Below are 71,798 nucleotides of genomic sequence, written 5' to 3'. Positions count from 1 at the left end.
ACTCTCTAGATTTAGATTTGTGATTCAGATGATCTTATCTTATCTTGAGTAGACTCCTACATAAATTTTAACACAAAGTATTAAACAACACAAAAACAGGCGAGAAAAATTTAAAGTGATCACTTTGGATAAGGTTAGACGAGAAAGACTTTTTGGCTATGCTATTTATCTTCGGATAATGTGTTGAGTTGACCACACATTATCATGTTTAACGCACGCACTAAATTATTTTGTAAGAACAGTTGTGTTACAGCCCTTGATGTTGATTGATTGCAAAATTATTAATTGTTTTTTTTTATTTGAATAAATCATCGCCTGTTTTAATTATTTTAATAAAAATAATTAATTTAGATCTACTGAATAACCTCAATAATGATCCTGGTAGTACATTATATAACTATTAAAAATTTTAAATTATTTTTTGTTTAGAAATATATTAAAATAATACTTTTTATTATTATTTTTTAAAATTATTTTTTTTTATTAACATATTAAAATGAATGATAAATTAAAAAAAATAATTTTTTTTTTAAATTCAGTACTGCCGTGAAAATAAACACTGACTAGTAAACAAACCTGAAGTCAATCTTCCGTTAGCAGGGCATATGTGCTTGCGTGGTGATTTAGAACTCTCGAGTCTCGAGAGGACATATGTCCTCAGTGACCTAAGGTCCTTTTTCATGTCATAATCTCAAGGACCCGACGACAAGGCCCTTTCTCATATCATAATCTCAGGCACAATATGTCCTTCTCCGGTGAAACCCTAATGATCAACCTGGAAAGGAAAAGGCATGAACTAAACGAAAGGGCTGCGTGTATAGACTGTGATCCGAGATTTATCAGATACATGAGGAAGGAAATAGCTCCTCGTTCACAAAAATTAATGGAGCCTCTCCATGGCATCGATTATCCAACCTTGGTAGCACTTACTGCAAAAAAAGAATGGAGCTAAAGCGTATATAGCCCTAGCTTGTGTCTTGAACTCCCAGAAAAATACTAAAAGAATGAATCTCACCTCTGTAAGTGCTAACAATCCGTAGGGAGAAGACCCTGGTTGCGTTTAGACTTGAGAACAATCAAGCTCCCATCCTATGCTTCTTTGATTTCTTCAAACTACTTAATATGCTGTCAACAACCACTTCATTTTTATTCTCAACCAGATCGGCCACAGAAGAATCAGATGACTGGAAACTGTTTGTGGACGAATCAAGCATGCTTTTCGGATTTTCTGGCTTGTTCTTAATATCACCTTCATTACTGCTATACCATGAATCAAGCATTTGCAGTAATGCGCTGTTTACGTCTTCAAATGCAGGCTTTGCTTTCCCTCCAGGCCTAGTTACCTTCCCAGACTCCTTTTCTGAATCTGAAAATTCATCATCTGAGAGAGGATATTCATAATCAGGGAATGGTTGCTTCACACTTCCACCTATTCCTTTCATCCTTGACACTGATTCGTTTGCCTCTTTGCCATAAATAGAATTGTCAACAGGACCAAGTTCTTCCCATGTAGAGTCCGATTCATCATCCTTCTTTGATGCATCCGATAATTCACTGTCTGAACTGGCTGATCTAGGATAGTTACTATTAAGAACAGTTCTACCCGCTCTTGATCGCTTAGCCATTTCATTGCTAGGAATAATATAATTGGATTCTATTTCTACCCCAGGCATTATCTGAAGCAAGGATGCCAACTTTGGGTAACCGAGCTTTTTGGCATTGAGGTTATAGCCATACCTCTCTAGGAACAGCTTTCTAAAGCTGCCCATATTATATCCTCCTGGAAATTCCTTCAATATCTCTTTCACAAGCTTTTGACAGTCACCTAATATCTCACTTCTAGACCTTGCAGAAGGCTTTTCATCAGAGACAGGTGAGGACACTCCAGTGTGAGAAATGTTCTGAATCTTTTTATCCCCTTCATGTCCTGGCTGTCTCTGCAGGGTAGACTGTGATAGGGAGCTCAAAAACATAGAACTCAGTCCATTTGAAGCAGGAGAATCACCCACCGTACTCTGTGCAGCAAACTGAGTGAGCTTGAAAGGGAAAGCTTCAGATGGAAATTCTTCCACCCATTTCTTCTCTGATATTATCATGTCCACCAGTTGAAGGCCATCGCTTTCATTGTGAGATCTAAGAACCAAAGGTCCTTCCTTCAGCAGATTTCGTGCTATCTGTTCCCTGACAAATCACAGATAGAAGAGCATTAACATATGATACTGACTGCAACCTCTGTTTTTCTTCTTCTTTTCTCATGTTCTAGACATCAAAATTGATGCTAATATTTATCAACTATACCAAGTTCACTAGAGTTGAAAGAATCAAAATCAAAGTTGCCAAATAAAAGGCCAAAATGATAAATTGCAGGGAAAATGCAGAATGGCGTCTTGTTGTTTGGAATTTTCTCATTTGGTGACCATTTTGGAACTTGTCGCTCCAATTTCCTTGGAGTTTAGTCTAAAATCAAAGTATGATTAACTTTTCTCAAATAAAATATGCAACATCTGAAAAAGAGCTAACTCAATTCTTCATCATTGAAGCTTAATATTAAAACTTATAGTAACAATTACAAATGGAATAAATATATTTCCAATAATAACTACAAAAGTGAATAGTGAGCACAGAAAATATTATTTGCCATTGTTCATTATTTAGGTTTGATACAACTGTTTAACTTGGTGATATCTGATATAAATAAATAAATAATGAGCAAAAAAATAATAATTTGCGCCATGTCTTTCAATGCTTTTCAACTCAATGCAGAAGGTTTTAAACACGTGATACTGAAGAAGCTAAAGTGGTGTTGGTGTGTCTCTTATGTGGCTATGACATGGCATATTAGCCACATAATGCCACCTTAGAAACCCACTAACATTTGCAAGATAAAGGAAGTGCAAGATACTGGAATTATTGCAAAATAACCTTCTTGCTCGGAACAAAAGCACCAAACCAAAAGTTGCAATTTTTGCATTTTTTCCTTTTAAGTTTACGGTAAATTATAATAACCCCTCAAGTGTAGTGAAATTACACGGACCACACAAAAGCTTGATGATTCGACAAAAAACCCTTTCCACATTAAACAAATATTACAATGAATGATTATCTTTTTGTACCCAGAATGTCCCTGGTATTTTAAAAACCATCCCGTTTTATAGCAAGGAAATTTTAAAAACACCAAGGGAAATTTGGATAAAAATGAGGGTCTATGCAATATCTTCAAAATTTTGGGTGGTCTCAGTACCGTGAGTTATTGTAATTTAACCTTAAAGGTTATGTACACATTAAGATTAAAATATCTTCATTACCCTCTAAAAATTAATCCTTCTAGAACATTGAAAGAAAAGACTTGCCCATCTAAGGATTTCATTACATATAAAAAGTATCAGGAACTGAGGAAAACAAAGAAAGATTTTAAGACATAACCTAGCCAGTTTTCTGAGTCTTAATGAGCTGGGAAGTTTTGTTGGACGAATAGAAAAACCATAATAAAATGAATGTGATGCAATTCCAGATACCTCTCAGGTTCTCACTGTATGGGTACAATAACTCTTTTATATTCAGTATCACGTTTTTTAGTTTTATATTCTAACCTCCTCACTTTGGTGAAGAAATAAATTTCGAAAGAAAGAAATTGAACCACTGGATAACAAAAGAAGTAAAGTAGCTGACTAGCAACTATCACCAGAACCGCAGAAAAAGAACAATAAAGCAAGTAAAATTCATAAACCTGGTCCTTGATTGTGAGATAAGGAGGGATCCCTTCTTCGTGTAAATAAAAGATTTCATCTCTCTCCAAAAAGAATGCTCAGAAAAAACCTCAGTTTTTCCTGCATAACTGTTTATCTGCTCAGGTATCTCGGTGGGTTGATCATTTGATGTATCTGAACTATTCCCCTGCAATTTACACCAATTCAAAATCCAGTTAAATAAACCTGGACTTGTTTTTGGCATTTCACCATGTAGTTCAGAACGTATAGCAGTTTTATTCTCCGAAGTTGGTTCCACAATGGGATGCACTAAATCATCACCCTGAGTTGGAGTTTTTACAATTTTCTTCTCAACTTTCTCTTGAGGGCTCTCACCAGAAGGATCACATTGTTCCAAAGTGTACTCATTTTTCTTCACCAAGCTATCACCAGGAGATTCCACTTGAGCATTATCACTTTCCAACATTGAATCATCATCCTTGCCACCAAACAATCTTCTCCAGAATTTCCTAAAAAAACCCATTTCAGATGCAGAAACTGGTTCTTTCACAGCAGGCAGATGATCCTTGATTACCTTGGCATTAACCATTTCAACCTTTTCAGCAACCGCAGGGGGCTGTTCAATTTGTTTTGGAGGCTGGGCCTGTTGGAGCTGTTCCATTTGTTTTGGAAGTTGTTGAATATGCATTCTGACAGCATTCTCATTAAGAGAAGAGGGTTGCTGCACTTTTGTTGGCGGTGTTTCCAAATTTAGTTTAGGAGATGAAGGCAATGACAACTTCCCATCCACAGGTCCAGAAACAAAAATTTCCTCACTATTTGACTTTGAAGACCTGGTAATGGGTTGACTTCCATTGTCAATAGCAGTAGGTGTAGACTTGCATAGACTGGGCTGAAATGGTTCGGGAACTTTTACAGTGACACCACGTACATTAAACTGACCATCACCATTGTCCTTGAGCTTCAATATATGTGGCATGGATAAAAGGAAGCGGGAAAACTTTTTATACCCATACAAGTCTTTATCGACAGACACCTTACTTTTCATCAACTCTATTCGAAGGTCAGTAATTGACATTCCTTCAGGACATGAACTCAAAATGTGACCAATTTTCTTCATAACTGCTTTTGGAATTGGACGGACTGCAGGCTCTGAACTAGCCTCAGGCATGTCCTCGACCTTTGAGCATATTGGTTGCTCAACAACAGAGAAGGGGTCTTCCAGAGGCCCCTTATAATAGCCATACCAAGAGGCATAGGGGCCATCAGGGGGTTGGTTAAAATGCCTTCCAGATAGGTTTTCCCCTTTGACCAAAGAATTCCACAGCCACATGATGCTCGCAGCACTGCAGAGAACACTTGGGGCAGTATCTTTGGTAGCAAGCAATATATTGTAGTTGTTCATCCTCAACCGGTGTAGAACATTTGCAAAGTCCCTATCACCAGAAATCAAAAAAAGATGGGCAGGTGGTGGATTTTGGGAAACCCAACACATAAGATCAATGAGAAGAGACCTGTCAGCACTGTTCTTTCCACCTGCATGACCAGAAACTTTGCAAAGGCATGAGAGCCATTGGAGCACGAGAGTTCATTTAAGACATGAAAGTATTTTCTGTGAAGATCAAACGATCCTACTGGCTCCCAAAACATATAATTCTACACTCTCAGCTACTCAAAACAATTCTAATAAGCCTGTAATTTTCTAAACACAAAAGATATTAACTTTTCAGCGACAACAAACCATTAAGCACTTTTCTTTCCTATTATATGCAGAAATTCATCCCATTTTCACATTCAGCAATACAATACCAATCAGGTTTTTTTTTTTTTTTTTTCCTTTTAATCCATATGACATACTGACCTTTCATCAAACACATACAGGCAATACTTTAACGATCAAATCCAATTATTTTCACTTCATTACTAGATAAACCCTTCCAAAATTAGAAAAAAGAAATCCAATCAACAAAAATTCACAAAAAGCTTGCAATACAATACCAATCAGTTTTTTTTTTTTTTTTTCCTTTTAATCCATATGACATACTGACCTTTCATCAAACACATACAGACAATACTTTAACGATCAAATCCAATTATTTTCACTTCATTACTAGATAAACCCTTCCAAAATTAGAAAAAAGAAATCCAATCAACAAAAATTCACAAAAAGCTTGAAACTTTAATATAAAAAAAGGGCCAGAATCAAACAAAAATATTCACAATCAATTTCACCAAACACAAAAATACATTATCATATCCATTGATTCACCAACTTAAACAACACACAATTCCAATTCTTTTCACATACCCCAACAAGAAACTAGCATTAAGTATAAAAAGAATACACAAAAGCCAGAAAATTTAATTGTAAAATGGATGCAAAATGGAAAAAAAAACCTACCATTAGGAATGTGAGCCAAGTTGATCCCAGTTGAAGAAAGTGCTTCCTGATTAGCTCTTGAAAGTTGCAAAACATCACCAAAAGCTGTAATTTGAATAGGCCCTTTAATCCCATTACCCCTAACAGCTGCAGTAATAGCTTGAGAAACTCTATAGACATTAACCCCACTTGGCAAATGGCAATTCTCAAAATCCCACCACACTGAAACCCTAACACTTTTCGATTCTGAATGAAAATGAGAGTGAGAGTGGCGAGGTGTTAGTGATGACGTTGAGAAGTGAGAGATGAAAATAGAATATAAAAATTGTGAAGAAGAGAGGGGTTTTGTAGTGAGTGAAAGGAGGGTTTTTGAAGAAAAGGGCTTTGGTATGATCATGATTTAGGGTTTTTTTAGGGTTTTGAGAAAGATTTGAAGTGGGGCCTGATTCATTTCATGGGAGTAGTGGGGGGTTTAAGGCTTGTAAGAAGGGAAACACTAACAGACAGGAGGAGGAGAGAGATGAGAAGTGTTAAAACCCCTTTTAAAACCATAACTTGTGTGCTTTGCACGTTGCACGTGAGCTGGTGTTGTCGGACTGGATGTATGGGCTGGATGAAATTTGGACAAAATGTTTGGGCCTATTGGATTGAGTTTCCATTTGTTTAGTTTGGATATTTATAGGCCTATTTGGGTTTTGGGTTTGTTGATCGCATCATTTTCTAGGTTTGTTTGTTTATTTATTTATTTATATTGTTTTGTAATTTAGGCCAAATGTTGAGAAATTCATCCTCCAAAGCCTAATGACAAACTCTCATGAAGAATTCTTGGTTTGAATAATTTGAATTTTAACAAGTGCTACTTGATTTTTCACATGTTTATGATTTATATCTGAATTCGATGGATATCATTTGGTCAATTTTTTTTTAAATAGCTTTTTTAGACAAATTTTTTTATTAGTGTTTTGATAAAATTAAAAAAAGATATTTGTGATTTTTGTTGAATTCCAAACCATATCCAATTTGAAACACACATGTTTATATATATATATATATATATATATATATATATATATATATATAAAATGGCTTATAAATGTAAATATAAAATAAAAAAAAAATAAAAAATAAGAACAGTCACTAAAGATCTACTTTTGGATACAAACTTTTTTCCTTTTTTTTTTTCTTCATTTTTTTTCTAAGTTTGGGGGTATTTATAAGGTTTTGTTAAGATTAAAAAGATTTTGAATCTATTTTTGACTTCTTGATTTTGAGGAAAGTATCATAAACCCTTAATAAGAACATATTGAGAAAACTTTGTGTGTGAACACACTAAAAATATATCAGTTTTTGGATGAAAGTTGCTTTGTCAAGGTTGACTAGGTTGTCCATTATATTCATGTATTTGAAATTGTCAACTTGATCAATCAAAATTGTAAAAAACAAAGGTCAATCAATCAAATGACATGTCACTAACATTTTTTTCTTTTTAAGTTTGAATGACCAGTGGTTTAGGGTTTTTGATTTGAAATTGAAAAATTTCAATTAAACTCCTATTCTTCCAATGGCTTTTAATTGCATTCATAATTTGCCTTTAAATTTTTAATTTCATGTAATTTTATTCTATTAAATTCAATTGTCAGTTATTAAATTTACTATTGCTTTTTCATCATAAATAATTTCATGAACGTAAGCATTTTGTTTTTTTTATAAGATATGTAAGTATATTATCTTAGGCAAATGTATTTTTAGTCAAATAAATAAAAAATTTCAAAGATATTACCTTGCGCATTCATCAGTTTTTTTTTCTTCCTTAAAAGAATTTTCAAACTGATTTTATAATTTCTAAAATAGATGTAACATTTTTAGCAACATGCAAATTTTTCCATAACATCCAATGAGGTTGACTCTAGGAAAAAACTTGTCTTGTTCGGCTAAGCGATGATTGAATGAGGTCATACGGCTTGGAATTATAACATCCAATCCATAAATAACAATACGTTACGATTGTTTTTTTAGTTTTTAATTATTTTCATGCCAAGCAATAAAAAATATTTCATTTTAAGTTTTGATTTCAATTAATTTTTTAAATATCAAAATTGAAAAGTGTGAATCTTACTATCTTTATTTTTTAAAAGTTAAATTAATAAAAATAAAAATAAAATAATGATAAACTTATATAAATTTTAGAAGTAAAAAGTTTTTATATGAAATGATACATAGGAGAGACTTATAAAATATTAATTGGATTTTATCTAATAATTTAAACTTTTAAGATTAACACCATAATATAATTTTTTTATAATTATGAAAAAAAAAGATTAAAAAAACCCTCTTTAATCAACATATATACTTACCTTTTAAATTTTTTAACTTGCAATCTTAAATTAGTAACATAGATAGCTAAGTTCTCCATGCCATAGGGGCCCTCTATGGAATTTCTTTAATAACAATAAAAACACACACTACAGAATTTTGTGATTATACAAACTTAATTTGTAACCGATAGTAGAAATTTTTTGTATTTGTTCATATTTCAACCGACAAATTTCAAATCTCAAGTTGTGGGAGGATCAAAGTCACATGTTTTCAAGGAATTCAGAAGGCATTTCGCAATCAACAATTAAGGCATTGTAGAAAAATTAAGGGAATCATGAATGATTAAAACATCATAGCTTTAATAAAGGACTAGGTAGGTAGGTAGCTAGTCGAAGGGCATTTTAGAACGGGTTTTAGTTCAAGGGATTGTCACAATTATGTTACGCATGATAGGCTGTCACTTTGTGATGGTGAAATTTACCAATGCCTTTTTTTTTTTTGGTAGACTGCCTTAATCGAAGTCTTTTCCGCTTTTACAAGTTAAAAAACATGTCATAATTTGATGCGAAGAAGGGCTAATTCAGGATTCAGCCACAAATTTCATCGGACTTTCCTTTGCATACATCAAAATTAAAGAAAACCCACCATTAGTTTTTTTCTTTTATTAATGTAAACATGTATCTATTGTTGTATATGCAGAGAGATTGAGTGAGAGACAAGAAAGAGAGCAAATGAAAGAATCTTTGTTTTTTGTTATTCCATTCTTATTGATCTGCTTTAGTTAGTTTTATATATATATATATATATATATATATAACAACTTTAACTGCATGTAACTAACTCTGCTAACTAAATAACTGACTAACTAACTAAGAGCTAACTAACTAACAGAATGATGATAAGTGCACTGTACTTTAACATCCCCCCTCAAGATCAAGCGTGTGAAGAACTAAGTCTAAGATTGCAGCAATGAGTGCGAAAGAGAGGAGTACTTAACCCCTTGGTAAGAATATCAGCAAATTGTTCTTGTGAGGAAACAAATTGAACTGACAATTGCTTCGGGGATACTCGTTCATGAACAAAATGCACATCAACCTCAATGTGATTGGTTCGTTGATGCTGAACAGAATTAAAGGATAGAGCAATGGCAAAGAGATTATCACATAAAAGAACAGGAACATAAGGTAATGAAATATGCAGAAAAGCTAATAACTGATTGAGCCAATCCACCTCAGCCGTAGTAAAGGATAAGGCTCGATATTCAACCTCTGTTGATGATCTGGACACAATTTGTTGCTTCTTGGAGGACCATGATATAGGATTGTTCCCCAAAAATATTACCAAGCTAGTAGTGAAGCGTCTGTCATTAGGGTCCCCTACCCAGTCAGCATTACTAAATGCCTTGAGCTGCAAATCTCCTTTAGTATAAGAAATACCAACATGCAGGGTGCCTTTAAGGTAGTGTAAAATTTGTTTCACAGCAGTGAAATGACACACCATTGGATTCTGCATAAATTAGCAAACTTGATGCACAAAAAACACAATGTTAGGTCGAGTGAAGGTGAAGTATTGCAGAGCCCTTACAATGCTACGATAAACTATAGGATTAGGATACGGTGCCCCATCATCTTTAAGTAGACAATGATAAGGAAGACATGGAGTATCACATGGTTTAGTATTAACCATCTGAGATTTACATAGCAAATCCTTAACATATGTGGATTATGATAAAAACAAACCAGTAGAGGTATGAGTGATTTGTATCCCCAGGAAGAAATGAAGGGAGCCTAAATTTGTGACATCAAATTTAGCGGTGAGAGCTTGAATAACCTGCAGAATGGCAGCAGACGCACTGCCTGTGAGGATAATATCATCCACATATAGTAGCAATACCACAATTTGAGAACCAACATGCTTGACAAACAAGGATGAATTAGAATAGGTGGTGGCAAACCTCAAGGAAGGCAGAAACTGAGTAAATCGGTCATTCCAGGCCCTAGATGCTTGTTTTAAGCTATAGAGGGATTTATGCAGTTTGCACACATGATAAGGATGTAATGAGTCTGCAAAGCCAGGGGCTGGGACATGTAAACCTCCTCTTGAAGAATGCCATGAAGGAAAGCATTCTTGACATCTAATTAACGGAGAGGCCAATTGAAATGAGCAGCAAGGGCAAAAACTAGACGAATGGTGGCAGGTTTCACCATTGGATTAAAAGTGTCACCATAATCCAGGCCATATTCCTAACTAAACCCTTGAGCGACCAATCGTGCTTTGTCTAGCAATAGACCCATCCGAATGACATTTGATCTTGAAAATCCATTTGCACCCCACTAAGTTCCTTTGTGCTGGCAAGGGAACAAGACTCCAGGTGCCCTAAGTATGTAATGCATTAAGTTCATCTTGCATGGCCTGTAACCACACAGGAGCTTTGATGGCAGATTTGTAAGTTGCTGGCTCTGTCAAAGACATATCAACCAGGCTAGAATCCTGAATACTGGTTAAGAAAGCCTTCCTTTTATGAATGCCACTTTTGCTTCTAGTTTGCATGGGATGCAAATTGAGAGGAGGAATGGACAAGACCACTTGCAAGTTATCAGGAATCAACATAGAAGAACTTATACTGAAAGCAGGTGCCATAGGAGGAGGAGAAGAAGCTTGCATGGAAGCAGTAATGGACTAAGAACTATGAGAAACTGCAGATAAACTATGTGGATGGTGGGAAGGGGAACCAGGGCTGGAAGAAATAACTGTGTTCTCTGTATTAACAATAAGAACAAGACATGTAGAGGAAGAAGAGAATGGTGAGGACTGAGCAGTAAGCGAGGATTATGAGAATTCAAGATATAGAAAGTGTGTTTCATCAAATATAACATGTCTGGAAACAAACAATCGCAAAGTAGGCACATTATAACACAAATAACCTTTGTACTTGATGCCATATCCAAGAAACACACACTTGGAAGTTTTGGGTTGTAGTTTGTTATGGTTATAAGGATGAAGAAGAGGAAAACATGCATAGCCAAATATCCTAAGGTGATTAAGATCTGGAGAAGACCTAAATAACATCTCAAAAGGAGACTTGTGAAGAAGAACAGGAGTTGGCATATGGTTGATGAGGTATGTAGCTGTTAAACATGCATAAGACCAAAATTAAGATGGTAGTTTAGCTGTGTGCAATAGAGTGATTGTGGTTTCCATAATATGTCTATGTTTCCTCTCAGCCACCCCATTTTGTTCAGGGGTGTGTGGACAAGAAAGGTGATGGACAATGCCTTTGTCAAGAAGAAATTGTTTTAAGCGATGGTAGGTATATTCCCCCCCATCAGACTGCAAAATTTTAATAGTAGCTGAATATTGTGTAACAAGAAAGGAATAGACAATAAACGTAGAGAACAAATTAGACTTATTTACTAGGGGAAACAACCAGTAAAAATGTGTACATTCATCAACAAAGATAGTATAATATCTATAGCCATCCATTGAGATACATGATGCATGTCCCCATAAGTTAGTATGAATAGTAACAAAGAGAGTAGTAAATTTGTGATGATGCAGAGGAAAGGGCAGTTTGCTAACTTTTCTTGCAAGACGGGGATGACACATCATAGGGGGAGAAGATTTGGGAACATGAATATGAGCTTTATTCAGCATGAGGGAGGCAACAGAATTTGTGGGATGTCCTAACCTATGGTGCCATAGATTGGACTGAACTAGTTGGCCAAGAAACGCCTGAGCTAGCAAAGACTGAGTAGAAGATAAGGATGAAGATGCATGGATAAGATATAGGCCATTACTGCACAAGCCTCTGTAAAGAATCCTCCTTGTGGCTTTGTCCTGAATCCAAAAGCAAGAGGCATAAAAAATAAGCCAGCAATTATTATCAAGGCAGAGCCGATGGACTGACAATAAATTCCGAGTTAATTGAGGAACAAGTAACACATAATTTAACTTTAGTGAAGACATAGAAGAATTGATGATAGACTGACCAACATGAGATACTGTCAAACCTTCACCATTGACAGTATGGATTGTGTTAGCTATTAGATATGGTGAGGCCAATGTCAAATTATTCACATCAGCTATCATATGATTGGTTGCACCAGAATCAGTGAGCCATACTTGAGATGATCCTGAAGAAGAGGATGTTGTAGGTGTAGAGTGAAGCATAGTGTGCATGGCTTGCATGGTAGGCTTGTATGGCTTGCATGGTGCAGAGTGAAGCATACTTGAGGTGAAACATAGTGTTGCAGAGGTGAAGGAGCTCGATATGAGGAATGTTGCATAACTGGTGATTGGATAGGATAAGACTGTTGAGAAGGATAAGCAACAATAAAATGCATGCCAATATAGTTTGGTCCTTTGTCATTATAAAAACAAAACCAGGTAGTGTGATTAAGACGGCCACATATATGACATTTGGGTTTTTGATAAGTAAAAGCATCACAAAACATGGCAGTATGACCCTCAGCATTGCATAATTGACAGATTTGCATCTTAGATGAAGAATGACTACGAGACTGCTGATTAGGAGAAGGGCCAAGAACTCCAGGATTAGAGTGTGGGTGTTCATATGGCATAGAAGGAAAACATCGGTCTAGAGTGAAAGTGTCTAGTTCCCTGATTAAACCGACCTCTACCAATGTTTTTGTTCCCATTATAAGGTTTAAAACCTCTATTAACATTTGAAGATGAGCTATGATTTACAGAAAAAACCTGTAGTTGTAGCCATTGCTGTTAGTAGAGGAGAATTAGCTGATGCTTCTACCATCACTTCCTCTGCAAGCAACTATGAACGAAACTCATGTAGGGAGATCACACTTTCACGTCCCCTTATAACACATGTGAATGTGTTATATTCAGTAGGCAAGCCATTTAAGGCAAGAATGACTATCTTCATCAGCAAAGTAGACACCAGCAGCAGAGAGATAGTCCCTAGCTTGATATGATGAAGATATTGTGAAACTGAATCTGCTCCTTTCTTGATTGTTTGAAGATTTGATTTCATATGGAAAATACTAGTTCTGGATACAGTTGAAAATTGTTGCTTTAGTCGATTCCACATATCCTTGGAGCTAGTGCTGCCAATTGCGCAAGACATAGCAATAAATGATAATGTAGCAGTGATCAATTGCATGATGGCTCTGTCATGCATTTTCCAGACTATGAATTCATCATTTTTAGAAGAAGTGGTGCCAGATTCACATGCAGTTGAGTTGAGCTGAGGTGGACAGTGAGTTGATCCATCAACATATCCCATAATGTCATTGCTTTCAAGCAAGAGTTGCATCTAAAAGTTCCAATTGAGGTAATTGGAATCATCCAACTTGACATTAACCGAAGTAAGAATAAAAGAAATGAGAGTTGTGATTGGAGATTGCAGAAGTTGAAGTTGTGAGGCAGTCACCATTGAAAGGTTATCAGATTATCAACCAAGGAGCAGAATGCGAAGAAGAAGAAGCATAGAGTATGCGGAAGCATTAAGAAAAGGATGATCAAGCGTGAGCTAAAAGCTCTGATACCATGTAAACATGTATCTATTGTTGTATGTGCAGAGAGATTGAGTGAGAGACAAGAAAGAGAGAAAATGAAGGAATCTTTGTTTTCTATTATTCCATTCTTATTGATCTGCTTTAGTTACACACACACACACACACACACATGCAACTGTAACAACTTTAATTGCATGTAACTAACTCTGCTAACTAACTAACTAAGAGCTAACTAACTAACAAAATGATGATAAGTGCACTGTACTCTAACAATTAACGCAGGTGTCCGGCCAGCTTGCATGCATCTTGATTAATCCCACGAGTTCTGAAGTTAATGGCCATGTAAACCTTTCACTAGTCCTGAAATTTATAAGACTTGAATTGATAATCTTGATAAAACAAATCTAAAATCTGACCAGTTAAAATATATCTATTAGGGTCAAGCCCACCATTAGTTTTCCTATCATGCATGGCTACAATAGGAATCTATGCTACACTATTGTTTCATATGTTTGACGTGCTGCAAATTTATAAGTGGATATATGCTTCATTGTAAGAGAATAAATTTAGAATTGCAGGACAATTTGATTTGTTGTTTTTGTGACTCTTTCATACAGAATTCATTCCGATACCTTGAAATTACTCAATGTTCTCTTTCAAAAGAATATTTGATTGACCATTCTTTCAAGAAAATATATAGTACTATCTCCATTTATCATCAAGAACAAAACTCATTCACTTGATTTATTATGTTGACGACGTTCAAACTAGATCTGGAGCCGTAGGTACCAGTCCTTTAGACGAGAAAATGATGCCATATCTTGATTTAGCATGTGGTAAATCACGATGATACTTGCATGCATAGACATATATAAGGTCAATTTCATGAATCTCGTGACGAAGAGATATCGACCAAAACGTGATTAAACTTTTTTGACATTTCAAAGAAGATTCATGGCAGACCACATGCAAATCTTGTTTACTACTAGAGGCTCTCGCTTTAACAAAAAGACGTATTATGTGGCTAATCTTGCTTAAAGCTCGAGAGTCACGGGTGAATTAAGGCAATTCAAGTCAATTTAGAATTTTATTCTTAAAAAAAAAACTGAAACAATATCCGTTTTTAAGTCTTTGTTTTTCTATTGACCTAGCCTAGTCATGAACCTGAATTGGAAAATTATTAAAGATTTATATAGTTATTAATTTTAGAGTCCATGAGATTAGTTGAGATGTGTCCAAACTGGCCTGAACACCTATGTTAATAATAAAAAAAAAAACAAGAAGATCGAAGGAGAAAATTAAACATGATTCTTAATGCTGCATGAACTTAAGTGGAAGAATAAAAACTAATTTGCTTTGTAAGAACCTATCAGCTTATAAAAATTTCAGCCTCTTTCCTCCTCCGATGAGAAGGAAAGAAAACAGAAGTTATCTTGAAGTTGTTGAATCTCATAGTTGGTGTCATCGAGTAGATGCCACGTTTATTTAATTATATGTATATGAGCCTTCGGTGTCAGCTTCTGGTTTCTTTATTTTAAAATTACTCTTTGCTTTAAATTAGACAAAATCAACTATTTTACTTTCAATTAAAGTTGGTTCAAGTCCCTTTCATCCAATTATTTACAAATTAAACGGATAATAAATTGTCGTATATTATAGGGTATGAGATCTCGAGAAATTTTACAGTACTTCACCGGAACTATTATCAATAGTTAATTATTCTAAATATCTTTTCCGATGAAGAAAGAAATGTATACAAAGATGAAAGAAAAACAAAAAAACTTTGAATATTCATATCAAAGTTCAAAATTTTATTTATTTATTTATGATTTTTACTCTGGTTTTTTTTTCTTTCTCTTTTTTGTAATATAAAATTTCTTGTGTGATCTTAATTTACTTGTAGTAGAGAATAATACGATTTGACCTAATTTGAAGTACATGACTTGATTTGACATAATTATAAAGAAGAGGGACCATACATGATTTTTCACCCATATGCACATGCAGATATTTTATGGTTAAGAATGCACTCGTTCATCATCTCTATCATTTTAAAGTAGCTATTGGATCGTTACCATGTTCTATCAGTTTCCAAAAAAATCAAAATAATGTTAGAAATTTGAAATCTTTCTATGAAAACTACACATTTAACTCAAATCTCAACTATCTAGAAACCAAATGCTCTCTTTTAAACCGTAAAATTCAAGGTGACAAAATATATATATATATATATATATATATATATATATATATATATATATATATATATATATATAGGGATATGGGTATTTAAAAATTTTCCATATTTTATGAGAATGGCTGAAATTGGATGGTTAAATTAATATTAGAAGGATGTTTCTTGTTCTTGAAGCCTTTGAAATAGCTAGGCATCATCGAATTCTTTATATTCTTTGAGTAACACTAAAAAGCTCTTTATGTAATGTTTGCTGGCCATTACATAATTAAAAATAATAATTATCATGCTTTTGAAAAAGTAATCATATACAAATAAATAAACGGATGAAAAATGGGAACCAGGAATGTTAACCTTTACTTTTATCAATCACGTACCACAAAATATGCATATCTATATCAAGTAAAGCGGAACCTTTCAGTACCTCAATGAAATCTTATTTATTAAATTCTAATGTATGGTCTACGCATTTTTTTATGGGCAATAATTTGCATTAAAACACTAAAAAAAGAGAGAGAAAACAAAACAAATACGAATCTACAAAATTTATGGATATGCAGATATACCAAACCAAGAAAAGCTACATTACTAGAACACTACATAAACAAATAATGTAGCTTGATGAACATGCTGTTAAACAAAGAAAAATAAAAAAAAAATAAAAAAGGAAAAGGGTAGGATTTCATATTGCATAATCACTTTATTCTTAAGAAAAATTATGCTAACCTCCATACAAATGGATTATATATAAATTAAAATAAAAATATTATTCTACTCTTAATAAAGAAAACAAAATAAAATATATTTCTTAAAATCTCCCCTCAAACTTACGATGCGGCAACTATAAGCATCGATAATTTACCAACCAGAAAACAAAAATGAGAAATAAAATACGACTTGATAAAGAAATTTATAATCTGTAAAGAAGAAGAAACAAAAAGCAAAGTAATGGTGTCATGCTTAAGATGATAATGAGTAAGATGACAATTGATCTCAAGTGTTTAATTAGTTCATGAAAAACTGAGTTCTGAGCAATCTGAATAGAATTTTAGTTGTCATAATACATACGAGTAGGATGAGAAATGGATACATTCATATCTGCAAGTAACCAACGTAACCAAAAAATCTCTTTGGTAGTAGAGATATCATAGCACGATATTCTGCTTCGGTTGAATATTGAAAAACAATATATTATTTCTTACTCTTCCAAGAAATAAGAGAATCACTTAAAAAGATATAGAAACCAGTAATAAACTTGCGATCTGTAGGATTACTGCCATGATTAGCATAAGAGTATGCACGTAGATCCAAGGAAGAGATGGATGAAAGTAAAAGATTCTAAAAGACTATGCCCCGAAGATATCACAAAATATGAAGAACAACTGCCCAATGAATGATAGCTAATAGGAGAAGCAACAAAATAACTAACAACATTAACAACATATACAATATCTAGGCGAGAAATAATGAGATATACCAAGCTAGCTCCCAACAATAGTACAACATAAAGTAGTATCTGATAAAGGTAAACCATCAAAAGAAGAATACATTGCTTTAACCTTAGTAAGAGTATCTACAGTCTTATTATCAGTAAGTTTAGGCTGCTCAAGAATATCTGTAACATATTTTGACTGAGAAAGAAGGTAATCTTTGGGTGAGTAAGTTACCTCAATACCCAGGTAATGTCATAGATAACCCAAATCTTTTATTTCAAACTGTCTAGTTAACTTGTCTTCAAAATTGAAATAACATCAATGTCATTACTAGTAATAATCATATCATCAACATATAAAGATAAGATGGCACAATATGCATTAGTGTACTTAACAAAAAAAGTAAAATCATGACAACTAGAAACAAATCAAAGAGAAGAGATCTCAATAGAAAATTTCTCAAACCAAGTATGAGGTGTTTGTTTAAGACCATATAAAACTTTTTTGAGCTTACAAACATACCTAAAGTCATGCGAAACACTATGAGGGGGTACTATATAAACTTTTTTTTTTGAAGATCTCCATTTAAGAAGATATTTTTAATATCAAGTTGAGAGATTTGTCATTAACGAACCAAAGCTAATGTAATAAAAGTACGAATAGTAGTTATTTTTGTAACAGGGGCACATATCTCCTCATAATCCATACCATACTATTGAAAGTATCATTTTGCAACTAACCTACCTTTGTATCACTCAATAAATCCATCAAAATTAGTCTTGATCTTATACACCCAATGACAACTAACAACACTCTTACTAGGAGGTAGATGAACCAAATTCCAAGTATCTATCTTATGCAAAGTAGAAAGTTTCTTATCCATAACTTGTTGTCAAAGAGAATTAATAAGTGCCTTTTTACATGAAGAAGGTTTAGAGAGACAACGAATATAAGCTAAAAAAGAAGTAACTAATGAAGAATAACAAGAATAAGGTAACTTAATGGACTTACGAATGCATATGGATTAACGTAGAGGTAGATCCATAATCTTAGATGGAGCTGGAGGGCATGTAAAGGAGAATGAAGCTTCAGGTATGGTAGAGAGTAAAGAGTCAATACCTGTATAATGATCCGTACGAATTGGTCGAACATGAGGGGTATTTGAGGTACTAGGAACCTGAGATGATAAACTATCAGAATTTAAAAAAAAAAAGGATCTATACAAATAAGATTAGATGTAGTCAAGTTATGAGTAGTGGATATAATATAAAAGAAAGGTATATGCTCAAGAAAGATAAAATAACAAGACATAAAAAGTATTTAAGTTATTAGATCAAAATAACGATACCCCTTTTTACCTTTACTATAACCAAGAAAGACATAAATAACAGATTGAGAGGATAAATTATTGTGTTATACATGAGAACGAAGAACGAAACAAGTACAACAAAAAATTATAAAGAAGGAATAATCAGGGGCATACCCATTAGGCTAAACCTGTTTCAGCCTTGCCCAAAAAGCTAGGCTAGGTCCAACATAAAGTAAGAAAAAGAAAAGAAAAAAAGGAGCCCAAATTTGTTGGGCGTTTAGTCAGCCCAATTCGACTGGGTCTGGCCCTATTTGACGGGTCGGGCCAAGCCCATATATTAAATAAAAATATAATAAGAACAATATAATATAATATTTTTTTTAAAATGAAAATATCCAAAATTCATTTAAAAAAATATGATTTTCTCACGTTTTTCTACCAATTTTATATAATATTAAGCTGTATATTTATAAACTGAAAGATACAGATTTGGTATTAAAATACTCGGTTTTCTTCGAAATGTTTTTCTAAAAAAATCTAAAAATTCAAACAAATCTAAAAAATTTTAAATTAATTTCCCCTTTCAAAAAATAATATTTGGTTTTCATGCATACAGTCAAATCCTAAAAAATTTTCCAAGCATGTTTTCATAAAAAACAAAAGAAAATTTTTTTGCATCTTTCTCATGTTTTAATAAAAACAAAAAAAATAGATATTGTAACCAATTCATGATTATTCATTAGGATGTAGTGAAAATATCAAAAACCCTTTACCGATCATTTTATTCATTTTATATTAGAGTTTAGATGTAGACTTTAATATTTAGGGGTGTAAAACCATACAATAGAATACACCCTCGGGTATTAAAGATACAAAGTGAAAAATAAATACGATGATAAAATTTAAACTTTAGAATGACTATGATTTCACCTAATAAGGTAAAAACTCTATCACTAATGAAGATCTGTCTTAGACCTTAGAAGAAGATCAATATATAGAAACTTGACTTAGAAAAACAAAAACAACAATGCAGGTTACTTTAAATAAGGTGCATTGGGGGTGATGTGTCTTTCTCTTGCACAATCATTCCTTTTTCAACTCTCGCATATCATAGGTTTCCTAGTAATCTTAATATTAAGTGGAAACTTTTGAAACTTAATCATAATTTTATGATTAAACTCAATACTATTTCCCTTCCCAACAACATACCTCTCAAAAGGCTCACATCTTAAAGCGCATCTGCCCCGACATCACCCCAACGACAATAACAGCTACATTTTCCTAATAAATGTTGTACTTTTAAAACTTTTATAAGAGCTACTCCTCTTTAATTCTCTAATTTATTTTTCTCCTTAACTGTTACAAACTAATAACTTATATATACCATGCACTTTTCTTGCACATTTTAAACATTGTTGGGTTTTTCTTTATGATTTTTATCTTGTTGTTTATGCCTCCCTTGTTTTGGAGGAAGAACATGTTGAATCACGGGGATGATATTATGTGGAGGACATATCTTTAAGGACAATGTTTGTATATGCTTCAGGTTTTGTTTGCTGTTTTTTCTTTGTTTATGTTCCTCATTATATTATTACCATCATAATGGTCCCTCAAATTTAAAACTCACTAACTCTTTAGTATTGAAACCCAATCCTTAAATCCAATATTAATGGTTGTGGTTGCTGTTTTTTTTTTTTTTTTTTATATGTGAAATAAATAAATAAAAGGGTTTTCTATTTTTATTTCCAAAAATTTAAAAATAAAAAAAAATTTGCAAAAACTTTGGTATTTTTGTATTTTCTGTGAAAACAAAACAAAGGAGAAGTCCTTGCCTCTTGGAAAAAAAAAAATACAAAGGCAGGGTGGTTGAAAATTTCATTTTGGCAACGTATATACTCACATGATAAGAAACTAAATATGATGGTTGGATATACCACCAAAGTCCCTCTCATGGAAAAAGGGTTACAATTGAAAAATCAATCACTGCATGAGTAGTGAATAGAGACACCATTATAAGATAACCTTTTGGTGGTCCCTTGTTATAGTAGCTAAAGTAGGCTACTATCTTGGCCACACACTTCCCCATAGAAGAGGCCAGTCCGCCGGTAGTTTTCATTGGATATTCTCATCATTGCCCTTTGAATGTTGAACTTATATAAACCTTGTTGATCATAACCAAGCATGTAAGCTAGCTTTTCCCATATATTTATTGTTTCTAGCTTTAAACATTACTGAAGTTCTAGCTACCATAATCTTAGAGAAAAAAAACTTGTAGTTCTCATATATACCTATCTTATTTGAGTAATGGGTGAAAAGAAGCCTTATTTGGCTGTGCTTTTAGTGCAATCAATCTACGGTGGTATGTTCATGCTATCCAAGGCTGCTTTCAATGGTGGTATGAACAACTATGTGTTCGTCTTCTATAGACAGGCAGCAGCAACTCTTTTCTTAGCCCCTTTTGCTTTCTATTTCGAATGGTATAATTCAATTCAATCCTCATGCTGTTTATCATTTCCCCCCCTCCTGTATGAACTGATTCTTGATCTTTATTAATTAACCATAATGTTGAAATTAAGCTGACCCTTACTTTTATCTTGAATTCTATAGGAAAAATAGACCAACCCTGTCGTTCGTGACCTTCTGCAAAATTTTCTTCCTCTCTCTATTTGGGTATGTGTTCAAATTCAATTTACAACCACTTTAATTCTTCCTTCTCTAGGATATATGTACTGTCTTCATGCTATGTAGCATGAACACGTGCATGATCTTTACTTTCTTCCGGCTACAGAATTAAGAAAAAATAGATTCATTTTGAGTGTTTATGATCAACTAATTAGTCTCTATAGAGTTTGAGAATGTTCTTTAATTTTGTGGTTTCCATTTTAGGATTAGTTTGTGCTTGGATATATTTGGTATCGGCATCGTCTATGCATCTGCAACTTTGGCTGCTGCAATTTCAAACTGCCTTCCTGTCGTCACTTTCTTCTTGGCACTTCTACTCAGGTAATTGGCAAACTCCCATTAAAGTATTTGTAGTTTCGAGATGTTATTGCAAAAGCATGAAGGGTTAGGCTCTAGTTTAGAGATGTTTAACACAATATTAATTTTTTTTTCCAAATACATCTACTAAAATTGAATATATTTTCACGCATAGATACTTCTACTTAGGAAATACAGAATTTTTCTTGTGTTTGGAAGATTTATGATCTCCTAGTGCTTCCTCAAATTACAATTATTAGACTAGTCACATCAATGATTCTCATGCATCTAAAATGACACCATCCCAATTTGGTTCGAGTTCATTGCTATGTCTTATTCGAATTTAGTTTTTGACGTTATCCCTACCACTAAACTTGATGGGTATAAATTCTGTAGGAATACCTTAGAACATATATTAAATAAATAATGGCTAATAATTAGTACAATATACTCATTAAACTAATGGATATTATAAGCACTTTTTCATACGAATATATACAGTGGAATCTGATTCAAATGTTTGTTGATAAATTAGTGATTTGAACGATAATTAATTAATAAAGTGATTTGATTCAAATGTTTCTTAAATTTGATTCAAAATCTTAACTTTATTTTTTTAATTATCAAAATTCATCTTCATTAATATGTTAACTTTATCAGCTATTCTCGTTAACTTTGCTTTTTATCCATTTTAAATCTAGGATTTTTATACTATGGCCCACCACTAAAAATAGCTTTAGTACTCATTTTCCCTCCCTTTAAAACTCAAGTAATCTCTTAAGAATCATTATTCATGTAATTAATTATGGTGACCTTAAGGAACCTTATACATTAACACACACACACACACACACACACACACACACACTATAGTTTAGAATTAACAAAAAATATAAATTACCATTTTATATATTTGTAAATTAATTGAAACGTTTTGTTTGTGATTATAGAATGGAGGTGTTGAAATTGAGGTCAGTCTCAGGGATTGCGAAGATTGTTGGGATAATAGCATGTATTGCTGGTGCAATAACCCTTGCCTTATACAAGGGTCCTCACTTTAATCTTTTGTGTCCTCATCACCTCTTTGAGAGCCATAACAGCCATGGAATTGTAAGTCATGCTCCTTCTAGCCAAACCAGGATAAAGGGTTGCTTCCTCTTGTTCGTGTCCAACATCTTATGGGGCTTGTGGCTCGTGTTGCAGGTACGTAGCTCTATCTAGTCTAGCCTCTTCTATGTGTCTATGATTCTATAATTGAATAAACTATATTCTAACCCAATAAATTCTAACACCAAGACCACCCTTTGAATTTCTGTTTATTAACGTTTTAGACCCTGTTTATTTTTGCGTTTCAAAAATATTTTTAATAAAATTTAATTTTTTTTAATTTCAAATTAATATATTTTTATTGTTTTCAAATCATTTTGATTTGCTGATGTCAAAAATAATTTTTAAAAATTAAAAAAAATTATTGACATGTATTTTAGCACAAAAAATTATTTAAAAAATAATCACAATTACACTGTAAAATAAATTAATAAGGTTTTAGTAATAATGACCTAAGTTGCTACTGTTTTGGGACAGGGACGGGTTCTGAAAGATTACCCATCAAAGCTTCTACTCATAACTCTTCAGTGCTTTCTAAGCACAATTCAATTATTTGCCATTGCCATTGGCTTTGAAAGAGATCCTCGTGAGTGGGAGCTGGGCTGGAATGTTAGACTTCTTGCTGTGGCTTACTGTGTAAGTTCTCTTATCTATTCTTTATACTTCTTTCCCTCACATTATTTAGTTGCCAAAATGACTTTTCATATTTTATAGAATATTATGATCCATTATTACGTTGTTATTAAGGCATATTTATTAAATCTAATTTAGAGATTGACTCAGGGGCAATGCTCGAGTTATGAGTTATGAGTTAGATAAATTAATTTAAATTAATTCATTTTAAAAAAAACAAAAATAATATCGTAAAAATAAAATTTAATGATTTTTTTATCCGATCAACTCTTATCTATTTTTTGTGAAACACAACTTAAATCCCACCCGCTTTATTGATGATCTTTATGTTATTGTTTAGAGAAAATTTATGTAGCCTTTTAGGAAAAAAATATTTGAAAATCAAATATTATTATCCAAACATGTTGTAGAAAATGCCTATATATTAATTCAGATAATTTCAATTTGTGATAGGGAATTGTGGTGACTGGTGTTACTTTCTACTTGCAAGCATGGATTATAGAGAAGAAAGGGCCAGTGTTTTTAGCCATGTCTACACCAGTCAATTTGGTCTTTACAATGTTCTTTTCTGCTATTCTACTATGCGAGATCATCACTTTGGGAAGGTACTTTAATTATTTGTTCAAACCTTATATAAGTCTTTCAAGTTATACACGCTAATATTATTCTCAATTGGATTTCCATTTGAATTTTGTTTCTCAATCAGATCCTTGATATATTGAAAATTCTCAATTGGGTACTCTCATCTATATCTACTAATATAACATTTTCATTTTGTCTAGATTTTAAAATTTATGCATTCAAAATAAATTTTCTTGAAGAGAACTTGATGATTTCTCTTAAAAAAAATTACTCTTTTTAGATGACGAAATAAATTGAGATTTTCTAATAAATTAAGGTCCCAATTGAGGAATTAAACAAATAGCCTGAGAATCTAATTGAGAATAAGTGGGGGACTTGTATATACCCATATCATTAATTTTTCAATTATTTATTTTGGGCTATAAAGGTATAAATTTAATGATCACTATTTCATTTTTTTTTAATTTCTTGTGTCCACTTCTTGTGCTGTAGTGTTTTGGGTGGGCTCATGTTGGTCGCAGGTCTTTATAGTGTTTTATGGGGAAAAAGCAAAGAAGAGAAAATGAATGATGCGAAGTGTTTAAAAGCTGAAGTTGACAAAGAACGCTCAGAGCTGAAACAAGTAGTGCCAGTGGAAATCAATAAGGGCCCGTCTTTAGTTTAACATTTATGTTCTTGCTTTCCATGCTAGCCCTAGTGGCTCCTGCCTTCAAGGGCATTAATTAACTTCCAAAGTAGATAGGAAGTCATTGCATGCTTTTTCCCCCATTGGACAAGCTAGAGAAAGGGGATTTTTACATGTAATATCCTTTTCTAAAAGAAGGGTGGCGATTGATTAATCTACACTTCAGTCGCCATTATACAACAAGGAGTGTGTCAAAAAAGGAATTGATAAAAAAAAAAAAACAAAGAAATAAGGAGAAAGTTGAATCCATGTTCATGAAAAGGGGAAAAAAATAGTTCCATCGATCCCTCTTCATATTTTTCTTCACCAAGTAAATCCAACGGTTAGCAAAGTTTAAGCTGAAGAAAATGATGTAGCCAAAGGTAACACAAAGAGCTCCAGAGATAAAGAAAGAAAGAATTTATAGCCCTCGTTGTGTTTAGTAGATTCAGATAAAGAATGATGCAAGTACTTGACATGTACAACTCTACAATACTATATGAAAGGCAAGGAGTCTCGAGCCTCGCCTGCATATTATTGAATGAGAATTGCTTTACAATTTGCTCTATTATTTCAGATTTAAGTGCTAACAGAAGAACATCTCATTCAAAGGTTGACTTAAATCTCATAGATGGAATCTATACTTTGCTATAAAATTCAATAATTATCCACTATATAATCAAGCTATTAAATATAATAATTTTATATTATTTTCTAATTCATTACTAAAATAAAAACTTAGCAATACTTGGTCAAATAATGATATAATCCATCTCCACCTCAAAGTTAAATTATTGGATGCCACTCTAAACATGGTTTGATATTCTTACTTACCAAAAGCGTCGAGGGATTGAAGAAAGCTACATATAATGGGCCTCTTTTAGCTATGCACCATGGCATCAAAGTGATGTTCAGCCCAGATGCTAAAGCTCAATAAAAAAACTTACATGTGTGGGGTAACTCATTCTCACTTTTATATATATATATATATATATATATCTGTTATGTATTTATTAGAGGTAATATTGTTATGCAACATAATCTCGTTATGGTCCTTTTGGACATAATGTAAGAATAGGGATAATAATTTCATACTATCATCAAGTATTCAATATCATAAAAAATCTAGTTGGATCAAGTTTTTCAATCGATAACTTTAACCTCTGTTAAATTGAGCAAGAATTTTACTAATCAGGTTGATGTATTTTTTTAAATACATGATGTAAGTTATTTAACAAAAAATAAGCACATAAATCAATAATATATATTATTTTCAAAAAGTAGAAGAGATTTTGATATGTATATATGGATTGTTAATGATATTTAATGAAATAAATATTTTTTAAACACGTCTAGTATTATATTTTAAAAGTGTTTAAAAAATAAGGTTAATGGGTATTAGTAAGTGCAATATATATATATATATATATATATATATATATATATATATATATATGTGTGTGTGTGTGTGTGTGTGTTTTTTTATTAGTCCTTTTACATTATATTTCTTAATGTTATTTTTAGCTTATTAAAAGTTATTTTTATGAGTTTGACATTCCTAAAAATTTTTATAAATTAATTGCTATAATATAAGAATTTCAGTTTTTTTTTTTTTTTTTTTGAACATTAATTCTTGTGACAGGTTTTTCATAGAGTTATAATTTCAAAATAAGAATATGAATTGAATAAAAGTTAAAGTACATATATAAAGATTTCCAACAATATTGAGCATGCCACTACGACCGGGAGTATGACATAAAGACGGTGGACATTAGAATCTAAGAAAAGTGTAAATCAAGTCTCTAACATTCCATGAATGAAAATTGTTGTTACGGACTAGAATAAGAAGCAAATGAGTTAACTTGATTGTTGCAACTATCACATTAATTTATTAGAGAGGAATAAGTTACGTTAAATTGTTCAAGCTTTTGAACGGTTACTTATAATAACTTTTATAGACTTTTCTCCTAAGACTACTGCTGAGTGAATTAAAATTGTTTTTCAATATTAACTTCGCTTGATAGTAATAAATTGATTATAAAACTTTATCTAATTAATTTACTCATAATCTCCTTGATTCCTCTTAGCTTTAAAGGACATCGAATATTTTTACTTGGAGTGAAATGATATTTATTTTACTTCGATGATCAACAAATTTATAGGAATTGATGTCTAAATCTTTGAACTAAATTAACGACATATCAATTTATTATTTTTATTTTTAGAATTTTATTATGCACCTCATATTTAATATTGACTTGGTCCCTAATCATATAGTCTTTTCTTGAAATCTAGGCATGTCAATCTTGGTCCAACCCTTAACTACCCCATGCCAGTCTCAACCTGACCCTCAAACTTTTTAGATTCAGTCATGGTTTCGCCCCTCAAGTGACTTGTAGATGGTTTCGACCCGACCCCAAGAGCTCCATACCTAGTCTTGGCTTAATACTTAGACTTTATTTGTTTAAAAATTGATTTTTTTAAAATCCATCCTTTACTATTTCATTGATTGAGAATTATATTTTTATAATTTGTTTTAATTTGTTTTATATAAAGTTATCATGGTCTTTTGACTCAAAGCATGGATTTAGCAAGTTAATCCATGCCGATTCAATATGTTGTCATTTCAATTTATTTATTTTAAAATATCGTCTTAAATTTTTGTGAGTCAAATTATATTTTTATTGGTTATTTAAGTTGTCTTAAACTCACCAAATAAATCAAATTATATCGAGTCAACTCCTATATGCATGGTTTAATTTATTTTTTTTACTAGAAAAAAATTATCAACACCTTGATAATTTTTATTTTATATTAAGAAAAAATATTTGACCCGCATATTAAGGATATATTTGTTTTTCTAATTTTAGTATGGATAAACAATATAACTTGAAGGCAACTTCATATTCACAATTGTACCAAATAAATGATCGAAATAAGCCGGATATTCGAACTAAACTTCCACTTAGACCATTTCCTTTCAAAGCAAAGTGCATAAATAATAACCTAAATTAATCCCATCAAACTCATTAAATTGAGTAAAGCCGGGTAATTCTAATTATTATTACACAAATTTCATTATGCATGCTAAGAAATATTGAAAAACTTGCTCTTCATTTCTGTGTTTATTCTATGGTAACTTGTTACCACCTAATTTTTCATTGCATTTGATTAATGTTTTTAAGACAAAAAGTATAAATATAGAAAATACATTAATATGTTTAGTTGAAAAAATAAAAATATAGATATATAATAAATTTATTTTTTAAAATAATTTTGATCCTTTAAGGATATGCTCCACTATCTTGATCTTTTTCTATATCAAGACAAAGCGCAAATGCTGCCTAAGAGACAATACCAATTTAATCTTTATATTCTTGTCAAGATTTTTATTCTAGTCTTCATACTTTAATTTTTTTTAATCTGAGTTCTTGTATATTTAAAGGCTAAATGGTAAAAAACAAAAACTTCTAAACTATATCATTAAGCAAATTTTTTATTTCAAAATAAGCATGCGTAAATCAATTGCAATTTGTCCATTTTTGTCAAGATTTTATCAAGTCTATATTTTTTTAATCTGAGCTCAAATAAATGTTTAAAAACAAAAACTTCAAAACTATATCATTAAGGTTTACATAAGCAAAATCAATTGGCACTTTATCCATTTCCTTTACATAAGGGCATATATTTAACATTTTATATATTTATTTATTTTCCTTTACCTGAATTAATCTCATAGATGGAAAAGCTTTTAGTTTTAATCAAATGGAAAGGAAAAATCATAGAAACAAAAGCAGAACCGACTAAAAAAACAGAGAACATTTTATTTTCTGCATAATACGAGCATAGTACAAGGAACAAAACCAGACCACATTTTATGCCCCTAAGTCTTATTTCTTTCTCCGTAGTGATTCATACATAAAGCCTCTTGCAATTTCATAGATGCAATCTTAATCCCTTTCCATATTGTGATTGACGGGACGCACTAAGAACACCAACTTCATCCCTGTTGTTCTTAAGCCTCCTGGCATCTTCCCTTGAGATCTGGAATGAGTTTGCTACCACTTCTTCAGGCAAGGCCCGGATGGTAGAGACTCGTCCTGCCAATTGACTGATTTGTGCATTGTCATTAGTCTTGAATGATACCCACTCGAGCCCTTGGCTTCCAGCCTTCATCACCACTGCAAAGTTTTGTGGTGCTGTTACTACTTGACCCTTGCGAACTTGTCCATCAAATACTGCCTGTCCATTGTCTCCAACAATCTGAATCCTTCCATTTCCTCCTGTGATGTACATTATGCTGTGGGCATTGATGTTCCAATATGGTGACATCAAAGCATTCTACAGTACAAGTTCCCATAAATTTGATTTGTTATTTTTCTTTTAATAAGAAAAGGTACTGTAATGTGAAAAAAAATAAAATAAATGAAGGTTGCATGGATTTTCTTACTTGGTAAAGGACACCTCTCTCAGCGCTAAGCTGGACATGTCGAAGGATGGGGAGATTGAGGCTGTTGACAGTAGTGAGGCGTCCGGCACGTGGATTAAACACATCAGCATCTTCTGGATCATTTATGTTGATCTTCAACCTGGCTGTGCAGAAAGTTTCCTCCACACCGTTGTCCTCATGACGACGACGTGTGCTCCTTCGGGATTCTTGTTGTCTTTCTTCCTCCTCTTGACTCTGTCGTGGACTGATCACATGAAGTTCATGCTGAGTTCGGACAATGATTCCTCTGTTATCATTTTCGTTCTGCATCCTTCTTGCTAGTTTGGTGTCAATGTTGAAAGCTTCTGCAAGGATTTGCTCGTTGAAACCGCTGAAGACATTGCGAGATCTTTCTTGCTGTTCTCTCCGACTTTCGTCTTCATATCGGCGTCCATGTTGACCTTCATATTGGCCTCTCTGGTATGAGCTTCTTTGGCTTTGTGATTCTTGTCGTGGGTTTCCAGCCAGGAAAAATTCCTGAAAAGGAAAATTAATGTTTGCTTACGAAGTAATCCTTGTTAATTTGCTTATTTTATGACATCGCACGCTTGAATTTTTATGATTCTTACCCTGAAATCCTGATCAAGCTGGTTGGCAGGATTGCTTGTGTCGAGAAGTTGAACAAGAACGAGAGGTGAATCACCATTGTTATAAAACCAATCAGCAACTCCCGAAGGCAATGCAACTACATCACCCTCTCTTACTTGTCGAACCTTCTGGTGCTGGTCTTCGGAGCTTTCTCTTCGATCTTGAGAAGAATTTCCTGATGATTGGAACGTCTCTGGACAGCCAGGAAATACAGCTCCGTGAATGCCCCTACCTACATTGACACCAAAAAGAGATATTAGTTTAGTGTAGATGGGAGATTTTATCATATTAAGTAGAAATAATTGATTGCATGCATGCCTTGTTCTACAAAGATGAGCTTAGGTGCATTGGAGTACGCAGGCAACAAGAGGCCTCGGTTGTTAATGGTATGACGGATAACTACAACTCCAGCGCACTGAAACTGCTCATCATTCTCGTCCCAAATCTCAGTGACACCAGCCTCTGATCTGATCTTTCGAGCAGGCTCGAGGGCATTGATCCTATCAATTTGACATTCGCTATGTTGAGAGCGTCGTTGCCCCTGCTGTTGCCGGCCATGTCGTGAGGATACTTGCTCTATTTGTGCAAAGCAACAATTGAAGAGAACAAGAAAGCAAAGAGTAAGAGATAACAAAGAACAAGAACCCATGCTTACTGTAGTTCTTCTACGGTGTTGTGGAATTTCAGGGTTAAGTGGGCTGGTATTTATGTGCAAGATTGTGGGTTTCGCATCTGGGACGTGGCAATTCGGTTTGCTCAGTTTTTGCTAATACTTTCTGCATGTAATTTTGTCCTTTCTTTTGCATGTCTGCAATTCCCTTTCTTGCTTACACATATTTTCTTTATGGGTACGTGTTGCATAATGTAATCGCATTGTTCTAAAATCTTTGTCGTTTATGGCGTGCATCAGGCTGGCTTGAGACGAAGAGAGACGTAGGTTTTTCCATGAATATTTATAAAACATGGTACTGCTAAGCGGCTTGATTTAGTGGCTTGTCGATTTGGAGTTCGACAAGTTTGAGATCTTTTTTGAAACATTTTATTAGAGATTGAGGTAGTTAAATTTTGATAACTTGGAAGATTAACTAAAAACCCAGTTAAAAAAAATTCTCTGTTTTTTTTTCAGCAGCCATGCTTTCATTTTGTTATTTTTTTCTACTTCTTTAACTATCATCTTATATGCCAGAAGTCAATAAAATCTCGACTATAATTTTAAAAAAACTAACAATCCAGTCGATTCTGTAAAACTCGGATGAAATCCAATCAAGTTAATTGTAATAATTTTTATTAAAAGCAGCCTTGGTTTTTTGATAGAACCGAGTTGATCCAAACTTATAGTTTGATCCAATTACCTAGAATATTCTTAACCAGATCAGCTGCTAAACTAGATTTGATGACTATGCTTTTCTGGATTCGTTGGGTAGTTAGTTTCTTACATTGATGTTTGAGCTTTTACTATGTGTATATGTGCGTGTCCATATTTGAATAGTGTTGCAGGTCGCTTGCCTCCATGTTTCTGACATTGTAGGTGAGTTGTTTTTGCATGCAAAACTGCGTGGCAGGAGATATATGTACACAATTTGCATGCAGCAGTATATATGTCTCAAAATAATCAGTATTTCACTGTAGTGGATTATCCACAATGTTAGAGTATAATGCCTGAGATTGTGACACTTGTCATAATTTTAATATAGTAAATAGTTAGTTAGTTATCTGAAATTAGTTAGTTTGTTATCTATAGCTTTATATATAACTATGTGTAATTACAAATTGATTAAGTGAATCTATCAGTTTGTTCTGCTCTCTCTCTAGCTTCTCTCTACATCTCTCTCTTTCTCTTTTTCTTTCTGATATTGATTCAATTTATAAGACTATAGTTTCTGTTTGATCAATTAATATAGCTTAACATATAGTACAATTTACAGTAAAATAAATATTGTTACCCATTTTTGGGTTCCTATACAAAAAATAAAAAAATACAAAAAAATATTCGGAAGGAATAAAAAAATATAAAAAAATAACATGAGTGAGAAAAAGATGCTGGAACACCCATAAAATGACTAGAAATTGGTTGAGGAGGTTCAAAAATACAAGAATTGAAATTTGACGTTATATTTTTTTACTGATGAGAGCCCTATTAATAAAGAAAATTCAAGTTGAGAAATAAAAGTCCAAAATAAGATGTTTATGGACTCAATTAAATTTTATTCAAGGTTTAATTGAATTTATGAAGGGTTTAATTGCAAGAAAATTAATTTTTTAAGTCAATTTAGGCTTTTATTGGAAGTAATTAAAGTTATGGGGTCCAATTATAATTTTGAAGAGTTGATTTGGTCAAATCAGGGGTTTAAGTGTATAATTATTGAAGTTTGGTGGCCAATTAAGGACCTAATTGAAACAATCCAAAACCAAGGACTAAATCGGAAAAGGCGATAAAATCAAGGGGTCTAATTATAAGTTTTCTGGGGGGCTTGATTACAAAATTGTAAAAAACATCCAAGGACCAAATCAGAAATATTCATTTTGAAATTTTGAAACGGCGCCGTTTCCACCATTAATGGTCTTCGAACAGCTGTGAATCGGTGACGATAATGGAAGGAGACGTTAGCAATGGAGACATCAAGGGGCGTGTTTAACGGCTATCATCCCCCTGCAAACCGTTATCAAGCCAGCCGTTACCAGCACAAAGCCTTCTCTGACCTATAAAAGCAGCAGAAGAAGACTGAACCAAAGGGAGGAGACAGCAGAAAAAATAAAACAGAAAAAAAGAGAGGAAACCAAGGAGGACGGAAAGGAGAAAGACGAGACAGAGAGAGAGGAGAAACAAGTGGGAGGAAAAGTAACGAGAGAGGAAAGGAAAAACAGAGGGACGGGGAAACCAGAGGGGAATGGCATAGGAAAGAAAAAAAAAGACAGCGAGAGAAGAGAAAATGCACTGAGAGAGCAGAGAAAAAGGAACTGAAGAAAGAGAAGAACAGGGGCAGAACATCATGAAAAAAACAAGAGAAACAGAGAAAAGAAAACAAGGAACAGAGGAGAAGAACTAAAACAGGCGAAAGCACAGAAGAGACCAGCCAGCACGCCTTCGCCATCACCTTCGCCCCTTTCGTTTCCACTTCCAGGTATGCGTTTTTCGTCTCTGTGCATGCGATTTCCTTTTGCATTTTTACTGTTCAAGTGAATTATAATTCACTTGAACAGTCAGCACTCACGCGTGCATCCTAAAACCGGCGGGGTCATTGGCTGGGTCCAGCCCAGCCACATGGGTCGGGCTGGGCCTAGCCCAAAAAAAAATATTCAAAACATTATTTCAAAAATTCTGTGATGTTCCGTAATTTTTTTTACTGCATTTTAATTAATACTGGTTTGTATTTTTATATTGTAAAGATATAAATTTGGTATTAAAATACATGGTTTTCGACAAAATCACAAAAAAAAAAAATTTTATTTTCATGCATACGTTCTAGTCTTTCAAAAAAAAAAAAAAAACTTATCATATTTCCATACAACAAAGATTCAAAAATTTGTATTAACATGTATTTTGGCTTTAATAACCAGTTTATTAAGGTCACGAAAACTAAGCCAATATTTCAAAATTTCCAAAAAACTTATTTTGTTTTCCTTTAATATCTAGGGTTATGATCTTATACGTAAGACGTATTCCGGATATTAAAATTCTTTTGTTGACGTTAGAACAGTTAGGTCATACCCGATAAGATAAGGATCTCTTTACTGAAGATGATTTTTTTTTTCTTAAACTATAGACGGACCAACAACTAGAAAACAAGACAAGACTTTAGATTTTATCAGACAATTAAACAATGCAGCTTACCTTAGGTAGGGCGTATTTGGGGTGCTAAAACCTTCCCTTTACGCAATCACTCCCCGTACCTGATCTCTGAGGCTAGTTAGGGTTCCTAGTGACCAAAATACTAGGTGGCGACTCCCATTCTATTTTTCCACTAATAAAAGACAAGAATCCCTTGTTTCCCCACATTTTCATGATTTGCTGTATTTAGATACATTTTGAGTGTAACAACCCGGCTTTCCAAGCCCAAAACATAGTAAATTTATATATATATATATATATATATATATATATGCATTCAATCCACATGGTGCCGGCAATCAATGGATCTAAATCCTCACATCATCAAAATATAATCCATACAATCAACATTTCATTTCAAAGTGAAACTTACACAAACACGTAATATTAAGGTTGCTTGATTTGAAGTTCATATTAAAAATATATACATAGACATGAGTTTGCAGTCTTATCCTACTAATAGTCATCACAATTTTAAACAAAAAGGATCTAATAAAAGTTATACATTCAATACATTGATCCATACAAAATACATTGTGATTTAAAATACATCTACATAATTCCTTGCAAAAGTAGGTTCCCGTGTATCGGGTTTCCTAGGCATCTCGTTGGTGTGAAGTCCCTGCAGCAGTACAAACATTTAAGAGAATGCAAATACTTAATAATAATAATAATGTTAACTAACGGTTTGGCAATTAAATAAAGCATTAACAAATATAATTTCTTCATGTATTTGCTATAACAACTAGTAGTACATATAGATACTCTAGTTTTCGGATGCCATTCGCCAAAACTAGTCATTCATTTGTCCCGGCCATCCATCCGGATTCCATGGCGAAAGCTGCGTCGTTGCCGATCCCAAAAATCGGCAGCAGAAACTGCATTGCTGCCGATCAAGGAATCGACAGCGAAAACTGTGTCGCTGCCGATTTCTGTATCGGCAGCGAAGACTGCGTCACTGCTGATCCAGAATCGGCAGCGGAATCTACGTTGCTGCTGATTTCTGTATCGGCAGCGAATACCGTGTCGTTGCCCATCCAGAATCGACAGCGAAGTCACTCTTTTATCCCGGCCATCCATCCATTTGGATGCCATTAGCCAAAGCTAATCATTCTTTGTCCCGGCCATCCGTTTGGATGCCATTAGCCGAAGCTAATCAATCCTTCATCCTGGCCATCCATTCGGACGCCATTAGCCAAAGCTAATCATTCTTTGTCCCGGCCATCCGTTTGGATGCCATTAGCCGAAGCTAATCAATCCTTCATCCTGGCCATCCATTCGGACGCCATTAGCCAAAGCTAATCATTCTTTGTCCCGACCATCCGTTTGGATGCCATTAGTCGAAGCTAATCACTCTTTTGTCCCGGCCATCCATTCGGATGCCATTAGCCGAAGCTAATCAATCTTTAATCAACATTTAAGCGTTCAACAATCTAATATCGGTTCTAACAATATGATAGTACTCAAGTTAAAATATTTCAAGATTCAACGTAAGAAAAAGAAAGGTGCAAGTCACCTACCTGCTCCACCTCTGGGTCGTTCCTGTCTTGATGATGGTCCAATCCTGACCGCACCACCTAAGACATCAATGGTCACAAATCAGCACAGTTGTATTTATTTTATTTTTGAATCATATTCATCATCACACTTGTTTCAAGAGTTCATATGTTCACATTCAAGTGTTTCATATTTTACACCATCATATCATGAAATTGTTACTAGCATTTAAATCATTCCTGCCTAGGAGGCTTATTGTAGGAATCGGCAGCGAGAACTGGTTCGCTGCTGGCTGCCAGTTCGGCAGCGACGACTGTTTCGCTAACGGCAGCCCGTTCGGCAGCGAAAACTGCATCGCTGTGGGTGCCACAGTTTCGCTGCACAACGCACAACTCGGTAGCAAATATCAATTCGCTGCAGGAAGTTCAGTTTTGGCAGCGAAACAGAACTTCGCTGCACAACACACAATTCGGCAGCGAATATCAATTCGCTGCAGGAGGTTCAGTCGCGGCAACGAAACAGAATTTCGCTGCACAACACACAATTCGGCAGCGAATATCGACTCGCTGCAGGAGGTTCGGTTTCGGCAGCGAAACAGAATTTCGCTGCGCAACACACAAATCGGCAGCGAATATAGATTCGCTGCAGGAGGTTCAGTTGCGGCAGCGAAACAGAATTTCGCTGCGCAGCACACAAATCGGCAGCGAATATCGATTCGCTGCAGGAGGTTCCGTTGCGGCAGCAAAACAGAATTTCGCTGGGCAATATATAAATCGGCAGTGAATATCGATTCGCTGCAGGAATTTCGGTTGCGGCAGCGAAACAGAATTTCGCTGCAGGAGGTTCTGTTGTGGCAGCGAAACAGAATTTCATTGCGCAACACACAAATCGGCAGCGAATATCGATTCGCTGCAGGAGGTTTCGTTGCGGCAGCGAAACAGAATTTCGCTGCGCAAGACACAAATCGGCAGCGAATATCGATTCGCTGCAGGAGGTTCGGTTTCGGCAGCGAAACAGAATTTCGCTGCGCAACACATAAATCGGAACCATCAATTTCAGCACATAGTTCTTCAACAAAAATTCCAGCAACAACATCACAACAGAACACATTAAATTTCAGCAACAACATCACAACAAAACACATTAATTTCAGCAACAATCATCACAACAAAACACATTAATTTCAGCAGCAACATCACAACAGAAAACGTTAAATTTCAGCAACAACATCACAGCAGAACACATTGATTTCAGCAACAATCATCACAGAAGAACACATTAATTCCAGCAGTAACATCACAGCAGAAAGAATTAAATTTCAGCAGAACACACACACACATGCATGCTGGCCTACCCATAGTTAATGCCAGCCTTCTACCATAATTGTTAGATGTTTTGAAATTGACTTTATTTCACTTCTGTTTGCTAGTTCTCCTAGTTGATTTAAGTTTCCCTCATAGCTGGCTTAGATCTTAGATCAATTTTTCTTAGGGTTTTTCTTCTTCATTTTCGTTTTTGATCTTAAGGGGGAGAGGAAAGGGAGTTTCATGACCAATACCTTCTGAATTTAACTAAGTTTGAGGAAGGTTTGACACTATTCTTTTCTCTTCAGCTGCTGGTTCTCCTCCTTCTTCTTCCTCTCACGTTTTCCAGCTCTCTTTTTCCTCTCCTCTATGCAGCTGCCCACTCCTCTCTCAAGGTCTCATCTCTCCCTCACAAGCTCACAAGGTAATCTCTACTTGTCTGATTCACGTTTCTGTTGTGAAAGGGGAAGGGAAGAATGGCATGCAGCTGCTGGTTTGGGAAGAAGATGGGTCATTCTCGCTCCCCTCTTTGAATTTATACTACCCATCAAATGAAATAGGTTGTTTGGGGGTTGGTTTAGGTGTGTCCTTATCCTTGTTTGGTTTATCTAAAACCAGTTTTACCCCTCCCTCCCAGCTCTGCGTCACTGTTGATTGAGAAATCGGCAGCGAAAACTGCATCGCTGCCGATTTCTGCCTCGGCAGCGAAAACTGCGTCGCTGCCGATCAAGAAATGGGCAGCGAAAAACTGTGTCGCTGTCGATTTCTGTATCGGTAGGGAAGGCTGCGTCGCTGCCAAATCCATAATCGGCAACAAAAAGCTGCATCGCTGCCGATTTCTGCATCGGCAGTGAAACCTGCGTCGCTGTCGATTTCTGCATCGGCAGCGAAAACTGCATTCATCATCATCTCTCTCTCTCTCTCTCTCTCTAAATATATATATTTTCTTTTGGGTGTTTACATTGAGGGGGGATGTTTTTGCCGCGATGACGCACACGTGCGACAGAATGGCAACTCCGCTGGGGACCTTGTGGACTAAGCTTTGTTTTTGTTTGATAATTGTGTTTTGTTTGGTTTGCGTGTTTTTTTTTTGTTAATAAGCTTATTTTATTTATTTATTTATTACACGTTTGAATTTCTGTACATTTATGTTCATGCATCGTATAGAACTGTCTCATGCATCATATACTTTAATTTTTGGAAAGCACACACAAGCTTCTAAGTTAGGTAGAGAATTAGCGATCTGTCATATGGCTATTGGTCAGGGTTCAGATGCGTGAAACACCCAACTCATATTTGAGTGTCTGCTTGGTAATGGTAGGCATACATGCCTTAACTGTTCCTTGCAACGCCCCCACACTGTCTTTACGAAGATCGTCACGAGGCAGATATGAGACCCTTTTGAGACTAGATAGTCAACTTACCTTTTGTCTAACTTAATGAATAGAACATTTACTTAGGTTGTGTGTGTTACCTTTTGTTTTGCATCAAAGTAAACCTTTCTTAAAGCATCTTGAACTCATCATATAGGAACATACTCATACATTTATCATCCATGAAACCAGGTTGAAACATAGGTCCCCAATTAAGATTTGCTACACCTGAAAGATGGAAAATGAAGAAAGAGCTCAATTGGAGGCCCATTATCAAAATGAAATTGAAAGCATCAAAGTTGAAGTAACTAGACTTACAGATCTGCTTGAACAAGTGTTGGGCTCCAAAAATGGAAAAAGGATTATTGCACAACCTCTTGTGAAAACACCATCAATCCATGTCCCAGGGACATCTCAAAACTTGGGTGCAAATTCAACGGCAGAACAATAATTTGTGCCTATCACCCCTATCCCCCTGGCAATAGATCCACTGATTTTATGAATTACGACAAGTTGTCTGCTTTGGAAGAGAGATTAAGAGTAGTTGAGGGTAATGACTGGTTTGATCCCATGTGAGCAGCTGAAGTGTGTTTGGTACCAAACATCATAGTACCAAAGAACTTTAGGATACCAGAGTTCATCAAATACACTGCATTAGAATGTCCAAACACTCACTTTTGATCTTACTGCAATAAAATGACCGAGGTGATTTATGATGATAGGATGCTGATATACTTTTTCCAAGAGAGTCTCACTGGATCTGCTCTGAGTTGGTACATGAGACTAGACAATATTAAGATTAAGACATGGAAAAACCTGGTAGACGCCTTCTTGAAGCAGTATAAATTTAATCTGGAAATTGCTCCTGACAGAACCATCCTAATGGCTATGGAGAAAGAAAACCAAGAGTCTGTGAGGGCATACGCGCAAAGATGGCGAGATAAGGCAACATATGTTCAACCTCCACTGGTAGAGACAAAATTGGTGACTTTATTCGCCAACACCTTTCAATCCCCTTATTATGAATATTTAATAGGAAGCTCAGCTCAACATTTCCATGAAGTTGTGAGGATTGCCGAAAGAATTGAACAAGCTATAAAGAGGGGAAAGATTGAAGGTTCTGCCATGAATTCCAGAACAATGATGAGAGATGACTCTGAAAGTGGATGAACAAGAGGCAAGTTGAGTGTGTGAAAGGTGATGTCATTAGCTATATTACCCCCCCGAAAATCTTTAGAATGACAAGTGATCGAAAATGTTTGGCAAAACACAGATATTGCCAAAAAAGCTAATCTAAGAATAGCGATGAATTGTCAATGGTATTAGAATTTTGCTATTTTGCATTTTGTTTTGGGATCACATCTTATCTCTTTGTTGGTTTGAAATAACAAGATGTTTCCTTTAAAGTTATTTTGGCAAAATATTTTGATCGAACTCCAACATGCAATTAATGCTAATCAATCCTGAAAGTTTAAAAGTATTTTGATTGCAGAAATGACTCGATGCTTGTTAAAATGATATGGGGTGCCCAAACAAATTTTTAGCTCACACATGAAACTGAATCACCCCCCTTGTAGCTAAGTCTTAGCAGTATGCATAATGACATGTAATGGATTCAGTAGTTATGGACTTGTGAATCAAGGTTCATACAAGTCCAAATCATTACATTGGACGGGGTCAAAATTTTATCATTACATTATATATATATATATATATATATATATATATATATATATATTCTTTTACATTATATTCCTTAATGTTTTTTAACTTAATTAAAAGTTATTTTTATGACTTTGACATGCATAAGAAATTTTATGAATTAATTACTATAAAATAAGAATTTTGGGTTTTTTGTTTCAAACCTTATTTCTTGTGACAAGTTTTTTATAAAGTTATAATTTTAAAATAAGAACATGGGTTGAATAAAAGTTAAAATACATATATAAGGATTTCAAATGATGTTGAGCATCCCACTACGACCGAGAATATGATATAAAGACGGTGGACAATAGAATCCAAGAAAAGTGTAAATTTCTATGAATGAAAATTGTTGTTATATGTGCTTTCTAGTTTTTTTAACTCGTAATTATTGTTACATACTAGAATAAGAAGCAAAGGAGTTAACTTGATTATTGCAACTATCATTTTAATTTATCAGGGAGGAATAAACTAAGTTAAATTGCTCAAGCTTTTGAACGGTTGTTTAAAATAACTTTTATAGACTTTTCTCCTAAGACTATTGTCGAGTGAGTTAAGATTATTTTTCGATATTAAATTTGCTTGATGGTAAGAAATTCATTAGAAAACTTTATCTAATTAATTTACTCACAATCTCCCTGATTCCTCTTAGTTTTAAAGGACATCAAATTTATTTACTTGGATTGAAATGATATTTATTTTACTTCAATGATTAATAGATTTATATGAATGGATGTTTACTGGTTGTTTAAGTTGTTTTTGAACTCACTAAATAAATCAAATTATATCGATTCAACTTCTATATGCATGATTAATTTTTTTTAATAGAAAAAAATTATCAGCATCTTAAAAATTTTATTTTATATTAAGAAAAAATATTCAACTTGCTGTATAGCGCATATTAAGGATATTTTGTTTTTCTAATTTTAGTATTGATAAACAATATAACTTGAAGGCAACTTCATATTCATAATTGAACCATATAAATCATCGAAATAAGCCGGATATTCGAACCAAACTTCCACTTAGACCATTTCCTTTCAAAGCAAAGTGCATAAATAATAACCTAAATTAATCCCATCAAACTCATTAAAGCCGGGTAATTCTAATTATTATTACTCAAATTTCATTATGCATGCTAAGAAATATTGAAAACTTTGCTCTTCATTCTGTGTTTATTCTTTGGTAACTTGTGACCACCTAATTTTATGGTTGCATTTGATTAATGTTTTTAAGACAAAAAGTATAAATATAGAAAATACATTAATATGTTTAGTTGAAAAAATAAAAAATATAGATATATAATAAATTTATTTTTAAAATAATTTTGATCCTTTAAGGATATGCTCCACTATCTTGGTCTTTTTTCTATATCAAGACAATGCGTAAATGTTTCCTCTCAACTCTAAGAGATAATACCAATTTAGTCCTTAGATTTTTGTCAAGATTTTTATTCAAGTCTTCATACTTTAATTTTTTTAATCTGAGCTCAAAGGCTAAATGTTAAAAACAAAAACTTCAAAACTATATCATTAAGGTTTATTTCAAAATAAGCAAAATCAATTGCTGCACTTTATCAGTGTCTATATATCCATAGATATTTCCTTTACATAAGGGCATATATTTAACATTTTATATATTTATTTATTTTCCTTTACCTGAATTAATCTCATAGATGGAAAAGCTTTTAGTTTTAATCAAATGGAAAGGAAAAATCATAGAAACAAAAGCAGAACCGACTAAAAAAACAGAGAACATTTTATTTTCTGCATAATACGAGCATAGTACAAGGAACAAAACCAGACCACATTTTATGCCCCTAAGTCTTATTTCTTTCTCCGTAGTGATTCATACATAAAGCCTCTTGCAATTTCATAGATGCAATCTTAATCCCTTCCATATTGTGATTGACGGGACGCACTAAGAACACCAACTTCATCCCTGTTGTTCTTAAGCCTCCTGGCATCTTCCCTTGAGATCTGGAATGAGTTTGCTACCACTTCTTCAGGCAAGGCCCGGATGGTAGAGACTCGTCCTGCCAATTGACTGATTTGTGCATTGTCATTAGTCTTGAATGATACCCACTCGAGCCCTTGGCTTCCAGCCTTCATCACCACTGCAAAGTTTTGTGGTGCTGTTACTACTTGACCCTTGCGAACTTGTCCATCAAATACTGCCTGTCCATTGTCTCCAACAATCTGAATCCTTCCATTTCCTCCTGTGATGTACATTATGCTGTGGGCATTGATGTTCCAATATGGTGACATCAAAGCATTCTACAGTACAAGTTCCCATAAATTTGATTTGTTATTTTTCTTTTAATAAGAAAAGGTACTGTAATGTGAAAAAAAAATAAAATAAATGAAGGTTGCATGGATTTTCTTACTTGGTAAAGGACACCTCTCTCAGCGCTAAGCTGGACATGTCGAAGGATGGGGAGATTGAGGCTGTTGACAGTAGTGAGGCGTCCGGCACGTGGATTAAACACATCAGCATCTTCTGGATCATTTATGTTGATCTTCAACCTGGCTGTGCAGAAAGTTTCCTCCACACCGTTGTCCTCATGACGACGACGTGTGCTCCTTCGGGATTCTTGTTGTCTTTCTTCCTCCTCTTGACTCTGTCGTGGACTGATCACATGAAGTTCATGCTGAGTTCGGACAATGATTCCTCTGTTATCATTTTCGTTCTGCATCCTTCTTGCTAGTTTGGTGTCAATGTTGAAAGCTTCTGCAAGGATTTGCTCGTTGAAACCGCTGAAGACATTGCGAGATCTTTCTTGCTGTTCTCTCCGACTTTCGTCTTCATATCGGCGTCCATGTTGACCTTCATATTGGCCTCTCTGGTATGAGCTTCTTTGGCTTTGTGATTCTTGTCGTGGGTTTCCAGCCAGGAAAAATTCCTGAAAAGGAAAATTAATGTTTGCTTACGAAGTAATCCTTGTTAATTTGCTTATTTTATGACATCGCACGCTTGAATTTTTATGATTCTTACCCTGAAATCCTGATCAAGCTGGTTGGCAGGATTGCTTGTGTCGAGAAGTTGAACAAGAACGAGAGGTGAATCACCATTGTTATAAAACCAATCAGCAACTCCCGAAGGCAATGCAACTACATCACCCTCTCTTACTTGTCGAACCTTCTGGTGCTGGTCTTCGGAGCTTTCTCTTCGATCTTGAGAAGAATTTCCTGATGATTGGAACGTCTCTGGACAGCCAGGAAATACAGCTCCGTGAATGCCCCTACCTACATTGACACCAAAAAGAGATATTAGTTTAGTGTAGATGGGAGATTTTATCATATTAAGTAGAAATAATTGATTGCATGCATGCCTTGTTCTACAAAGATGAGCTTAGGTGCATTGGAGTACGCAGGCAACAAGAGGCCTCGGTTGTTAATGGTATGACGGATAACTACAACTCCAGCGCACTGAAACTGCTCATCATTCTCGTCCCAAATCTCAGTGACACCAGCCTCTGATCTGATCTTTCGAGCAGGCTCGAGGGCATTGATCCTATCAATTTGACATTCGCTATGTTGAGAGCGTCGTTGCCCCTGCTGTTGCCGGCCATGTCGTGAGGATACTTGCTCTATTTGTGCAAAGCAACAATTGAAGAGAACAAGAAAGCAAAGAGTAAGAGATAACAAAGAACAAGAACCCATGCTTACTGTAGTTCTTCTACGGTGTTGTGGAATTTCAGGGTTAAGTGGGCTGGTATTTATGTGCAAGATTGTGGGTTTCGCATCTGGGACGTGGCAATTCGGTTTGCTCAGTTTTTGCTAATACTTTCTGCATGTAATTTTGTCCTTTCTTTTGCATGTCTGCAATTCCCTTTCTTGCTTACACATATTTTCTTTATGGGTACGTGTTGCATAATGTAATCGCATTGTTCTAAAATCTTTGTCGTTTATGGCGTGCATCAGGCTGGCTTGAGACGAAGAGAGACGTAGGTTTTTCCATGAATATTTATAAAACATGGTACTGCTAAGCGGCTTGATTTAGTGGCTTGTCGATTTGGAGTTCGACAAGTTTGAGATCTTTTTTGAAACATTTTATTAGAGATTGAGGTAGTTAAATTTTGATAACTTGGAAGATTAACTAAAAACCCAGTTAAAAAAAATTCTCTGTTTTTTTTTCAGCAGCCATGCTTTCATTTTGTTTTTTTTCTACTTCTTTAACTATCATCTTATATGCCAGAAGTCAATAAAATCTCGACTATAATTTTAAAAAAACTAACAATCCAGTCGATTCTGTAAAACTCGGATGAAATCCAATCAAGTTAATTGTAATAATTTTTATTAAAAGCAGCCTTGGTTTTTTGATAGAACCGAGTTGATCCAAACTTATAGTTTGATCCAATTACCTAGAATATTCTTAACCAGATCAGCTGCTAAACTAGATTTGATGACTATGCTTTTCTGGATTCGTTGGGTAGTTAGTTTCTTACATTGATGTTTGAGCTTTTACTATGTGTATATGTGCGTGTCCATATTTGAATAGTGTTGCAGGTCGCTTGCCTCCATGTTTCTGACATTGTAGGTGAGTTGTTTTTGCATGCAAAACTGCGTGGCAGGAGATATATGTACACAATTTGCATGCAGCAGTATATATGTCTCAAAATAATCAGTATTTCACTGTAGTGGATTATCCACAATGTTAGAGTATAATGCCTGAGATTGTGACACTTGTCATAATTTTAATATAGTAAATAGTTAGTTAATTATCTGAAATTAGTTAGTTTGTTATCTATAGCTTTATATATAACTATGTGTAATTACAAATTGATTAAGTGAATCTATCAGTTTGTTTCTGCTCTCTCTCTCTAGCTTCTCTCTACATCTCTCTCTTTTTCTTTTTCTTTCTGTGATATTGATTCAATTTATAAGACTATAGTTTCTGTTTGATCAATTGATATAGCTTAACATACAGTACAATTTACAGTAAAATAACCACTTTACTCTTTAAAAACTATCAAAAGATAGAATATATATATATATATATAAGGGTACAATAACATTTTTATATTTTTTTGCATAGTATAATTACACCTATGACCATAAAAAAATAAAAAGAAGAAGAAGAAGAAAAAAGAAGAAAAGGCTGATGTCTAAGGGGCATTTTTGAATTTTTATATTTTTCAGTGTAATTACCAAATAGCCCTTGGGGTCAATTTTTTTTTTCTAAGGGCAAGGGGTATTTTTTGTTTTTCAAACCTTGATTTTTTCGCAATTATCACATGGAGTCAAGGGCCTTTTGGTCATTCTAACATGTTTATACTATGTAATTACTGACTAGCCCTTGTAATAAACTTTGTCTTGCCTAAGGTCAAGTGGTATTTTTGGTTTTTTAATCTCATTTTTTTGGAATTATCACATGAGGTTAGGGGTATTCTAGTCTTTCTGTAATTAAAAGAAAATAGAAGACTCTTGCACGTTTTGAGAGGCTCGTGAGGCGTCTCTTAATGGGCATTAGTGATCTTCAGCGAAAACTATGAAAAAACATTGAAAGCAAGAAATCTCTATGAAAATTAGCAAAAACTCTTTGAAGCTTGCTACTTCCTTTGTTTTTTTTCTATTTTTATTTATTTTTCTAGTTTTTTTTTGAATTTTTATTTATTTCTATTGTTATTTTATGATTTTTTTTTATCTTTTTAACTTATGTCGGGATTAGCTACTATTCAAACAATTTTGTAAGTTATTTCATCATAGGCTGAGTAGTCGTGTGGATGCTCGTTAAGAGCTTCTTGTGTTAATTTAATCTCATCGAGAGAATTTAAGTCTTTCCAATGTTAGTGCTAGGATGCTTGTTTCTTGGTACAAGGCATTTTATGGCCTATTCTTTTTTGAGCCTAGAACAAGGTTTAAAATCCATGTTTGATCCGATATCATTACCTTATCAATTATCTAGAAAAGAAAAATTTAGGATTGTTTCTCCTTTTTTTTTTCCCTTCTATTTTAAACCCTAATTTAAGTTTGTTCCTAACTTTGGATGGTGTAAGCCTGAAAAAAACTTGTATAGAATTCTTTTTATACATAAACTTGTTTATAATCTAAATGTGAAAGAGATTTTATTGTACCCAAGACTCAATTTTTAATTCATTTGAATAGTTTAATTACAATGTTGTTCTTAAACCAAAAAAACCTTTGAGCTACATATTAAGGGTAAAATGGCTTTTTCACCTTAATACAATTATATTTTTAAATTATATGGGGTTAGATCAGTAATTTCTTTTTATTTTTTACATTAAAATTACTAATTTAACCTTAGAATAAAATAATTTAATACTTACTACTCAAGAATTTTTTTTTTTAAATGGCGTAATTACTTTGATGCTCTTAAATAACTTTTTTTTTTATTAATATTTTTTTAGCGATTTCATCCTTCAAAATTAAATTTGTTGAGAGATAAGTTTTTTGGTTAAACCCAAGTCAAGATTTTCACAAATTGTAGGTTTTAGAGATTATACCAGGTTTAGATAGTTCACCCGATTTGTCTTGGTTTTGTTTCCCTTTTATTCTTATTTTTAATCATGTTTTTGGGTTTTCTTTTCTTTTCTTTTTTGTTTGATTTTTATTTGGTTAGCCCTTTATAATTGTTTTTCAATTTTACTCATACCTTTTTTTTTAATCTATAAATGATCTATCAAATTACAAATATTTTTCAATTTTATCCCTTATGATTTTTTAACCTTTCAGATTTAGTATTCATTATTTTAATTGTTATTTATTTTTTTTTTGGATTATTTTAATTTTTTCTCAAATTTCATCCTCCTTAGGTGTTCTTCTCTCAAGTTTTATCTACATTCTTTTTTTTTTCAAGTTTTTTATTAATATTTTTTCAATGATTTCATCCTTCAAAATTAAATTAATTAACAATTAATCTCCTTGATTGAACTCAAGTTTAATATTTAACTAGTTACAAGTTTTTAAGATTAGACTAGGTCTATGAGGTTTGTCCGAGTTTCCTTGATTTGTTTAATAATACGAATATGCTTAAATATGGTTCTTTTTATCCTTTTTTTGCTAGTTTATTTTTAGCTGTTATTTTCTTTCATATTACTTAAATTACCACTTAATCTATTTACACAAGACTTAGATTTTTTTTACATCAAAAAAGAAATTTGCTCAGCCCACAGCGAAACATGGACAACATATCTAGTGTCATGTATAGCTAATTCACTTTTTTCAACTGTATTTTTTAACTTAAATACATAGGTGTTCGATCATATTTCTTTTTTTTTTCCTGGTTCACTTTTTGTCCATGGGGGATCTTAATTTGTAGTTTTAAACTGTCAAATATGCTTAACATGTTCTTTCATTTCATTGAATTGGAGTTCAAGAGTTTTTAGTCTTCAAACCATTTAGATCATTTATAGTTGATTAGAGGAAGCCACAACAAATTTTGGAAGCACCAAAAGTCTCTAATACTGATGCTCTACTTGCCGCCGCCACCCATTCTAATCCATTAATGGTGTCATTTCTTGATGATGTCAGTAATGGAGGGCTGGTATTAAGGAAATCGCCAAGTACTTTGATGAACTTCAATCAAACTTTATATTAGTCGAAAAATTTAATTAAACAAGTTTAATTAAGTGCTATAAGGATGAATAAGATATTGGTTAACCTCTTACAAAAACTTATAAATCCATTCTGAATTTTTATTTTTTTTCTCATTGGTGGATAATCTTAAATTGCATACATTTACACAAAACCCAAAAAAAAAAAAATACAAAAACATACCAACAGGAAGAAACACATATACAGGACAAACTCAACTACGAACGATTGAAGCTGCTTGCCATGTAACAAATCCATAAAACAGTCCTTGTGGATCCCTCTATGTCTGTAAGCGTTCATCGAACATAACGCCCACCATTTACACCAAAGATGTTCGAATCACCACGTACCCATGGAGAAAATGTACGTGTAAGCAAGAAAGAGCATTTGCAGACATGCGAATCGAAAGGACAAGTTTACATGCAGAAAGCATCAATAGAAACTCTAGTCTTAGCTATTTTCGCCACGTCCCAAATCCTCAGCCCACACTATTTCGCCTATAAATACTAGGGCCCTTAATCTTGCCATAACACAGTACCATACTAAAGAGTTTGAACAAGCATGTCTTCCTCTACTTTGTTTTCTCTTACACTTTGCTTTCTTGTTCTCTTCAATTGTTGCTTTGCTCAGATAGAGCAAGTGACCTCGCGACATGAGCAGCAACAAGCGCGACGACGCAGCTCTCAACATAGCGAATGCCAACTTCAGAGGATCAATGCCCTCGAGCCTGCTCGGAGGATTAAATCAGAGGCTGGTGTCACTGAAATTTGGGACGAAAATGATGAGCAGTTTGAATGTGCTGGTGTTGCAGTTATCCGCCATACCATTCAAAAGCGAGGCCTCTTGTTGCCTGCATACACTAATACCCCTAAGCTTGTCTATGTAGAGCAAGGTATGCGCTTAAATATTCTTTACCATTTCACAGTTACAATTAATTAATGTACTTCTGTTGGTGTCAATGTAGGAAGGGGCATTCAGGGAGCTGTGTTCCCAGGCTGTCCAGAGACATTCCAATCATCAGGGCAGTTTTCTCGAGATGGAAGTCAAAGCTCCGAAGACCAGCACCAGAAGGTTCGACAGGTAAGAGAGGGTGATGTGGTTGCCTTGCCTTCCGGAGTTGCTGATTGGTTTTATAACAATGGTGATTCACCTCTCGTTCTTGTTCAACTTCTCGACACAAGCAATCCTGCCAACCAGCTTGATCAGGATTTCAGGGTAAGAATCACAAAAAATCAAGCGTGCGATATCATGTAACAAGCAAACAAGGATGACTTTATAAGCAAACATTAATGTGCCATTTCAGAATTTCTTCCTTGCTGGCAACCCACAACGAGAATTGCAAAGCCAAAGAAGCTCATACCAGAGAGACCAGTTTGAAGGTCAACGTGGACGCCAAGACGAAGATGAAAGTCGGAGACACCAGCAAGACAGAAACCGCAATGTCATCGCCGGCTTCGATGAGCAAATCCTGGCAGAAGCTTTCAACATTGACACCAGACTAGCAAGAAGCATGAGGAACGAAAAAGATAACAGAGGCATCATTGTCCGAGCTGAGCATGAGCTTCAGGTGGTAAGTCCACATCAGAGCCGAGAGGAAGAAGAACGTGAAATTGAACACCGAAGGGGACGAGGTGGCAGATTCAATGGCATAGAGGAAACTTTCTGTACTGCTAGGTTGAAGCACAACATCAATGACCCAGAACGTGCTGATTTCTTTAATCCACGCGCTGGACGCCTCACCACTGTCAACAGCCTCAATCTCCCTATCCTGCGATCTGTCCAGCTTAGTGTTGAGAGAGGTGTTCTCTACCCGGTAAGAAAGTCTATGCACCCTTCATTGAATTTTTTTTCTTGACATTACAGCAATTTCTCTTGTTACAAAAAAAAAAAAACTCACAAACTGGGTTCATGTGGATCAAAATTGTTTCATTGGCGATGTGTATTGTAATCCCTTGGAGTATATACATGCTGTGCTTAATTTATTATGAATTTCCTACTAATGTTCGTCCTTGAATGTGATGATGCACTGTAGAACGCTTTGATGTCACCACACTGGAATATGAATGCCCACAGCATAATCTACATCACCAGGGGAAATGGAAGGATTCAGATTGTTGGAGACAATGGACAAACGATATTTGATGGAGAAGTCCGCGAGGGTCAAGTAGTTACAGCACCACAAAGCTTTGCAGTAGTGAAGAAGGCAGGAAGCCAAGGGTTCGAGTGGGTATCATTTAAAACCAACGACAATGCACAAGTGAGTCAATTGGCTGGACGTGTCTCCACCATCCGAGGCTTGCCGGTGGAAGTGGTGGCAAATTCATTCCAGATCTCAAGGGAAGATGCTAGGAGGCTTAAGAACAACAGGGAGGAAGTTAGCGTTTTTAGTCCTTCACAATCTGGAAGGAGTGATGAGATTGCATAAATGCAATTGTAAGCTGAACAAGCAAGAGGCTGTTTGTCTAAATCAGTAGAGAATGAAATAAGCCTAAGAGGGCATGTAATGTAGTCTTGTACTATGCATGTTTTATGCGGGAAATGAAATGTTTGCTTTCTTTTCTTTTTTTTTTTTTTTTTTTCAAACCAACTAGTTTTGATTTGATAAGGTTTAATTTTTTAAAACAAAAATCAGTTCAAACTATTTTGATTTAGTTTTTTCTAATTTGAGTTTGGTTTGATTTAAATTTTTTTTTTTGTTCTAAGTTTAAAAAATTAACTGAACCAATCATTTTTTTTTAATTTTAATTAGTTTTTTTTACCTTTTATTTTTTTAATTTAATTAATTTTTTAATTTTTTTACTCATCTTCGACAAAAATTCTTCCAGCTACGGCTACTGCTTCAGGTTTGTATAATAACACTGCCATCATACACACACACACACACACTGGTGCCTTGAGGCAAACATGCTCATATTTGCGGCAACAATGATTGATTTAATAACTTATGTTCCTTATAATTTCTTCATCTTCTTCTTCCTCCCACCACCATTTTAGCATCTTCTTCTTCCAAGTTCCAAGTCCTTTAGTTTTTTACACTTGGGTTTATTTTCTTATTTTAAAATCCATGATAAAAAGTACTAAATAAATTAAATTAAAATCTCTTCATTTCCTTCTTTTCCATAGTAATCATTTCATCTATACATTTCAATTAATATTAAAGAATTAATTCAATTTAATAACTTATACTGTTAGGTGAGGTTCAAGATATAATTTATATTATTCTCTAATATATCCTCTCAAGTAAAAATTCTTGAAATTTAAAATTTACACAAGCTCATGCTATCTTGTGATTAATTTTTATAAAATAAATAGAGATATAAAATTTAAATTTGTGACCGCTGCTTAATTATCAAGATTGTAATCTAAACTATTGAATATTATATTAAAATTTATGTAAAACACAATGGTTCTCAACATGTGCTTTTGGATATTATTAACTCTATTTGTATTATATTATTTTAAAAAATTGAAAAATGATTAGATATATGAGAATTGTATTCCTCTCTCTCTTAGAAAATATTAGATCTACTACAGTTTCCTGAATAATTCATACAAAATTGGGCAATTAGAGTTGTGTTTACAATTTGCTACTTCAAGAAGTGGGTGACGAAGTCTTTGCCTAAGCCAATTGCATAAGTGCTTACCTCATGACGTCTCCTTGCGCCCACAAAACTCAAATAAAATGGTTCAATTGGCATTGGTATTTTGCCGATGCTGCCATTGTTTTCTACATGAGCATGACCTAATCTGAGGGCGAGTTTAGAATGTCGGATGATAAAATGCCCGATGTTGGTCCAGCTATTAGATTTTAATATAAGAATAATAAAAAAATCACAGGGGCCCCATCAACTGCATTAAATATCTTTAATTTGTGTTCATCTGTATACCTTATAAATGCAACTGGAAAGTTACCTTTTTTAGAACAAGAGAGAAACGGGGCCCTAACCTCATCTTGAACATTAGCTGCCTTTTCACCATGAGGATCTACGAGAAACTCCAGAAGAAAGAGTAACCTCATGATTTATCAATTTGATTATTCTTTTACTTTGTTTTAAAGTGAGGCATCGCTTAATAAAACAACATAAACAACTGGATTTATTTTGTCTAAAGATTATGATGCATGTGTGCAAGACTTTGAAGTTTTCAAATATTAACGCGCTAGCATATAAATCAAGGAAAAGTCTGCAACTTCAAGTACATTTCAAATTTACCTGCAAGCTCATAAATTATGTGTAACCTTTTCAGCTGGGGCTACCTGATGTTACAATACACGATTCAAATGTTCATTATTTAATTATCAGACAGAATTTTTCCTAAATTCCTGAATTTTTTTTTTTCATTATGTAACCCGGGATGTCCGGGTCAGCTTACACACACTACAACTAATCCCTGAGTTTACTGAACATCCTGCAAGCTCAGTGAATAAAAGATCAAGACAACTGCTCACAATTTGATAGAAAAACTCACACTTTGCATTACAGTACTCAGTAAAGAAGATTGTATCCAATGAGAAGGGCTTCAAATTGTGCTCTCCATTGAGGAAAGGTAGACGGCATCAATTTTTCATTGATTTGTGTTGTGATGGTGAGAGCAATGAGTGCATTTTTAGTGGAAGATATTGAGTGAGTGTTTGGGTGAATCTCTATTGTTTGATATGCAGATGTCGACATATTTAGAGAAGGATCTGTTTGCTCATGAGAGAATGATGGCTCTGATGCCATAAAAGAGAACCATCTCAACCCAATAACTTAAACTTTTAGGTAAGGTTCTAGGATATGATTTATATTATTCTTTAATATGTTAAGGAAACCTGCATTAACTCTGCCCAAATCAAGCAACAGATCCTCACCACAGCTTAGCGTTTCCAACCGTTGCCAATCCTTCCATTTACTGTTGATAATATTCTCCCAGAATTATAGCAAATGACCATATGCAAATCCTTCCATTTACTGCAGATATTATTCCCCCGAATTATAGCAAATGTCCATATGTATTCACTGCCAAAAAGTAGACTCCTCTCGTGTATATATTTTACTCAGTACTGTAATGCAAAGTGTGAGTTTTTCTATCAAATTGTGAGCAATTGTCTTGATCTTTCATGGTATCAAAGCCTTGATGACCAAGTGGTCACGAGTTCGAATCTCACAACCCTTATTTATTTGGTAAAAATTAAGCACAAGGTAATGTGGCCCTGTGTAAGTTTCAAGCCCAAAGGGCTTTCACTTGAGGGGGTATGTTAAAGAATAATATAAATCATATCCTAGGACCTTACCTAAAAGCTTAAGTTATTGGGTTGAGATGGTTCTCTAACAATGAGTATGTAAAGCACCGCAAATATGATAGGCGTGCATAATAAAACTTGAACCTTGGTTCAGAGAGAGAAAAGGAGCAAGTTCCTTCCACCCATACAATAGTTGATTCAATTGCTCAATATTTATGTTTATTACTAAACGTACTTTCTAATTGATTAATTCATTGTGATTGGATTTTATGTGTGGTCTCTGAGCCCTCAAAGCCCCTTAGATAGCCTTCCATCCTTCATTTGCATCAAATGGTGGGATGATGATTTATTTTTTATTTTTTTTAATTAATCTATTTAATTATTACACTTTTATGACAAGACCTTATAGTCAGATCTACATCCAATATTCTTGAGTCCAGTATTAGAGTCAGGTTCATTTAAACTTGGGTCATGCAAGTTTAATATTATTATTAATATTATAAATATTATTTTTAAGTCAGATATTTTTAAGTCAGATTCTTGGATATAGCTTTAAAAAAAAATTTAAAATTTTTAAATTTTAGTTTTTTTTTTATATTTTTTATAAAAAAAATAACCTGCAATTAAGAAATATACAATGCATGCTATTGGATATCTTCAGATAAGCTTTTTCAGAAAATGAATATTTGAGGTAAGCTCGTGATGTATGTGGCAGAGAAAGGGATTATCAAGTACTGCGATCGACATGGTAAAGCAAGTGGTGATCATAACATATATAATAATCTCATCCGCAAGGACAATAATTCTCCGTAACGTGTTAGCCAGGGCTATAATAATTGTAATGACAAGATCATATAACAACAAAGTTCCTACTGTTAGCAAACAAAGCATTCATTTCACACGGTTAATACTAAAACAAATAACATTTTAATTTGACATGGCTTGATACCGCTAAACTCAAGATAATTTCAGTAAATTTATTTTAATTCAATTACATAATTACAAGTATAATGTTTTTTTTTTAATTATCCTTTTTTAATTCTTAAATCATAGCTAATTTAGATTTTTTTTTGAAAAATCAAATTGGATTTGATCTATTCCATCTAGTCATTGATACATTGCTAAATTAAATGGTTTATACTAAATTAAGTATTACTTGATTTAGAGTATATCTAAAACTATAGTAGTTATTGCTTTTTAAAATATTTTTTATCTAAAAATATATTAAAATAATAATTTTTTTATTTTTAAAAAATTAATTTTTATATTAGCATATTAAAATAATATAAAAATAAAAAAAATAATTTTAAATAAAAAAATCTAATTTTCATGAAACATTATTTGTAATGTAATTCTAAACAGCCTATTTATTTTTTAATTTCAAAAGTATTTTTTTTTAAAAATAAATTTATTTTTAGTATATTTAGATTATTTTGATACGTTAATGTTAAAACAAATTTTAAAAAATAAAAAATAGTTTTTAAATATTTTTAAAATAAAAATTAAAAAATAGCTGGGAAGCTTTAATTTCAAAACTAGAGCAAACGCCAAGGTAAGCTAGCTGCCATGTTGACTCTCAGAGTCAAGCTTAGACTCTAATGACAATGGCCAAAAGCTCCGCCCAGGGGGCTACTAACTAGTTAAATGTCCTCAAGTCATTTCCATTTTCTGAGTCTTTGGACAGTCTATGAAAGTTTCTGATATTTACTTGTAGAGAGTTCAAAGTTGTTTACTTATAGAGAAAGAACATTGTGGCTGCAGTTTCTGATATTTTGAGGATGACAGTCATCTTACATATGCTGATGATACTAATGTTTTGCATGGGAGCAATCAAGCTGGAGGCAGAAGCCGGGCTTCTTGCTCCAGATGAAGGTACCATGTGCATGTTTAAGTTGGTAAAGATACCTTTCAATTTTTTACCACCGCAAGATTTGAAGCTGTTATTTTTTTTTTTGCAGCGGATGCTTTGCTTGAAATAGCAACGCAAGTGGGGAAAAAAGACTGGAATAATAAGGTGGATCCTTGCAGCAATGAGACAAGCTGGGTAACACCACCTTCATCTCAGAGGCCAATGTTTGATAATAAAGTTGTTTGCAATTGCTCATTTGGGGGTGTGTGCCACATTGTTTCCATGTACGTTTCAACTTCTCTTAATAGTCCATGCTTGTTTTTGTAGAAATATAAAGAACAACATTATGTTTGCTGATAAAAGAGAAAAGAACAAAGAACTAAGTGCACGATAGAAAGAACAAAAAGAAAGAACTCAGAACTTAATAATTAAGTGTAAAGAACAAAGAGCAGAATTCAGTTCATTGGTTACTACCATCCCATGCCCTTGTATTTATAAGAAAAGAAAACAGAATTACAAAGAAAAACAAACACTAAAAACGTACCAGCCAACTTCTCCTTTATTTAAGGAGATGTTTACAAGTTAGTTTAATCCTAGATAAACTTAACAAAAGAATTCAAAAACATATTCTAATCTAGATAGTAATCTCAGCTAACAACTAGATAATCATGCAGTAGATTACTGCTAAGTAATCCTGTTCTAGCTTAGGTACCAAACTTTAACACTCCTCCTTGGTTCCAAAGCTAGTCATTCCAATTCTTGCCCTCAGATCTTTAAACCTGGTTTTAGCCAACGGTTTGGTGAAAAAATCTGCTAGTTGATCTTCAGAAGTGCAGTAGCATAGTTCCAGTTCTCCTTCTTGCTGAAACTGCCTGATTGCATGAAATTTAATCTTCATGTGCTTGGTTCTATCATGAAAGACATAATTTTTAGAAATGGCTATAGCTGATGTGTTGTCACAAAACAATGTTGTGGGATTTTGTTGATTGCAGTCTAAGTCACTTAGCATCTTCCTCAGCCATATAAGTTGTTTTGCTGCTACATAAGCAGCTATATATTCAGCCTCTGCTATAGAATGTGCCACCACCGATTGTTTCTTTGAATTCCAGCAAAACACACTCTTTCCCACAGCAAAACAGTAGCCTGAAGTACTCATCATTCCTTCATCACTTCCTCCCCAGTCACTGTCTGAAAATCCAACAAGATTGATTGTGCTAGACTTCACAAAATGTATGCCAAAACCTGCAGTCCCTCTTAAATATCTTAATACTCTTTTAGCTGCCACAAAATGGTTTTGACTTGGCTCTTGCATGAACCTGGAAAGATAATTCACAGCAAATTGAATGTCAGGACGTGTGGCTGTTAAATACAACAAACTCCCGATTAGGCTCCTGTAAACTTTCCCATCAGCTTTTGGTGATCCATCCTCTTTCATTAGTTTCTGCCCCTGTATCATAGGTGTGCTTACTGGCTTGCATTTGCTCATTGCAAAATTGTCCAGTATTTTCAAGGAAAAACGTTTTTGACAAAGAAAGTAACCTTGATCAGACTGAGTTACTTCCATTCCTAAAAAATATGTTAACAAACCAAGTTCATTCATCTCAAACATGTCTTTCATATTGGTTTTGAATTCCTCTAGAAGCTGCTCCTTGTCCCCTGTGATTAGCAAATCATCAACATAAACCGATACAATGAGTTTATGTCCATCAGCATGCTTCACATATAAAGTTACCTCATTCATGCTCCTGTTAAATCCCAAGCTTAAAAGATGATTATCCAACCTACTATACCAAGCTCTAGGGGCTTGTTTCAGTCCATATAAAGCTTTCTTCAATAAATAGACTTTGTTTGTTGAACTTGATTTTTCAAAACCAGCAGGTTGTTCAACATAAATCTCCTCATTTAGCACACCATTCAAAAATGCAGATTTAACATCCAATTAAAATATATACCAACCGTTTTGTGCTGCTAGAGCAAGTAGGAGCTTCATTGTTTCATGTCTGGAAACTGGAGCAAAAGTTTCTGTGAAGTCGATCCCTGCCTCTTGTGAATATCCTTTCACTACAAGTCTGGCTTTATGCTTGTTGATCTTACCATCTGCATTTAATTTTGTTTTGAAAATCCATTTCACTCCAATTACCTTCTTATGAGTTGGTCTGTCAACTAGCATCCATGTTTGATTCTTGTCTATCATTGCTAGCTCCTCCTTCATTGCTGCTACCCAAACTTGAGAATTCATAGCTTCCTCAACATCTACAGGTTCTGCCTCAGCTACATTGCACCTGCTATAGATATCTAATAGAGATCTTGTCCCCTTTACTGGTTGATCATCAATATTCTCTGCAGCATCCCACTCACTTTGTTGCTCATTATTCCCAGCAACATATGTTTGTTGATCAATCATGTTTGCAGCATCTAACTCATCTTGTTGCATCTGTTTTGATCCTTCACCTGATGAATTTTTCCAATCCCAAGTAGCATTTTCTACAACTTTGACATTTCTAGCAACCACAACTTTGTTAGAATTCATATCATAAATTTTATAAGCCTTAGATGTTGTACTATAGCCTATAAATATCCCTATATCAGCCTTTTGGTCAAGTTTTCTTCTTCTCACTTCAGGTTTCAAAACATAACAAATACTGCCAAACACCTTTAAATGGTCAATACTGGGTTTAAACTCATACCAGAGTTCATAAGGAGTTTTATCTACTAAAACTCTTGAAGCCATTCGGTTTATAAGATATGATGTTGTGTTTACTGCTTCTGCCCAGAAATTCAGTGGCAGCTTTTTCTCATATAACAAACATCTTGCCATCTCCATCAAAGTTCGGTTTCTTCTTTCACTTACACCATTCTGCTGTGGTGTGTAAGGAACAATCAGCTGGTGTTTAATCCCTTCTTTAGCCAGGTATGCTTCAAATTGTCGAGAGGTATACTCTCCTCCATTGTTAGATCTCAATATCTTCAATTTGTTTCATGTTTCTAGTTCCACTGCTGCCTTAAACTTGACAAACTCAACAAACACATCAGATTTTGATTTTAGAAAATAAACCCAGCAGTACCTGCTAAAATCATCAATAAACAGAAGAAAATACTTTGAACCATTTAATGATTCATTGTGCATAGGTCCACACACATCTGTGTGTACAAGCTGGAGTTTAGATACTGCCCTATATGCATTGTCAGGAAAACCAGCTTTGGTTTGTTTTCCCAACTGACAAGCTTCACAAATAATTTGTTGTTCTTGAATATCAGGTAACCCGTGAGCCATCTGCTGGTCAGCCATTCTCTTTAGAGTTGCATAATTGAAGTGTCTCAACCGTTTGTGCCAAAGAACAGATTCCTTGTTCTTATAAGTATTAGCACTCAAACAAACTTCATTCCAATTAACATTAAAACTTCGGTTCATCATTTTTGCAGAAAGTAAAAGTACTCCATTTTTATCTTTAATGTCACACACTCCATCATTAAAGGCTATTGAATATCCAGCTTCAATCAATTGACCCACACTAACTAGATTCTGGTTGATCTTAGGCACATAAAGAACATTTTTAAGAATTTTTGTACTTGACAGTGTTTCTACTGCAATTGCTCCTTTTCCTTCAACCTTCACAAAGTCTCCATTGCCAATTCTGACTTTAGATAGGTAGCTTTTATCCAAGTCTCTGAATAAGCTTAAGTCTGCTGTCATATGGTTAGTGCACCCGCTATCAATGAGCCATGATGAGTCCATTGCCTCTGCTGAATTACACATGTCCTGTATTGTGACCATGAATAAAAGATCTTCTTTAACTTCTGAACAATCAGCTACTTGAGCTTGTTGTTCTGTTTTATTTTTGCAAAATCTTTGGATGTGACAAAATTGCTTGCAGTTTCAACATTGAGCATTCTTGAGCCAACACCATGCTTCAAGATGATTAGTTTTCTGACAGTATTTGCAAGCAGGAAAATGCTTTTTCTTCTCTTTCCCTCTGTTATTGCTATTCTGCTGCCAATTAACAGATTTCCAGCCTCTCCCTTTTTCTCTTTTTCCTTCTTGATTATTTCTGAAAATGTTCTTAGCCCGACTCTTATCCTTGTAAACTGCAACAAGAGCTCCTTCACTTGATTCTTCTTGTCTATATGCTTGCCTTTGCTCCACAGCTTGCAATGCATTTAAAAGCTCTTGCAAGCTCATTTCAGAAAAATCTTTAGAATCTTCTAAAGAATAGATTTTATGTTCAAACTTTTCTAGCAGACTCACCAGGACTTTCTCTACAATTCTAGAGTCTGGAAAATCTTCTCCCAAAAGTCTTACTTGATTCACAAGTTTTGAAATTTGAGAAGAGAAATCTTTGATGCTCTCATTTTCTTTCATCTTCAGACCTTCGAATTGTCTTCCCAGATTCAGAATCTGCATCCTTCTTGACTTCTCATCACCATGGAACTCTGCTTTTAATTTGTCCCATGTTTCCTTGGCAGATTTGCACGCCATGATCCTTGTGAAGATGTCTTCACTTACAGCATTATGAAGACAAGAAAGAGCTTTGAATCTCTTTGCCTTTTCTTCATTGAAGAACTTCATTTGTGCAATAGTGGGATTATTACCTAGAGGAGTAGGTTGCCTATCACTTTCCACTATCTCCCATAAATCAAGAGTTTTGAGATAGGTTTCCATTTTGACAGCCCACACACCAAAGTTCTGCCCCGTAAACAGTGGTGTTTTTGGTGAAAAGCTTGCAGAATCCATTAAAAAAAAAAACTCACTTTATTCTCTCTTGTTTTTCACTCACCAACCCTCAAAGAAAAATCTTTGATTTATCCTCACTGTACTCTCGTGTTTCTCACTCACAAAAAATCCCTTCAAAGATCAAAAGATGGCTCTGATACCAATTGTAGAAATATAAAGAACAACTTTATGTTTGCTGATAAAAGAGAAAAGAACAAAGAACTAAGTGCACGATGGAAAGAACAAAAAGAAAGAACTCAAAACTTAATAATTAAGTGTAAAGAACAAAGAGCAGAATTCAGTTCATTGGTTACTGCCATCCCATGCTCTTTTATTTATAAAAAAAGAAAACAGAATTACAAAGAAAAACAAACACTAAAAACGTACCAGCCAACTTCTTCTTTATTTAAGGAGATGTTTACAAGTTAGTTTAATCCTAGATAAACTTAACAAAAGAATTCAAAAACATATCCTAATCTAGATAGTAATCTCAGCTAACAACTAGATAATCATGCAGTAGATTACTGCTAAGTAATCCTGTTCTAGCTTAGGTACCAAACTACAACAATTTTGTTTATGTTTGAGTGAATGTTTTCCCTTTTTAATTGATTAAATTTTTAGCATTTTTGTTTGAAAATGAGGAACAAGAAGGTATTTTTGTTTTCCAATGAGACAAGATGTTTAACACCACCTTCATTTTTGTTTTGTTTTCCAAATTTATAATGGCATTGAGCTACAAGGTCAAAACCCTTGAGAATTAGTGTGTAAATGTATCTGAAATTATTGGTTTAGTTTTCTAAGAAGTATAAATGAATAATGATCATTGCAAGGATGTAGTGAATTGCAAAGGAAAGATCTTTATCCTAAGAGAAGAATTTCACTTTTGAGAAGTTTATGCTTTAGTATTGTTAGATGTCAAAAGATTTTTCAGGTCTATGGTCTATTATTTTGTATTTTCTTTCTTTATGAAAGGTGATTTTTTATATTTGAAGTTTATGCTTTATATTTGAAGTTTGGATTTTTTACTTTTTAATGAGGAATTGATGGGTCCAAGTGTTCTTGTGAAACAGATTTCTCAAAGGGCAGGATCTTGCTGGCGGTCTCCCAAAATCTATTGTGAAACTACCTTACCTTAAGAATCTGTAAGTAGTGTTTTTAAATTTTAGCAATTATGATTTTTGAACGTATTATTCAATTCAATTAGAGATTCTATATACGTTGCAGCGATCTGTGGGCGAACTACCTGAGTGGTAACATACCACCGGAGTGGGCTAATACGAAGCTGGAAATATTGTAAGAAAACACTACATTTTCTTAATTTTCTAGCCGATGAATTGCTTACTCTTACTGTATTAATAGGTTGCATACGCTGCAGGTCTATTGCTGTTAACCGCTTAACCGGACCAATTCCTAGCTATCTGGGAAAGATTATCACACTTAGAGACTTGTATACGTTTTGAATTTGTCATTCTATCGTTCTCTTTTATCCTCAAGCTGTTCAAATGTTTAGACAATTCCAATACTGACGGTTCACACTTATGCAGGAACATTCAAAATAATATGTTTTCTGGAATAGTTCCCCCTGAGCTTGGAAACTTGGTTAACCTGGAGAATATGTCAGTTTGTTCAGTCTTTTATCTTGGAGATACATATCTGGTTATTGAATGCTAAATTTCATGTGGTGAATACCATTAGAGAAAGCTGACATTAAATTTCTCTTTCATTTGTTATTGCAGCAATCTTTGTACCAACAATTTCACTGGAGAGCTACCCCTGGCTCTCTCTAATTTGACGAAATTAAAGGAGCTGTAGGTTCTTATAACTTGTATAGTTATGTTATGTTATTGGATATAGAATTTGATACCAGAGAAGCATCTCTTGAGTCTCTAAATTCTTGACTGTCTTTGTGTTGGGTAAGTGCAGTAGGCTTAGCAGTAATAACTTCATTGGAAGAATACCGGATTTTATTCAAAGCTGGAAACTGCTTGATATATTGTATGTGCTTCTTTTCCACCACAAATATTCAATCTTATCACTGCAGCTCTAGAAGCAGAACCTTAATCGACTTTTTTATTTTACATTAACAGAGAGATCCAGGCCGGTGGTTTCTCAGGGCCCATTCCTTTAAACATTTCTCTCTTGAACAGTCTAACTCAGTTGTAAGCTGTGTTCCTGGGTCATAGTTAATGAAAAATCATCAACTATAAAAACATGAAAGTCTCACATTTATTTATGGTTGATGTTTTCCAGAAGAATCAGTGACTTACTTGGAGATGGTTCAAAGTTTCCAAACCTAGAATCTATGCAAAACATGACCTATTTGTGAGTTATTCTCTCTGTTGATGCTCTCATATCAGGATATTTACAATGCAGTATTAGCTTACATGAATTAAACGTATGCTGCAGGATGTTAAGCAACTGCAACTTGTCAGGATCTTTTCCCAGATACTTGACTGAAATGAAACAACTGAAAGTTTTGTAATCTTCATTATCTCTTATGCTTAATTTTTCATTCATCTACATCAAGATTGCAATGTGAATTTCACGCATACTTAGAGCTGCCGACCTTAGATTGCTAATTTAGTTATTATTTGTACTTTTTTGTGAACTTCCATAACGTAGATTTAAGAACAATATGCACCTTTCGTTTTGGTTGCAGGGATCTCAGTTTCAACAGATTGAAAGGAGATCTTCCAACAGATTATGATGACCTAATAAGGTTGGAGAAAATGTAAGTATTCTAGATTCATGAGGATGGCTAGCTACTGTGTCTTATGGTGCATGAGCAGCCTCCACTGTGCTGTAAACAGCATATAAGTAGTCATATGATAAGCTTATTGTCCCAAGCCATCATCTAAGCTTCAAAATTTTGTCTAGTCTGGGGACAGGATTTGGCTATAGTAATCATGGTTAGATGCTCAACCGAATGATAATTTTTTATTATTGCATAGTTATGTTACAGGGAACATGCTTTCTGGACCCATCCCGCCCTGGATCCAGAGCAGAAATACTCGCTAGTAAGTTATTTTTCTTAATTTCTATATGAATTACGTTAGAAATTTCATAATGTATTTATTATTCTTTCCTAGGAAATTTGTATCTTTATGAACATAATTTTAATGCATACATATTATATTGAGAATTATGCTTAGTCCATCTTCTCTCCCTTGTCATACGAATGACTGAAATGATCAACTTTTACTGGCACTTCCAGTTTTTCCTTGTCTGTGAGAGCATAAAAAAAAAGAAGAGATTTAGGCCATTATTTATATAATTTTGTAGGATTAATCTGTCTGTGGCCATAAAAGTAATCCTAGCTTTTGAAGAACTATACTGATGGGCAACTGATAAACAGACAATCATTCCCATAATTTATTGATTTCAGTACAGATATGTATGGATAAACAAACTATTTCCAATTGCAATATCTTTCAAGTTACTATCTATAACTTTGTAATAAAAATTCTAAAAATCTGTGCAAAGTTGTCTCAATGTTGAAAAGAAGCTATCTTTGCATGCAGTGAATTTGATCTTTCTTACAACAATTTCACTGAAATCCCTACACCAACTAATTGTAAAGAAACACTGTAAGATTGACTTCCTTTTGCTTGTCTTTCCTTTAATTGAGCTTGCTGTTTATATGCTTTCACTTCATTACTTATAAATAACTTCTGAGTTGATTCTCCAGAAATTTGTTCAAAAGTTCTTGGGGAGGGAACTACTCGTAAGCTTCTACTTCATTAAACTCTTAAGACAGATATCTTTTCATTTTCTTCTCCTTTTCACTTCATTTTTTAAGATAAGCTGATGGTTCTCTCTCACCAATCTGTCCAGGAAGCCTGTCGAGTGCCTCAGTGATTATTGTTCAAAAGGTACTCATGCTTCTGCATCAAATTTATGATACATGTGCTCCTCTTGTTTTGTATTTATGTTCATAGGAATTAGACTTTGCAAGAGTTCTGATATTGTTAAAACTCTTCAATATTAAGACCAATGATTTGTTAGAGTTTTGGTGCTGTTAGGATATAGTTAGTTGACTAGTTTTCTTCATAATTAGATTAAGATACAAGTCTTAGATTGGTAGGATTTATAAGACCATTTAAAGCCACCTTGAATATTCAGAAATAAGAAGAACAAGAAGAAGAGAAAATGTTAGCTGCTGTTTTTTCCTTGGAGTTAAAACTAATGCGAGTTTCTTGTTCAGCATCTATGACGTTTTATATTCAGTTGGATGTGCCAAAGTAAGTGAAATTTATCTCTTGTTTTCCAAATGCTCATATTGATGACAGTAAACATTTTGACAATTCCGTATAGATCAATACTCGGTGCACATAAATTGTGGTGGATCAGAAACCACCGTTGGAAATACCATCTATGAAGCAGATGATGAGCCAGGAGGCGCAACAAAATATGTACCCAAAAGAGAGGTTTGGCAAATAAGTACCACAGGACATGTCTGGGATGTTAAACCTTCCGAAGACGACTACATAGCACAAAATATGTCCATACTAAGAATGAACAACTCTCAACTGTACACAAAAGCTCGCCTCACTCCTTTGTCTCTCACATACCACGTGCGTTGTCTTGTTAATGGGAATTACAATGTGAAGCTTCACTTTGCTGAAATAGTAATGAGGGACAACAGATCCTTCTATAGTCTTGGAAGACGGATATTTGATGTTTATATTCAGGTATTAAAGATCACATATTAATTCCTTATTTAATTGGAAATGAATTGACTGAAGAATTGTTCTTGCAGGACAGAATTGTGTTGCAGGATTTTGATATTGAAAAGGCAGCCCAAGGGGTAGATAAGGTATACATTCATAATTCTACAGCGAAAGTTACAGATACAGCTTTAGAGATCCGCCTTCATTGGGCTGGGAAAGGGACAACAACGTCACCGAAAATTGGAATATACGGTCCCCTAATATCGGCCATTGATATAGAATCAGGTAAGTCATACCTCTTATATTGTAAATTTTAATATAATATTCAATACTACATGGAGCATGTTGGCATGTAATGAAGTGGCATAGTAGTGAATAACTCTACAATCTAACATTAATTGCTTTTACTGTTCCTATTTCTACATAGAATTCAAGCCTCCTACGAAAGGCAAGAGGAAGAAGCTCATTGTGGGTGGGTCTGTGGTTTTGCTGTTGTTCCTCATTTTCATACTTGTATCTGTGCTTTGGTGGAAAGGTTATCTGGGAGGAAGGAAATCAAGGGATCAAGGTACTGTTATGAACATTAGTTTGATTTGTGAATTCTAGTGTGCCTGTTAACACATACTTTCAACAATGAGAATTCCCAACCTCAAGACTGTACTCTATGATTGTGAAAAGCACATGTTTTCTTCCCTTTCACAGTGAAGATTATGTGAAATTGTTTGTTCATGATATAATGGTTTTTTGTTGCATGCTTGTCTTTTACAACTTGGAATATGGCTCATGTTAAGCTGTTAGGGAAGAGAAGTTGGCACATCTAAGATCTGAACTGTATCATTTTAGTCTCATACCGTCATACAAATATGGTGTAAGGCTGAGGTCTTTTCACCATAAGTGGCATGTTTTTTACTAGTTTTTTGCTTATGAATCATTTGTGTGGCACAACTTATCCTCCTTGTTCCTTGGGCAGAACTTGTTGGGCTAGATCTGCTAACTGGTATCTTTACCTTCAAACAAATCAAAGCTGCAACAAATGACTTTGATCCAGCAAACAAGCTTGGAGAAGGTGGTTTTGGTGCTGTCTACAAAGTAATGACAGCCTTGACTTTGATCTAGCTGCTAATCGATTACTTTCTTTTTCCTACAATTCCATACCATGGAAGATTGACCTAAATGAATCCATTTCCTCATTTATCTAAAATGATTCTCATTCTAGGGAGTACTATCAGATGGTACTATAATTGCGGTTAAGCAGCTGTCAGCAAAATCAAAGCAAGGAAATCGTGAATTTGTGAACGAAATAGGCATGATTTCTGCTTTGCAACACCCAAATCTTGTTAGATTGTATGGATGTTGCATCAATGGGAAGGAACTACTACTGGTTTATGAATACATGGAAAACAATAGCCTTGCACATGCCAACTAAATCTAGACTGGCCTACAAGACAGAGGATTTGTGTTGATATAGCAAAAGGTCTAGCTTTCCTGCATGAGGAGTCCACACTCAAAATTGTTCACAGAGACATAAAAACTACCAATGTTCTCCTTGACGGGAACATGAATGCCAAAATATCTGATTTTGGCATGGCAAAGCTTGACGAGGAGGACAACACCCATATCTCCACCAGAGTTGCTGGAACAATGTGAGTTTCTGTTATCTCATTTCCTATCCAGCTAGCCTTTTCACATAGTCTTAGAAGTGCTGCAGCCATTCTTTTTCAAGTCATTCGGTTAAACAAAACTGATATGTGACTGCTCCTGTAGACCAATTATAATACAATAATTATGATATAGATGGGTATAATTCCTGAAAAGTTAGTACCATTACAAGTGAGTTGCTCCAAATTTAGCATTGTTTACTGTTTTTGCTAAGGTTTGTTGGAATATTGCCAATTATGTTGACATTGTCAAAGAAGGAGGCTTGTTGGTGGCAACCACCAACCTTGACTTTGGTAGCCACCATTGTTGAAGAAGAGAAGAAGTTGGCAGCCACCTTTGTTGAAGAAGAGATGAGTTTGGCAGCCACCATTGATGACAAAGGAGCAAGAGGAGCTGCCATTGATGCCTATAAAAGAGGCATGATCTTAAAGAGCAAAGTGTGAGAGTTGTGAGACATGTAGAGAGAAGAAGAGAGAAAGAAAGAGAAGGGCTGCCATCAGCAGCCCTGCTGCCACCAGCAGCTGCTGCCCTATGTAGCAATGAGAGATGGGAGTTGAGTGAATGTGATCCTCCTCCATGTGTTGTATTCTTTCTCTATCTCTAAATAAAATGAACCTCTCCCGTGGATGTAGGCAATTTGCCGAACCACGTTAAATATTGTGTCTCAGTGTGCTTACCCCTCCGATGAGCAATGATCAGTACATCACCGGTCCCGGATTCCGCCCCATCAAGGTTGTGGTGTTATTCTTTCTGTTCAGGGGATACATGGCACCAGAATATGCTTTATATGGTCGCTTGACCTACAAGGCAGATGTTTACAGTTTCGGTATTGTCGCACTGGAAATTGTTGCTGGGATGAGCAACATGAGCTTCCAACATAATGAAAGTTTCGTATGCCTCCTAGATTGGGTAAGTTGTGTCATACCCATTTACTCCTTGCAGGCAACTTAAGCTCCAAAGCAGACTAGGTCTGACATCTTCGAAGACAGAATACTTCCGAGAACCACCTTAACATTAATTCACTGCTTAAGTTGTCTCATCTAATCAAGAACGGACTCCTCGAACATGAGACAGTAAAACAGCTACATGTCTGTTTACTTTTGCCTTGTGGTTTATTTCAGGCGCTGAGTTTACAACAAAATGGAGACATAATGGAGCTTGTTGATCCAAGATTAGGGTCTGCCTTCAAGAAGAAAGAAGCAGCTAGGATGATTAAAGTAGCACTGCTATGCACAATTCAATCTCCCGCACTTAGACCTACAATGTCTGCCGTAGTAAGAATGCTTGAAGGAAAGGGTGATGTTCAGGAATTAGTCGTGGATCCAAGTACATTTGACGATTCGTTGAGGTTTAAGAGTGTTAGAATTATGAGATTTTGCCTTTAGAAAGATAGAATTAAGATCAGTTTTTCATATTTGAATTCTGTAACAGTTTATCTCCTTCAGGATTTGCAGCAGAAACATTCTGCTTAGTCTAGGATTTCAATTCCAATAATCTCTCAAGTTTGTTGAGAGTTCTAATGCATTTCAAGTTCTATGTAAGCCTATATATAGGCATTTGAAGTTAATGAAAATATTGATCTTTCTACTCAACTTTGCCATCTTAAATCTGTTTCTTTTTCTTTACGTAAACTGTATTGTTTAAGTTTAATTCATTTCCATCAGTGGTATCAGAGTAAATAGATCCTACAGGCTGTGGGGCAAACAAATTTTTCTTTCTTTTGAGTGATAACAATAAGAGAAGGTGAGGCAAACACAGAGAGGGTGAGCGAAACACTTGAGAGTTATTTTCTTTCTGTTTTTTTGTCAATGTCTTCTTCAAACAATATTGTATCTGCAATTCCAATATTTAGTGGAGAACTCTATCATATTTGGGCTGTCAAAATGAGATTTTATCTAAGATCTCATGGCTTATGGAATGTTGTGGCAACCGATTCTGATCCTCCACCATTGAATGCAAATCCTACAATTGCTCAAATGAAAGCACATGAAGAAGAAAAACTCAAGAAGGACAAAGCCATTACCTGTCTTCATTCTGGTCTTGCAGATCATATTTTCACAAAAATTATGAATCTGGAAACACCAAAACAGGTATGGGATAAGCTTCAAATTGAATTTGAAGGCAGCAGCAGAGTCAAAGCAGTTAAACTTCTTGCATTTAAGAGGGAATTTGAGTTGATGAAGATGAAAGACAATGAATTTGTCAAAGATTATTCTGGCAGATTAATGGATGTTGTAAATCAAATGAGGCTTCTTGGAAACACATTTGAAGATCATAAGGTAGTAGAAAAACTTATGATGTCTGTTCCTCAAAAGTTTGAAGCTAAAATCTCAGCAATAGAAGAATCTTGCGATCTGCAAAGTCTGACTATTGCTGAGTTAATTAGCAAACTTCATATTCAGGAGTAAAGAGTTCATATGAGAGATGATGAGGCAGTTGAAGGGGCTTTCCAAGCAAACAACAGGGAAAGGAGTGCTGGTAATCTACCAAGAAACAAACCTGTCAAGTATGCTAAAAGGAAATCAAGTATACCTTCAAAAAGACAGACTTTCTCACCATGTTCTTATTGCAGAAGAACTAACCATACTGAGAAAGATTGCTGGTTTAAGGGGAAACCTTCTCTTCAATGTTTATTCTGTAATAATCTCGGTCACAGTGAGAAATATTGCAGAATCAAGAAGAAGCAACCTCAGCAACAAATACAACAACAAGCAAATGTTTCTGAAGAAAGCAAAGATGAGGAGGAGCATTTGTTTATGGCAACACAAGCTAGCAATACCTCTGAACAAAATACATGGCTTATAGACAGTGGCTGCACAAGTCACATGTCCAAATTTCTGTCAATTTTCTCCTCTATTGACAGATCAGTTCAACCGAAGATTAAGCTGGGAAATGGAGATATTGTGCAAGCTAAGGGGAAAGGAACTATTGCAGTCAGCACAAATAGAGGTATTAAAACCATCACAAATGTTCTTTACATTCCTGAACTAGATCAGAATCTCCTTAGTGTTGCACAAATGCTTAAGAATGGTTATGAAGTCTCTTTTAAAGAGAAATTTTGCTTTATCACTGATACACATAATTCAGAGATAGCAAAAATCAAGATGGATGGTAATAACTTCTATTTGAAGCTTGATGCTGTTAATGGACATGTGTTTAGTGCAAAGATTGATGAAAGCATTCTTTGGCACAAAAGATTCGGTCATTACAATCTTAATTCATTAAAGTTGCTGTATGATACTGGAATGGTAGAAAATATGTCTACAATACATGTTACTGCTCATACATGTGGAAGTTGTGAACTGGGAAAGCAGCATCGACAACCATTTCCTAAAGGTATATCCAAAAGGGCAACACACATGCTGGAGCTGGTTCACTCAGACATATGTGGACCTATGAGCACAACTTCTTTGAGTAATAATGTGTATTTTATATTATTCATTGATGACTACAGCATAATGACTTGGGTTTATTTTCTGGAAAACAAGTCACAAGCTTTATTTATGTTCAAAAACTTCAAAAGCATGGCTGAAACTCAAAGTGGTCAGAAGATCAAAGTGTTGAGAACTGATAATGGTGGAGAGTATATTTCGAAGGAGTTTAATGCCTTTTGTTCAGAAGCTGGAATTGTGCACCAGCTGACGACTCCTTACTCTCCACAGCAGAATGGAGTTTCTGAAAGGAAGAATAGAACAGTGATGGAGATGTCCAGATGTATATTGTTTGAAAAGAAGTTGCCAAGGTTTCTATGGGCTGAAGCAGTAAATACTTCAGTATACCTGCTTAATAGACTTCCAACCAAGTCTGTTAAAAACAAAACACCATTGGAGCCATGGTCTGGAGTCCGGCCTACTGCCAAACATTTAAAAGTGTTTGGATCATTGTGCTATTTTCATGTTCCATCTGCCAAAAGAGGAAAACTGGATGCTAGAGCAGAAAAAGGGATTCTTGTGGGATATGCAACAGAATCAAAAGGTTACAGAGTTTTCAATCTGAATTCAGCCAAAATTCAGGTTAGCAGAGATGTGCAATTTGATGAAAATGCCTGCTGGAATTGGGACTTAAAAGAAGTTCAACAGACTATCACAGCTGCCCTTGAATCACCAGTACAAAGTATTGATGATGAAGATCAAGCCATTGAAGCAACTTCAGATACAACAGTACTTAAGGTTAGACAACTGTCTGATGTGTATGAAAGATGTAACCTTGTACATGCTGAGCCTACAAATTACTCTGAAGCTGCAGGAGATCCAGCTTGGATTGATGCAATGAAATCAGAAATTGATTCCATTGAAAGAAATGGGACTTGGAGATTGACTGAAATTCCTGGAGATAAAAAGGCAATTGGAGTGAAGTGGGTTTTCATAACCAAATTCAATCCAGATGGTTCAATCTTAAAACACAAGGCTAGATTGGTTGTTAAAGGTTTTGCTCAAGTTGCTGGAGTGGATTGTGGAGATACTTTCGCATCAGTAGCTAGGCATGACACTATAAGACTCCTACTTGCTCTTGCGGGACAAAAAGGATGGAAAGTTTATCATTTAGATGTGAAATCTACTTTTCTAAATGGTATACTACTTGAGGAAATTTATATTCAGCAACTAGAAGGCTTTGTTGTTGCTGGTGATGAACACAAAGTTTACAAGCTACACAAAGCTCTTTATGGTTTGAAACAAGCACCAAGGGCTTGGTACAACAGGATTGATACTCATTTGATTCAACTAGGATTCAAAAGAAGTGAAAATGAAGCTACCCTATATCTGAAACAAGATGAAGATGGTTTGCAGCTGGTGATATCGCTCTATGTAGATGACATGCTAGTTACTGGAAGCAATGCAAAGTTGCTGGAAGAGTTCAAAACTGAAATGCAAGATGTTTTTGAAATGTCTGATCTTGGCATTATGAACTACTTTCTTGGAATGGAAATACATCAATGTAGTTAGGGTATTTTTGTTTCACAAAGGAAGTATGTTGTTGATATACTCAAGAAGTTCAAGCTTGAGTCATGCAAAGAAGTAGCAACTCCTTTAGCACAAAATGAGAAAGTTTCAAAGAATGATGGTGAGAAACTTGAAGATCCCTCTGGATTTAGAAGCCTAGTGGGCAGTTTGCTATACTTGACAGCAACTAGACCTGACTTAATGTTTCTAGCTGGTTTGTTGTTAAGGTTTATGAGCTCACCTAGCAACATTCACATGGGAATTGCTAAAAGAGTGTTGAAGTACATCAGAGGAACAACTGATCTTGGCATCTGGTATTTGAAGACAGGAGGAGTAAATCTGATTGGTTATGCAGACAGTGACTGGGCAGGGAGTGTTGATGACATGAAGAGTACCTCTGGATATGTTTTTAATATTGGTTCAGGTGCAATCTGTTGGAATGCAAAGAAGCAAGAGGTGGTGGCACAATCAACAGCTGAAGCAGAGTATATTTCCATGGAAGCTGCTGCAAATCAAGCAATTTGGTTGAACAAATTGCTTGCTGATTTGGGTCAAGAACAAAGCTCACAAACTGAGCTTCATTGTGACAATAAATCTGCCATTGCTATTGCTCTAAATCCGGTTCAACATGGCAGAACCAAGCACATCAATGTGAAGTTTCATTCTATAAGAGAAGCTGAGAAGAACAAGCTTATAAAGCTACACTACTGTCCAACAGATGTTCAACTTGCTGATATAATGACTAAAGCTCTTCCTAGATCAAGACTGGAATTTCTAAGGATGAAACTTGGTTTGTCTAAGGCAAGTCTCAAGGAGGAGTGTTAGAATTATGAGATTTTGCCTTTAGAAAGATAGAATTAAGATCAGTTTTTCATATTTGAATTCTGTAACAGTTTATCTCTTTCAGGATTTGCAGCAGAAACATTTTGTGTAGTCTAGGATTTCAATTCCAATAATCTCTCAAGTTTGTTGAGAGTTCTAATGCATTTCAAGTTCTATGTAAGCCTATATATAGGCATTTGAAGTTAATGAAAATATTGATCTTTCTACTCAACTCTGCCATCTTATATCTGTTTCTTTTTCTTTACGTAAACTGTATTGTTTAAGTTTAATTCATTTCCATCAAAGAGTTTCCGAGGCAACTCTGATCAATCTTCAGTCCTGAGTATCGACGAAACTCGGTCCCTCGTGCATTCATCAGATAGAACATGGGATGGTCCTTCATCTTCATCAGCCCAGGATCTGTATCCAGATCATTAATAATGATCCTAACATGTACGGATGCCCATTAATAGTCTTCTCAGAGTCACAATCTTACAGCTGAAATGAGTTTCACTTTGTGTAGAATTAATAAATATCTTCAAATAAGCTGTATATGACTTGACAGGAGTCACAGGATAGGTGTTTTACGAGACAACTGTTGGTTTAAATTGATTTTTATTTAAAAATATATTAAGATAATTTATTGATATTAGTATGTTAAAATAATTTAAAAAAACATAAAAAATGGAATAAAAAATAATATAAACCATGCGAAATCTGAAGGTTCTCTTTTTAAAAAAGATAAAAATCAGTGCAATCATAATATTTTTTACCCACTACAAAATAATTATCA

At 34.5% G+C, this 71,798-nt stretch overlaps 5 protein-coding genes and 1 pseudogene across 8 annotated transcripts; 3 read left to right on the top strand and 3 right to left on the bottom strand.

The window, feature by feature from the left end:
- Nucleotides 1-510: 510 nt before the first annotated feature.
- Nucleotides 511-6,617, bottom strand: LOC118052598 (uncharacterized). 3 transcript variants are annotated; one of them, XR_004688219.2, is made up of 4 exons: nt 6,109-6,617; nt 3,728-5,243; nt 1,016-2,181; nt 511-775 (listed from the first exon to the last, which is right to left on the bottom strand). XR_004688219.2 is itself a non-coding variant. In XM_035063593.1 (3 exons), the coding sequence occupies exons 1-3, from the start codon at nt 6,482-6,484 to the stop codon at nt 1,077-1,079; spliced, it is 2,997 nt and encodes a 998-aa protein (XP_034919484.1). In that variant the 5' UTR covers nt 6,485-6,617; the 3' UTR covers nt 793-1,076. The 3 variants fall into 3 exon arrangements, 1 of the variants encoding a protein (XP_034919484.1); XR_004688217.1 differs by lacking the exon at nt 511-775 and adding an exon at nt 793-929; XM_035063593.1 differs by lacking the exon at nt 511-775 and having other exon boundaries at nt 793-2,181.
- A 14,412-nt stretch (nt 6,618-21,029) lies between these two features.
- On the top strand, nt 21,030-24,971 carry LOC118052587 (WAT1-related protein At5g64700). 2 transcript variants are annotated; one of them, XM_035063580.2, is made up of 7 exons: nt 21,030-21,308; nt 21,439-21,501; nt 21,718-21,834; nt 22,761-23,013; nt 23,395-23,553; nt 24,004-24,155; nt 24,625-24,971. In XM_035063580.2, the coding sequence occupies exons 1-7, from the start codon at nt 21,136-21,138 to the stop codon at nt 24,794-24,796; spliced, it is 1,089 nt and encodes a 362-aa protein (XP_034919471.1). In that variant the 5' UTR covers nt 21,030-21,135; the 3' UTR covers nt 24,797-24,971. The 2 variants fall into 2 exon arrangements, with proteins under 2 accessions (XP_034919471.1, XP_034919472.1); XM_035063581.2 differs by having other exon boundaries at nt 24,654-24,795.
- A 3,761-nt stretch (nt 24,972-28,732) lies between these two features.
- On the bottom strand, nt 28,733-30,522 carry LOC118052580 (legumin B). Its single transcript, XM_035063575.1, has 4 exons — nt 30,192-30,522; nt 29,855-30,105; nt 29,247-29,762; nt 28,733-29,137 (listed from the first exon to the last, which is right to left on the bottom strand). The coding sequence occupies exons 1-4, from the start codon at nt 30,520-30,522 to the stop codon at nt 28,733-28,735; spliced, it is 1,503 nt and encodes a 500-aa protein (XP_034919466.1).
- Nucleotides 30,523-41,463: 10,941 nt separating this feature from the next.
- LOC118052597 (legumin B) lies at nt 41,464-43,239 on the bottom strand. The gene is made up of 4 exons (XM_035063592.1): nt 42,909-43,239; nt 42,572-42,822; nt 41,964-42,479; nt 41,464-41,853 (listed from the first exon to the last, which is right to left on the bottom strand). Exons 1-4 carry the CDS (start codon nt 43,237-43,239, stop codon nt 41,464-41,466), a joined length of 1,488 nt encoding a protein of 495 aa, XP_034919483.1.
- Nucleotides 43,240-47,694: 4,455 nt separating this feature from the next.
- Nucleotides 47,695-49,558, top strand: LOC118052596 (legumin B). Its single transcript, XM_035063591.1, has 4 exons — nt 47,695-48,025; nt 48,098-48,348; nt 48,437-48,946; nt 49,166-49,558. The coding sequence occupies exons 1-4, from the start codon at nt 47,695-47,697 to the stop codon at nt 49,556-49,558; spliced, it is 1,485 nt and encodes a 494-aa protein (XP_034919482.1).
- Nucleotides 49,559-54,043: 4,485 nt separating this feature from the next.
- Nucleotides 54,044-66,767, top strand: LOC118052579 (probable LRR receptor-like serine/threonine-protein kinase At1g07650; annotated as a pseudogene).
- The last annotated feature ends 5,031 nt before the right edge of the window (nt 66,768-71,798 follow it).

The sequence above is a fragment of the Populus alba genome, chromosome 19 (assembly GCF_005239225.2).
Source record: "Populus alba chromosome 19, ASM523922v2, whole genome shotgun sequence".
NCBI classification, from domain to species: domain Eukaryota; kingdom Viridiplantae; phylum Streptophyta; class Magnoliopsida; order Malpighiales; family Salicaceae; genus Populus; species Populus alba.
The sequence above is the reverse complement of the archived record's forward strand: the minus strand, read 5'-3'. Positions and strand labels throughout refer to the sequence as shown.

Excerpts from the sequence above, each read along its gene's own strand:
- LOC118052598 (XM_035063593.1), bottom strand. The coding sequence starts at position 6,484 with ATGATCATACCAAAGCCCTTTTCTTCAAAAACCCTCCTTTCACTCACT. Across the intron at positions 5,244-6,108 it reads CTTGGCTCACATTCCTAATG|GTGGAAAGAACAGTGCTGAC; the intron begins GTAGGTTTTTTT and ends CTGGTCATGCAG. Across the intron at positions 2,182-3,727 it reads ATCTCACAATCAAGGACCAG|GGAACAGATAGCACGAAATC; the intron begins GTTTATGAATTT and ends GTGATTTGTCAG.
- LOC118052587 (XM_035063580.2), top strand. The coding sequence starts at position 21,136 with ATGGGTGAAAAGAAGCCTTATTTGGCTGTGCTTTTAGTGCAATCAATC. Across the intron at positions 21,309-21,438 it reads TTTGCTTTCTATTTCGAATG|GAAAAATAGACCAACCCTGT; the intron begins GTATAATTCAAT and ends TGAATTCTATAG. Across the intron at positions 23,554-24,003 it reads TTCTTGCTGTGGCTTACTGT|GGAATTGTGGTGACTGGTGT; the intron begins GTAAGTTCTCTT and ends AATTTGTGATAG.
- LOC118052580 (XM_035063575.1), bottom strand. The coding sequence starts at position 30,522 with ATGGGTTCTTGTTCTTTGTTATCTCTTACTCTTTGCTTTCTTGTTCTC. Across the intron at positions 30,106-30,191 it reads GCTCATCTTTGTAGAACAAG|GTAGGGGCATTCACGGAGCT; the intron begins GCATGCATGCAA and ends GTGTCAATGTAG. Across the intron at positions 29,763-29,854 it reads AGCTTGATCAGGATTTCAGG|GAATTTTTCCTGGCTGGAAA; the intron begins GTAAGAATCATA and ends TTTCCTTTTCAG.
- LOC118052597 (XM_035063592.1), bottom strand. The coding sequence starts at position 43,239 with ATGGGTTCTTGTTCTTTGTTATCTCTTACTCTTTGCTTTCTTGTTCTC. Across the intron at positions 42,823-42,908 it reads GCTCATCTTTGTAGAACAAG|GTAGGGGCATTCACGGAGCT; the intron begins GCATGCATGCAA and ends GTGTCAATGTAG. Across the intron at positions 42,480-42,571 it reads AGCTTGATCAGGATTTCAGG|GAATTTTTCCTGGCTGGAAA; the intron begins GTAAGAATCATA and ends TTTCCTTTTCAG.
- LOC118052596 (XM_035063591.1), top strand. The coding sequence starts at position 47,695 with ATGTCTTCCTCTACTTTGTTTTCTCTTACACTTTGCTTTCTTGTTCTC. Across the intron at positions 48,026-48,097 it reads GCTTGTCTATGTAGAGCAAG|GAAGGGGCATTCAGGGAGCT; the intron begins GTATGCGCTTAA and ends GTGTCAATGTAG. Across the intron at positions 48,349-48,436 it reads AGCTTGATCAGGATTTCAGG|AATTTCTTCCTTGCTGGCAA; the intron begins GTAAGAATCACA and ends GTGCCATTTCAG.